Source organism: Chenopodium quinoa, unplaced genomic scaffold, assembly GCF_001683475.1.
Source record: "Chenopodium quinoa cultivar QQ74 unplaced genomic scaffold, ASM168347v1, whole genome shotgun sequence".
Classification (NCBI taxonomy): domain Eukaryota; kingdom Viridiplantae; phylum Streptophyta; class Magnoliopsida; order Caryophyllales; family Amaranthaceae; genus Chenopodium; species Chenopodium quinoa.
In genome coordinates, this window is record NW_018742241.1 from 1174954 (window position 1) to 1247042 (window position 72089).

At 36.5% G+C, this 72089-nt stretch overlaps 1 protein-coding gene, 1 long non-coding RNA gene and 1 pseudogene across 8 annotated transcripts; all 3 read left to right on the forward strand.

The window, feature by feature from the left end:
- Positions 1 to 20230: 20230 nt before the first annotated feature.
- LOC110736710 lies at positions 20231 to 21994 on the forward strand (annotated as a pseudogene).
- A 1715-nt stretch (positions 21995 to 23709) lies between these two features.
- Positions 23710 to 40140, forward strand: LOC110736568. The gene is made up of 4 exons (XR_002514253.1): positions 23710 to 23964; positions 24357 to 24451; positions 24790 to 24855; positions 39826 to 40140. It is a non-coding gene; the product is annotated as an uncharacterized LOC110736568 (long non-coding RNA).
- A 6257-nt stretch (positions 40141 to 46397) lies between these two features.
- Positions 46398 to 66332, forward strand: LOC110736529 (probable LRR receptor-like serine/threonine-protein kinase At1g07650). Of its 7 annotated transcripts, XM_021916779.1 has the most exons (25): positions 46755 to 46843; positions 48802 to 48805; positions 48878 to 49049; positions 50878 to 50949; positions 51069 to 51137; positions 51268 to 51339; positions 51859 to 51930; positions 52053 to 52124; positions 52256 to 52327; positions 52418 to 52489; positions 52602 to 52673; positions 52804 to 52875; positions 55628 to 55699; positions 57073 to 57138; positions 58958 to 59026; positions 59112 to 59147; positions 59249 to 59286; positions 59601 to 59974; positions 60064 to 60259; positions 60913 to 61053; positions 61604 to 61722; positions 61853 to 62063; positions 62295 to 62526; positions 63761 to 63911; positions 65711 to 66332. In XM_021916779.1, the coding sequence occupies exons 5-25, from the start codon at positions 51097 to 51099 to the stop codon at positions 66077 to 66079; spliced, it is 2619 nt and encodes an 872-aa protein (XP_021772471.1). In that variant the 5' UTR covers positions 46755 to 46843; positions 48802 to 48805; positions 48878 to 49049; positions 50878 to 50949; positions 51069 to 51096; the 3' UTR covers positions 66080 to 66332. The 7 variants fall into 7 exon arrangements, with proteins under 7 accessions (XP_021772453.1, XP_021772461.1, XP_021772478.1 ...); XM_021916761.1 differs by lacking the exon at positions 48802 to 48805 and having other exon boundaries at positions 46398 to 46843; XM_021916769.1 differs by lacking the exon at positions 48802 to 48805 and having other exon boundaries at positions 46399 to 46843; positions 59604 to 59974.
- The last annotated feature ends 5757 nt before the right edge of the window (positions 66333 to 72089 follow it).

The following is a 72089-nucleotide window of genomic DNA, read 5'->3' on the forward strand; positions in this document are numbered from 1 at the left end:
ATTCAATTATTTGGTCATTTGGCAAAAAATCAAGGAATTGTTTGCTTATTTCACAAATAAGCATTGAGTTCCTTGATTTCAGTTCTAGTTTTAGATTCTGAAAATATTTTGTGTTTGTGTGTGTGTGTGTGTCTGTGTCTGTGTGTGGGTGTGTGTGTCTGTGTGTGTGAGAATGAGCGTAAGAGTTATGTTGTAAGGAGTAATTAGTATGGTTAAAAAAATGAGCAAAATAAGTTGGTGATGATGGTGGTGATGGAAGGGTGCAGGGGATAGGGGCCAGGGGCTGCAGTAAATATAATGAGCAAAATAAACTTAAAATGAGCAAATGACTATTATTCTTTAGCAATTATTGTTTTTTTCTCATTTCAACTTGCCATGGTCTGTATTTTGATGTGCTATATGGTTGCCCTTCTCTCTTTGAACTTAATGTCATGGAGCATTGGAGCTGGTATTGTGCTTCCTAAATACTTATTTGCTCATTTGTCAAATGAGCATTGAGTTATTTGCTCATTTGACAAATGAGCATTCAATTATTTGGTCATTTGGCAAAAAATCAAGGAATTGTTTGCTTATTTCACAAATAAGCATTGAGTTCCTTGATTTTAGTTCTAGTTTTAGATTCTGAAAATATTTTGTGTCTGTGTCTGTGTGTGTGTCTGTGTGTGTGTGTGTGTTTGTGTGTGGGTGTGTGTGTCTGTGTGTGTGAGAGTGAGTGTAAGAGTTATGTTGTAAGGAGTAATTAGTATGGTTAAAAACATGATTCAGCAACATAATGTTCTGTTGTAAGTAGTAATTAGTATGGTTAAAAATATGAGATTTTTAGTGAGCTTCCTGAAACTGTGAACATTACATGTAATTAGCTTTATTGTTTACAAAACTACTTGTGTTCTGTAGCAACATTGCTTAAACATCTAATAACAATCTTTTTTCTGAAATTCAAATTATCAGCTTCGACTCCAAACAACATTTACTGTCATGATTCATTGAGTTAGTTTCCAATACCAGTAGTGGATGAGTTGATTGATGAATTGGCAGGTTCTTGGGTTTACAGAAAAATTAACTTAGGAGCTGAGTATCATCAGTTAAGGTGCATGATAGAGATGTGTTCAAGACTGCAATTAAGACTCATAATGGGCATTATGAGTTCCTAGTCATGCCATTTGGTCTTACAAATGCTCCAACTTCATTTCAAAATTAGATGATTAATATTTTCAGACCCTTACTCAGGAAGTGTGTGTGAGTATTCTTTGATAAGTGTGTGTTAGTAAAGAGATAAAATGCAATAATCATCATTTATTGTTTGCTTATTGTTCAAATGAGCAAATAATTAGCTACTCATTTGTCAAGTGAGCAAATACTTAGTTGCTCATTTTGTCAAATAAGCATATAGTTTGTTGCTCATTTGTCAAATGTTTAATTTTTGCAGATACAAAACATGTACATTCAAATATAAAAATTTATATGAAATGAGCAAAGTGAACATGAAAAAAATAAAACAAAATAACATGAATACGTTGAACTTACAGCTGCATTACATCTGAAAAAGAAACGTCCACTAGAATTGACATCTCTGTATTGCTCTTGATAATTCAGAACAGCGGACCATGCATTAATGACATCAGCATGAATTTTTTCTTGATTTTTTAACATTTCTAATTGAAAAAGCATCACTGCACTTTCAGGATCATCCTTCAATAAAAACGCTGCATCACTACATATAAGATTTAGGTAAGTTAAATAATTTCAATCAAAGATATGTAAAGTGAGAAAGAAAATTAAGGTCAATTGCCAATTTTAGAACTGAAAAACTGAATAAATACTTACAAACGATTTTTTTTCTCAGAAAAAACTAAATCCAAAACACCTTTCTGAACTGTTGTTAATGGTGTATAAATGTTGATAACCCGAGACTTAAAAGGAGATCTTATTTGCAATGATGGTTGCACTATACGCTTTTTCTTTTGAATAGAACTCTTGAGCATGCAAAGCATCAACAACAACAGGAGCAACTACAGGTTCATCAGTAGGTGCAACGCTAAGGGACTTCTCCTGAGAATCAGTTTCTTGAGAGATTCCTAAGCTGAATGAAGGAGTTCCACATCCTTTGGCCACTGCACTTCTTAAACTATATCTTCTACTTGACTCTCCAAGTTTTTTAACCTCATGTTCAGCAGCCCTAGGTTGTATGATAACAGATGGAGCTTTAGAATAAGAAATACCACTTGCTATGTGAATACATTCAGCAGCAATCTTAGTAACATCAATTGGTTCTGATTCATTCAGTTCATCAACCCTAGCATTGATTGTAGATTCAGCATGCTTGTCATTTCCTGAAATCTTAGAAAACCTATCCCAAGCTTCAATTACAGCTGGATCTTGCCAATACTGTTCATCTTGGCTAAATGAGAGAGGAATATCTTCAGTCAAAGCTTTAGAGCTCATCTTGTGCTCATCACAAATGCTCATTGAATTTTCCATCAACTTTTGAATCTTCTCATTGTTTGGAAAATACTTGACAGCAGCTTCATGTTTTTGATTGAAATCCATGTATGCCAACACTAGATTTGTAGATGTTGTTGCAAGCTCCATAAGACATTTCTGGAAAATATATATATATATATATATATATATATATATATATATATATATATATATAAAATACATAATGAGATGAATATAAAAGAAATGAGAAAAGTGAATATTAAATGACCAAAGTGGATGTGAAATGAGCAAAGTCGTATAAAAATGAGCAAATTAAAGTGCATATGAGCACTAAAGGTTTTATTCATTTGATAAATAAATACCTTCTTTGGATCTTGTTCAGTTTCTTCATTTTTTGGAGAAATTGGATCAAATTCTTCCTAAAATCAAGCAAAGAAAAAAAATTAGAAAATTTATATGCCTGGCAAACAGAGCAAACAGTTTGCTAGTAGCAGCGGCAACAAGGGAGACTCAAGGGCATCTAACGAAGAGGCCATGAATGCTGTTAAGCAAAAAGTGTCCAATGGTGGATCAGTTAGGTATGAGGAAAGAGTATAACAGCAAGTTCTGATACTGTCAGCATAGTCAAGAAATGTAGTTGTTGTATCATGGTTTTGGTAGGAAGGTCACCAGAAGGCTTGGTTGCTGCAAATTTGGGTCTTACTGTAAAGAGAAACTCCCCTGAATTAGGGCCAGTTGGTGGATTGTTGACCTCTCAAGAGATCTCAACAAATGCTTCTGTTTTGGTGATTCAACAATTCAGAGGCAAACAGAGCAAACAGTAACAACTAGACAGTAGCAACCAAAGTAGAATTTTCTAGCAGAACAGAGCAAACTGTTTGGCTGGGAAACTTATATAGCTGGCAAACATAGCAAACAGTTTGGCTAACAACCAGACAGTAACAACCAGAGAGTAGCAAATAGTAGAATTTTCTAGTAGCAAACTGAGCAAACAGTTTGTCTAACAACCAGACAGTAAATTAATTGTAGATTTCAAAAATGAGCAAGTAATTGCTTGCTTATTAGCAAATAAGAAAAAATTAAGGGGTGTAAAGAGAAACTTCCCTGAATTAGGGCCAGTTGGTGGATTATAGACCTTTCAACAGGTCTCAACAAATGCTTCTGTTTTGGTGATTTAACAATTCAGAGGCAGTTCAAAGCCGGTACCCCAAGGCAGAAAATTTATATGGCTGGCAAACAGAGCAAACAGTTTGGCTAACAACCAGAGAGTAGCAAACAATAGAATTTTCTATTACCAAACAGAGCAAACAGTTTGTCTAACAACCAGACAGTAACAACCAACCAGACAGTAGCAAGCAAAGTAAAAATTAGTTGCTCATTATTAACCATCATAACCAAATCATAACAAGTTGAAAGCAAATATTCTAACAAATATTAACCGATCATATAACACATTATAATTAAAAAAAAAAAATTAAAGACATAACCAATTTTATAAGTTACTCATTTTTGAAATAAGCAAAAATTAGCTGCTCATTTTTTAAATGAGTAAAAATTAATTGTTGATTTCAAAAATGAGCAAAAATTAGCTGCTCATTTTTGAAATGAGCAAAAATTAAGTGCTGATTTCAAAAATGAGAAAAAATTAGGGGGTGTAAAGAGAAACTCCCCTGAATAAGAACCAGTTGGTGGATTGTTGACCTCTCAAGAGGTCTCAAGAAATGCTTCTGTTTGGGTGATTCAACAATTCAGAGGCAATTCAAAGTCGGTATCCCTTGATGAGGGAGAGGCAACTGACAAAGCTGAAACTGATTGATTGAGTCATTCTTATGTCCAAAGAATCACATTTTTTTCTGATTAGTGTCTTTCATAACACCGAGAAGTAGAACTAGATAATCTGATAATGTTGAACAAGAAAATCTGTTATTTCAATACTGATGAATTGAAGTTTACTTTTATAGCAAATGATTTTCGGGGTCTATGACTGATCCATATTGAGCTGTTCTATTGATACAAAATCGTAGGACATATGCAAATTGAATCTAGATGTATGACATCTAACAAAAACTTAACAAATTGAATCAAACTAAAGACAACAAATAGACAGTAACAACTAGACAGTAGCAACCAAAGTAGAATTTTCTTGCAGAACAGAGCAAACTGTTTGGCTGGGAAATTTATATGGCTGGCAAACAATAGAATTTTCTAGTAGCAAACAGATCAAACAGTTTGTCTAATAACCAGACAGTAACAACCAACCAGACAGTAGCAAGCAAAGTAAAAACTAGCTGCTCATTTCAAAAATGAGCAAAAATTAATTGCTGATTTCAAAAATGAGCAAGTAATTGCTTGCTTATTAGCAAATGAGAAAAAAATTAAATTTCAGTACATAATATTACCTTATTCACACCTAATTGAATTTTCACTTCAGAAGGAATGATGTTTTCCTAGATAAAAAAAAAAATTAAAAATGTAGGATAAAAAGGAATAGAATAAAATAAAATAAAAAATATAGTCAAATACCATTTTAGGCAATCTCATGCTAGAAGAACCAGCATCAACCTTTTTTCCACGAATACTTCCAAGCCTGCCTTTAAATACTTCCAATTTTTCACGGGTAGACAACATAGCTGTTGTCCACCCTTTGAGAATTGGAATTTCACGAACAGCTCGTACTTCTTCAAGAACAAATTTATCTACATACAATAACTACAAACAAGAAGAAAAATAATTAGTAAATTAAAAATCGACAAATAAATAAGAAAAATATTTAGTAAATTAAAAATCGACAAATAAATAAATAAACAATAATTATAGCACTACCATAAGAAACAACAACGACCCGGGAAAAGAACGAGTTGGACGTTCTTCCCAAAATAGTTTTCCCTTCACTAGACAATCAAGGATATACTTACACCAATTCAGATCCTTGATTTTATCAACATCAGACAAAAATGTAAGAATAGCAGAATTGATATTCACATTTTGTTTACCTGACAAAAAATAGAAATGAGCAAACAGAAATTTAAATGAGGAAATAATTGAAATGAGCAAAATAAATTGAAAAGGAGAAAAAATGAGCAACAATGAGGAAACAGAAATTGAAAATGAAATATTTATATGGCTGGCAAACAGAGCAAACAGTTTGGCTAACAACCAGACAGTAACAACAAACAACCAGACAATAGCAAACAGTAGAACACAGCAAACAGTTTGCCTGGCAAATGACCAGAACTAGACAGTAGCCTTAGCCTTGTACGAAGAAGGATGTCCTTGTGGGAATAAAGCAACATCAAGTAGGAAGCCTAACAACCTAAAAAAGCCTTCAACAGCTAGAACAATGAGTTTTTGAGCTGGTAGGCAGGAACATACACATGAACTTACTTCTAGTACCACCTAGATGCAAATTACCAGAAAGTGACCAACCTAAACTACTGTAACAATTCAGCTTTGAAATCCGTTGTGTTTCTAAGAGTGCAATCACTGCAATGAACCTGAAACTTCTTATCAAGGTGCACATATATCTCTTCTTTTACATCATTAGTTGTCATCAATAAAACCATAAATTAAATGAGGCTGACATAGACATCAATTAAATGAGCAAACATAAGCAAAAATGAGCAAACATAAGCAAAAATGAGCAAACAGAAATTGAAAATGAGAAACAGAAACATAAACAAAATGAGCAAACAGAAATGTAAATGAGGAATGAGCAAAATAAAAATAAAAAGTTTACCATCCATCAACGTAGATACACAGAGAACTACGAAGTTCCTTTTAGAAACATAAACAAAATGAGCAAACAGAAATGAGCAAAATAAATGAGCAAACAGAAATGAGCAAAATAAATGAGCAAAATAAATGAGCAAACAGAAATGAGCAAAATAAATGAGCAAACAAAAACATAAACAAAATGAGCAAACAGAAATGTAAATGAGCAAAATAAAAATAAAAAGTTTACCATCCATCAACGTAGATACACAGAGAACTACGAAGTTCCTTTTGAACATTGCACCAGCCTGCTTTTGCCCCTTTAAAAATTCTTTCAGCTCACCTATCTTGATAGACAGTGAGTTGCTTTCGAATTGCTTCTTCCATTGTTTGACGACATTACTGTTTCTGGAAAAATTATTTTTGTCCATCTCTATGCCTCCCATCAGCAACCCAAGCACTTGGTGCACATGTTCTTCAGTAATTAGGAAAGGATCAGAATTAGGAATTTTTAATGAACATGTGTGTGCATCAAAGTGATGCACCAACCATAATCCTAACTGCAAAGGAAGTTGGGTGACCTTCAAATACTCCATTGACCCAAACCCTATATCCTTAATAGCTTTCAACTGTTTATCAGAAATTGATTCCATTACTTGCACAATGGATGACGGTGGCATGCGACTATGCAATGTCCCATGAACATGAGACTTTAAACCTTCTGCTTTTTTGATGGATTTCATCTCCCCTGTTAAACCAACATCAGTAGCAACACCTGATGTACTGACATCAACAGTGGCGACACCAACATCAACATCAGCATCAGCAGGACGAGATGAACCAACATCAACAGCAGCGACAGCAGCACCTCCTGATGAACTGACATCAGCAGCAGCACTGGATGCACCAACATCAGCAGCAGACTCTTTTTGGATAAACTCCCTGCTCATACAAAATTATAAAAAAAAGGTAAACATCACATAAATTTTTTTAGAAAAGGTAAAATAATTTAATTACTCATTTGTGAAAGCAAGTGATGAATTTTCAAAACTCATGCAGATAGCCTCAATATAATTAACAAAACCAAGTAAACTTATTATCCAAGACGATTAAAGACTTCAAACATATCCACTCACTAGAAACACTGTCTTGCTACTTCCTACAACTGGAAGGTTTTGACAAACTATACATAACCATTAATCATACAAATAAACATATACAGTATATTTATTCTACTAAATGCAGGACATGTTTGTTGGTGAAAATGATACAACAAATACTGTCTTCGAATGGGCAAAAGCTTGTGAGGCATCCTACGGTTATGAATAAGGGAGGAATAAAACGGAAATCAAAACAAACAAGTAAAACAGGGGTTTAAGTGTTTGGATTACCGTTCGAAGGAAGTTTTATACTAGCTCTAATAGTACTCAAAACCAAACCTAAAACCTAAACCACAACATAATCACAACAAAATCGAGCAAAAATCGCAACAAAATCAAGCAACATTGTAGGATAAAAACGACAACATAATTTCACAAATTCACAACCAAAACCTAAATCCATGCATAATAAAACTAAAATCAAATTAATAATTACTAAAAAAACAAAAATTATACTGAAATCAACAAAAAAAACAAAGTAAAACATAAACAAAACAAAAAAAATAAAAAGAAAATCAGCACAAATAAAACGAAAATCAAAACAAACAAGTAAAACAGGGGTTTGAGTGTTTGGATTACCGTTCGAAAGAAATATTATATTAAATTTAACAGTACTCTAAAGCAAAGCTAAACAGCAACATACTCGAAACAGAATCGAGCAAAATTCGCAACTTAATCGAGCAAAATTCGCAAAAAAAAAACCTCAAGATAATCTCGCATAATCACAAGCGAAACCTAAATCCATGGACAATAAAACTAAAATCAACTTGATAATTACTCAAATAAGCGAATATTATACTGGAATCAACAAAAAAAGCAAACTAAAACATAATCAAAGCGAAAATGAGCACAAAAAAATCATAAATAAAAACGAAAATCAACAATGAATATAACCTAAAATTAATTGAAAAACAAACAATAAACTTACATTGATGAAGATTGAAGAAAGTATGATGAAAATTCAGAGAAAAAAGAGAGTAGAAAACCGTGAGTTGAATGAGGAGAGAGAATTGAGCGTGAAAGAGGAGAGAGAATCGCGCCAGAAGAGGAAGGAGGAGAGAGAATCGCGCCAGAAGAGGAAGGAGGAGAGAGAAAATGGCAGAATTTGATTTAAAAAAATATGGTTTTGTTTAAATCAGGATTGTATTGTGACCGTTGGATGTAATTTATCCAACGGTTATAATGAGTCCTCACATATAATAGTGGTCTCACATAAGGGGTGTGGTCTCATATGATCCTATTTCTATATATATATAGTGGTCTCGCATAAAGGGTGTGGTCTCATCCGATGTCCGCTTTTTCGGATCAGATATCCAAAAATTCGGATCGGTTGCAGATCGGATTTTTTTATTCTCGGATAGTTTTGTACAGGCCTATGTTTAATGATACCATTTTGGGTAGTGAGTAACGCTTTGACTAAGTCAAAACTGTAGTTAAAAATAAAAGCGTTTGACAATATACGCAACAATATATTATTTTTCAATAGTATCATTTATGTAGGTAAGACATCTTAGAGTCTTGACATGGTGCAATTATTATTTTACTTATACAGCTAGCCTTTCAGAACATTCTCCCACTTGACAATTTTTATCAGTCTAACTAAGTGGGCAAAGTATTCCTACATAAATTGCCAAAGTAGGGCTTTCTCAAGCTTTCCCTCATTCATTCATTCAATCATATATGTATAGAGTATATAGTTCCCTAAAACATACCAAAAGATATACAAAATATTACCTTGAGATAACACAACCTAAAAACTAGGAAACTAAATAAGTATGATAAGAATGACAAAGATATGATAATATTCCTAATATTCCTAACTCCCCCCCCCCCCCTCAAGTTGGAGCAAGTGGATTGAAGATGCCCAACTTCCAAGTAGTAGATCAAACTGCGATTTGCCGAGGGCCTTTGTAAAAAATATCGGCCAATTGCTCATAGGTAGGAACATAGGATGGTTCAATCAAACCTTCTAAAATAGCATCTCGGACGAAGTGACAATCTACTTCAATATGCTTCGTCCGTTCATGGAAAACCAGATTCTTTGCAATGTGCACAGCGGATTGATAGCCTTAGGATGTTGCACTCCCAACCTCAAAAAAAGCCCTTTTAACCACTTCAACTCACATGTAATAGTGGCCATAGAGCGATATTTAGCTTCCGCAGAACTTGAGAAATAGTGTTCTGCTTTTTGGTCTTCCAAGAGATAGGTGAATTACCAAGAAATACTAGCCACCCTAATAAAGACCTACGGGTCAAGGGACACACGGCCAGTCCGAATCACACCATCCCTGCAAGGTTAATTCACTGTCTGATTGTAGTAAAATACCTTGACCCGGAGTACCCTTTAAATATCTAACAACTCGTAAAGTTGCCTCCCAATGGTCAGTTCTTGGTTCATGCATGAACTGTGACAAAATATGAACCGAATAGGCTAAATCCTACCTAGTAACGACAAGATATATCAAGCGACCAACAAGTCTGCGATACGGTTCCAAATCAGAAAGAAGAGGACCACTAGCTAGACCGAGCTTGTGGTTCTGCTCTATAGGAAATCCCGCGGGCTTTGATCCCAATAATCCTGCCTCTAAAATGATGTCAAGAGCATATTTTCTTTGACACAAGAACAAGACCGAAGAGCTACGAGCAACCTCAATGCCAAAATAATATTTCAGAGTACCAAGATCTTTCACGTGAAAACAATCACTAAGGTATACTTTGAAAGCCCTTAAAGCAGCGGAATTATTGCTAGAAATAATGAGATCATCTACATACACAAGTACATTAATTTTTACAGCACCCTTGTGTAAGTGAACAAAGAGTAATCAGAGTATGATTGTAGAAAGTCGTATTCCTTCAAAGATGACGTTAGTTTGGCAAACCAACAACGAGGAGCCTGTTTTAGACCATACAAAGATTTCCGAAGGCGATATACCTTATTCGGATGAGATGATTCAAAACCTGGGGGAAGTTTCATGTAAACTTCCTCTGCAAGATCACCATAAAGGAAGGCATTGTGGACATCCATTTGATGTAGCTCCCAATTTTTAGAAGCTGCAATAGCAAGAAAAGCTCAAACCGTGACCATCTTAGCAACGGGTGCAAAAGTTTCGAAGTAGTCAATGCCCTGTTTTTTATGATTTCCAAAAACAACTAATCTGGATTTTAATCGTTCGATACTGCCATCGGAATTGTATTTTATCTTATACACCCATTGACTTCCAAGAGGTCGTTTGCCGGGGGGGAAGATCCTCCATAATCCATGTTCCATTTTTTTTCTAGAGCTTGAATTTCAGATTGCATTGAACGTCTCCAGCCTGCGTCTTTCATGGCCTCCTTGAAAGACCTTGGCTCTTTTCCGGAACTACCAGCTGCAATAAAATTTCGGTAATGGGGAGAAAAACTGTCATAATTAATATAATGCGCTATAGGATAAGGATTACTTGAGGGATGCCTTGGAGACGAGTTGTTAGAAGATGGAGATGATGGAATGTTTGCTATGATAGTGTGTGTCACATAGTCCCGCAAAAGCACACTCGGAAATTTCTCACGCATGCCTTTACCTATTTGTTGCGTGGAAAACTGACCAGGGCCTGCATCAGTGTGGGGCTGACTCGGTGTTGCTGTCGTTGGTAATGTGGAAGAGTGTTGCTTCCCCCCTGTTCGTGGCCACTGCAAGCAGTGCCACTACTCTCACCTAGGCCATCACACGATGGATTTCTAGGTGGTTGAGCAATGGGTGAGGTGCTCTCGGCCAGTGGTCTTCAAGCGTGCGATGGCACCACCGGAGTGGCTAGAGCAGCCTCGGCTTGGTGCTGTTGAGCTGCGTGAGGTACATAGCCTTTGTTAGGTTTTACAGCAATTTAATTAATAAAGAATTACTTAAAATTGTGGGAACAAAACCTAAAATAGTGTATAATAATCAAATTATATAACAACCAAATACTTAATCAAAGTATTACAACCAAGCACCAAAAATTACAATGTATTTCAGAAAATTACAAATGAAAACACTACTGTAAAGAATACAAACTTGCCTCAACACCAAGCCTTGAAGATAAGCAACATGAACATAAGAAAATGATGACCACTTGAGTCTCAAACCTTGATACACTGTCAAAGGCGTGTGTACACTTTCCTAAAGAGGTTTATTTCCCCCACACGGTGCTTGGGTTAAACCGGAAATCCTCTTTGAGATACAATTGACAGCACACTTCGTTCTTAGCACTAGAATCGAAGAACAATGAACAATTCACAATGAAGGCTAAATTTCAAGAGATTTCTCACAATAGTTTGCAAGAAAATTGAGAGAAAATTGTGGAGAATTTCTTTTGGAGAGGAAGAGATAAATGTTCTGTGTATCTTTCGTTTTTACGAAATTCTCTTTTATAAGAGAAACAACCGTCAGCAAATAACCGCAGAACTGGGAAGTAGCGCGGGCACGACGTAAACAGGCGCGGGCGCGCCACATGTCGCCGCGTCGCTCCTCCCAAGAAGCCTGCAAAATTAATTGAAGACAGTAAGGGGAGCAGTTTTAGCGCAACCTGTAGCGCGGGCGCGCCACCAACTGTCATCCAAATGCTGATTTCCAGAGAGGTGCGTGGTTTAGGCGCGCTCTCATCGCGGCTGCGCCTACCTAGCACGGGCGCGCTTAACATGGGCACGGGCGCGCACCATACAACACTCTAAATCATCAACAATCTTCCCCCATTTAGAGTGTTCCTTTAAAACATTCTCCACTTCTATCAATTTAGCCACATCTATACATCAATGCCAATGTCCCTATGGATTGAATTGACACCTAGTACAACACACTTAACGATGATCATATCCCATGATTTCCATATGGATTGAATCACACGGATATATCCAACCATTCGAAGGTGAAGTACACACAAGACAAATCGAATTAATCATCACTTAACACTTTTAAACGCCATGTGTCCGTATCTTTCATAAGTTCATCAAAGTCTATATGTCCACTTAGACTTCTTGAAGCGGCTAAACTTCGAACTTATATAGGTAGGTTCTCATATACGTATTAGTGCCCTTGTGATAAGACACCTTCATTTAGAGCTTCTCAACTCTAAATCTTTGAGAACTTTAAACAGACGCTACCTTTAACATCACAAGTATCATAGCAATATGGATCACTAACATTGCTAACAAACAACAAAAATGCAATTCAACCACATTGAATCTAAGACTTGATGTTTCTTCAAGCATTAGATTGGGTTTTATAAATTCGTATTTTTGGACATATACCCATTCCATTCATAGCAAATATGATGGAATGTCTTGGCATTGCTTTAGTAAAACAATCCGCCAAATTTAACTTTGTTGGAACATAGTCAAGACTTATGACCCCATCATTGATAAGCTCTTTCACTAGGCTATGCCTAAGTGAAATATGCCGAGACTTACCATTATACACTTGACTATAGGCCTTTATCAATTCCGAATTAGAATCACAATGGATTGCCACCAGTGGCATTGGCTTTGACAACAAAGGCAATTCTATCATGAGCTTCCTCAACCACTCAGCTTCCTTACTAGCTGAAGCAAGAGCAATAAACTCCGCTGCCATAGTGGAATCCGCAATGCAAGTTTGTTTCTTGGAAGACCATGAAATGGCACCTCCCCCAAACATGAATACCCAACCACTAACAGAAGAGTCATCCTTTTTGTAAGTGATCCAACTTGCATTTGAATATCCTTCTAAAACCGAAGGAAATCCACTATAAGATAGACCATGGTCTAACGTACCCTTAAGGTACCTCAAGACCCTCCGAATTGCAAACCAATGTTGTACACCCGGGTTACTAGTAAATCTACTAAGTTTTTCTACAGCCAATGCAATATCCGGTCTTGTACTAGTCATGGCATACATCAAGGATCCAATTATCCTTGAATATTCCAATTGGGAAACCGTTTTCCCCGAATTCTTAACCAATTTAACATTAGGTTCCATGGGGGTGTTCACGGGACATTTATCAAACATATTAAATCGTTTGATTATCTTCTCAATATAATGAGATTGACTTAAAATAAGTCTACCATTGTCCCTAACAATCTTGATGCCCAAAATGACATCTGCCTCCTCCAAATCCTTCATCTGAAAAGATGAGGATAAGAATTCCTTGGTCAATTCTACTTGTTGTAGACTTGTACCAAAGATAAGCATATCATCAACATATAGACAAATGATGACACCATGACCTTTGTCATCAAATTTGATATATATACACTTATATGCTTGATTCACTTTGAATCCAAAGGATAAAATCGCGTCATCAAATTTCTGATGCCACTGCTTTGGTGCTTGTTTAACTCCATACAATGACTTAACCAATTTACACACCTTATTTTCCTGTCCTTCCAAAACAAACCCTTTGGGTTGTTTCATATACACTTCTTCCTCTAGATCTCCATAAAGGAATGTCGTCTTGACATCCATTTGATGAATCACTAGATTATATACCCAAGCCATTGCAATCAATAACCTTATAGAGGTAATTCTTGCAACCGGTGCATAGGTATTGAAATAATCAACACCATGCTTAGCTTTTTCCTAAAGCCTTGGATAACCAATCTGGCTTTAAATTTCACTATGTAGCCATTCGGTGTCCTTTTCCTAGTGAAAATCCACTTGCAACCAAGAGGTTTGCAACCGGGAGGTAAATCCTCTGAGACCTAGGTATTATTTCCCATGATGGAATCCATCTCATCATTTATAGCTTCCTTCCAAAAAACACTATCTTGAGAAGAAATGGCCTCGCTATTACTCTTTGGATCACTATCCACATTAAAAAAATATGGAATAGTAGAACTAAGGACATCCCTAGAACCCTCGACTAAATAAATTATAAAATCATCAAGAGGGTCCTAATTTTCCTTTCCCTAGCACTTCTCCTAACTTGAGGAGTTTCAACATTCTCATTATCGAATGTATCTTCATGAGATTCAAGTTGATCATTCAACTCTACTATCTCCCAATCATTGGCACCGATTTGTAGATCTTTTGGTCTACTCATTGATGAAAACCAATTTTCATCAAAAATTGCATCTCTTGACTCAATAACCGAATGAATCGATATATAGTCATTTTGTTCTATTAAATAGAACCTATAGGTTTTTCTATGCTCAGCATAACCTATAAAAATGCAATCCAAGCCCCTTTCATCGAGCTTTCTTTTCTTGTTACCAGGCATTCTTACGATTGCCCTACAACCCCAAACCTTGAGATACTTCAAGTTTGGCTTTCTTTTGTACCAAAGTTCATAAGGAGTAGATTGTTTTCCCTTAGTGGGAACCCAGTTAAGAATGTGACAAGCTGTCAACATTGCTTCACCCCAGAACCCTTCACTCAAACCAGAGTAAGATAACATGGAATTAACCATTTCTTCAAGAGTTCTGTTTTTCCTTTCAGCTACACCATTTGATTGTGGTGCATAACCCGTTGTAGTCTCATGAATTATACCCAAAGATTGGAAATAAGCTGGATCATAATATTCCCCTCCCTTATCAGTTCTTATTCTCTTTATTAATGATTCTACTTGCAGTTCTACTTCCCTTTTATAAATATCAAACTTTATTAAAGCTTCATCTTTGGAGTGTAAAAGATACACATAACAAAACCTAGAATAATCATCTATAAATGTGATCATGTATTTTTTATTCCCCAAAGAAGGAGTACTATGAAAATCACACAAGTCACTATGGATCAGTTCTAAAATGTTAGAACTTCTTTCAAATCTCTTAAAAAGAGTTCTTGTGATCTTGTTCAACATGCAAGTAGAACATTTATTAGGAGAAATATCACAAGAAGGTATCAACTCTTGTTTTGACATGAAAAGCATTTTATTATAATTCACATGTCCTAACCTAGATTGCCATAAATCAAACAAATTCAAACCAACATGATTGTCATTGAAATCAACATTCAAACATAAATTATCCAAAGCAACACTCTCTTTCTAAGAGAGTTTAAACAAACCATTATCCAAATAGCAACGACCAACAAATGTTACACCCCTAGTAATAATGCATCTATTAGCTTCAAATACAAGTTTATAGCCAAGACTATTCAGGGTAGGCCCAGATACAAGATTTCTGCTAATTTTAGGAACATACAAAACATTCCTAAGAATAATTGCAGTCCCCGAACTAAACACTAGCTCAACTTGTCCTCTTCCAAGAACCTTGATGGTAGAGTTATTCCGCATGTAGAGATCTTCTCCATCAACAACCTTTTGAAAGGTTTTGAACCAATGTTTACTCTTGCACACATGCCTTGAAGCCCCCGAATCAATCCACCATGAGTTATCATCCTGCACCATAAAAATGTTAGGATCCGTTGCATTTAAGTCTAAACCGGAATTAAATTCAACCTCATGAAATGGATTACCTTTGGTGGATGAGTCCTTTCTATCAGTAGCACGAACCTCCTTGGCTTTCTCCATCCTTCTCTTAAAAGAGAAACAATCCTTCTTGCGGTGACCAACTTTACCGCATTCCCAACAAGTAAACTTGTTACTTGTCATTTTCTTTTTGGACTGATTTTTGAAAGAATAGTTATTCTTTCTCTTTCCACTAGTAGATGCACTAGCTCTTCCTTCATCTACCATATTAACGGTAGATGTGCTAGGATTCCCATCCTTAGCACCTTCCATGGCACAAATCCCCTCTTCAATTTGAAGATGGGTGGCCAAACCGGACAATGTCATGTCCTCTTTCTTATGTTTTAAATCATGTTTCACATTCTTCCAACTAGGGGGTAATTTGTCTATAATACTTGAAACAACAAATAATTCATTCATGGATATCCCATGTTGTTCCAAGCCATCATATATACGTTGCAATTCATGAAATTGGTCCATTATGGACCGACCATCAACAAATTTAAAATTATTAAAATTGCTAACTAAAAATTTCTTACTTGAAGCGTCTTCCGCCATGTATTTGCTCTCCAAGGACTCCCAAAGCTCCTTGGCCGATTCTACATTTTCGTAGACATCCCATTCAAAATGTGACCACGACATATGAAATCGTCGTTGTCCCACTTCGATCTTTCCCGAACGGATTCCAAGGTTTCATTCTCATGTTCATCCGGCCTTGGAGTACTTATGACATAGGCAACATTCAGAGATGTAAGAAGAAAATACATCTTCTTCTTCCATCTCCGAAATTCCACACCGTCAAACTTTTTCAGTTTAACAAAATTTGTGGTTAATTCTTTCACACTAGACATACTTACTAAAGATGATTAAACAAAGAATTAACAAAGAATTACTTAAAATTGTGGGAACAAAACCTAAAATAGTGTATAATAATCAAATTATACAACAACCAAATACTTAATCAAAGTATTACAACCAAGCACCAAAAATTACAATGTATTTCAGAAAATTACAAATTAAAACACTAATATTAAGAATACAAACTTGCCTCAACACCAAGCCTTGAAGATAATCAACATGAACATGAGAAAATGATGACCACTTGAGTCTCAAACCTTGATACACTGTCAAAGGCGTGTATACACTTTCCTAACGAGGTTTATTTCCCCCACACGGTGCTTGGGTTAAACGGGAAATTCTCTTTGAGATACAATTGACAGCACACTTCGTTCTTAGCACTAGAATCGAAGAACAATGAACAATTCACAATGAAGTCTAAATTTCAAGAGATTTCTCACAATAGTTTGCAAGAAAATTGAGAGAAAATTGTGGAGAATTTCTTTTAGAAAGGAAGAGATAAATGTTCTGTGTATCTTTTGTTTTTACGAAATTCTCTTTTATAAGAGAAATAACCGTCAGCAAATAATCGCAGAACTGGGAAGTAGCGCGGGCGCGCCACATGTCGGCGCGGGCGCTCCTCCCAAGAAGCCTGCAAAATTAATTGAAGACAGTAAGGGGCGCGATTTTAGTGTGGGCGCACTGCCTGGTGGCGCGGGCGCGCCACCAACTGTAATCCAAATGCTGATTTCCAGAGAGGTGTGCGGTTTAGGCGCGCTCTCATTGTGGCCGCGCCTACCTGGCGCGGGCGCGCTTAACATGGGCACAGGCGCGCTTAACATGGGCGCGGGCGCGCACCATACAACACTCTAAATCATCAACAACTTTAGCCAACATCATTCTCTTGAAACCCCACATTCACATCATCAAAATCATACGACACTTCCATACTTATTGAAACAATATTCTCCGGAATGATGTTTGATGAAATTGGATCAAGAAAAGGAAAAACATCTTCAAAGAATTTTACATCACGGGACACAAAAAAATCTTTCGATTCAAGATAAAAAAGTCTTCAACCTTTCTTCCCAAACGGATAGCCAACAAAGACATATTTATCCCCCCTTAGCTTTTGGATTGTGAGCAAAACAAAGGCACCCAAAAGTACAAATGGTAGTGTAAGATGGGTTTGTGCCAAATAAAATTTCATAGGGAGATTCATTGTGCAAGAGAGGGGAAGGAGTTTGGTTTATTAAATGTGCGGCAGCAAGGACACTTTCACCCCAAAAATATATAGGCAAATTAGCTTGAATCTCAAAGCTCTACCTACATTTAAAATATGCTTGTGTTTCCTCTCAACCCGACCATTTTGTTGCGGTGTTCCAACACAGGATGATTGAAATAAAATGCCAGTTGCTTAAAGAAATCATGCAAACAATTAAATTCAGTGCCGTTGTCACTTTGAACTATTTTAATTGTTCGAGAAAATTGTCTTTCCACCATTGCCACAAAAGACATAAACATACTGAAAATCTCTGTTTTATCAACAAGCAAATAAATCCAAATAGCACGAGAGAAATCATCCACTATAGTTAAAAAATATCGAGCTCCACAAGACGATTCATGTCTATAAGAACCCCATAAGTCACAATGAATTTTTTCAAAATTTTAGAGGCTTTCTTCTCACTTAAAGGAAAACTAGATCTAGGATGCTTAGCACGAAAATAAAGTTCACATGCTTTATTCAAACTACCCTTACAATTATGAACGAGGGAGAGAAGTTTCACAACTTTTTCCGAAGGATGACCCATACGCTTGTGCCATAACTCTAACAATGCCGAAGATTCATAAGCAGCCACATGTTGAACCAAAGCTCGTCCTTCGAAATAAAACAGTCCATCTCTCCTAACACTCGTTCCAATCAGCTCCCTCGACTGGTCCTGTATAGCACACATATTAGAGTTAAATTGGACAGTATAATTTGTGTCATCAAATCAATTGTGATACCGAAATTAAATTGTAACGCAAATCAGGAACAAATAACACATGTTTAAGAACAATTGATGTTGACAATCGAACAATCTACAAATGCCTTCCTTTGTGGCGTTTACAATTTTGCCATTCGGAAGTCCTACCAGACAATGAGAGATGATTCGAGTATCAGATAACCATTTGTCATTGCTTTTGACATGTCTAGATGCACCTGTATCAACAATCTACAAATCATTGTCAAACTCACCATTCAAGCGATCATCGGGAATTTTTGTATTACCAACAAAACCGGCAATTGCTTTCCATTGTTCTGCTGTAAATGTTTGTGAGGAGCCACCTGAGGAGTCCATGTTGCCTGCATTAGAGGACCCGGCTGTTGTTTCATTGGCCTGAGCTTGGGGTCTCCCTTTGGTGCCTGACTGTTGTGACTTGCCACACTTAGAGGGATTCGGCCACCACTCTAGGTACCCCTTCAATTCGAAACAGCCAGAGACCAAGTGCCTGGTTTTCTTGCAATAAGTACACTGTAAACTCGATTTATCAGGTTTGTCATCTGTGGCTGCTAACTTTGACCTCCCTGTGCTTGCTCGAAAAGCAAAGCCTACGGCTTTAGGGGGCTGCTCATCAGGGAATTGTTTAGAAAGTCTAACTCGTTCATCTTGCGAGGCCAACTGATATGCCCAATCAAGAGACGGCAACGGGTCTTGGGATATATGTTGGTGCGAGTCTGTGCATAGTAGTTAGTATACAGCCCCATCAAGAACTCATGAAGGCGAGTGGTCTCACGACGTTTTTCATGCTCCAAGTCGACTATACAATTCACACAACAAGACCACGTAATAATCGGCTCATGATTATTCAATTCCTCCCATAGGGTAGTTGATTTACCAAAATAGGAGGCAACCGACATATCCTTCGACTGCTCACACTTCGCAATTGAAGCCTTTAACTGTGGAATCCAAGGTCTATTGACGGTGGCAAACCGCATCTTGAGAGTATCCCACAACCTCTTCGCATCTTTGTACTTGGACAGAGTACTTTTGACCTCGGGATCAATCATGTTCATTAATTAGCCACAAAATCAACATAGCATGAATGGTATTCCAATCCGTTTGAGTACATGGAGAGGATGGTGTTGTGATTGTCCCGTCAAGGAAGACAAATTTACGGCATGCCTCCAACGCGGTTTGAATGTCACCGGCCCATTCATCATAATTTTCTCCACGAAGGCGGGTCGGAGTAATGAAATCCCCAGGTCTGTCATGAGGACCTAGGTAAAAAGAAGAAGTAATGTCAATGCGTGGCGGTGGTGGCGGAGGAACATCATCACCGGCCATGGTGATTTAGGAGTTTCGGATTTTTGTTTTGTTTTTTTTTTTTTTTTTTTTAGTTGGGCTTTCTCAAGCTTGCCCTCATTCATTCATTCATTCATTCATTTAATCACATATGTATAGAGTATATAGTTCCCTAAAACATATCAAAAGATATTGCCTTGAGATAACATAACCTATAAACTAGGAAACTAAATATATGATAAGAATGACAAAGATATGATAATATTCCTAACATAAATATATATAAATTTGCAATTTCTTAAACATACATATTACATACTACCTTCGTTCACAATAAAAAATGGTGAACATCATATTGTTTTTAAGCACATTTCTAACATTATTATTAATGTCAATAATGATCATGAAATTCATAGTTTCTCCAAGTCCACCAATTCTTCCCTTAATAGGCCATTTACACCTTTTAAAAACACCATTTCATGAAACCTTGCAGAATATATCACAAAAATATGGCCCTATAGTTTCTCTTAAATGCGGTTCACGCTTAGTACTATTAGTTTCCTCACCATCTGTTGTAGAAGAGTGCTTTATAAAGAACGATATCGTGGTTTTCCAATCGTCCTCCTCTTCTCATACAAAAACACCTTGGCTATAATTATAATTCAATGGTAACTGCTTCATACGGTGAACATTAGCGTAACTTGCGTAAGATGAGTTTAATAAAACTTCTGTCGAAACAGCGCCTTAACATGTCTGTTGGCATCAGGATAGATGAAATAAAACATATGCTGAGTAAACTACTGCAGGACGGTATAAGTGCAGGTGACGACGATGGTTACACCAAGGTTGAGGTGAAGTCAGTGATTCGAGGTATGGTTCTGAATATGTTACTGAGAATGCTAGTTGGGAAAAGATACTACAACGGCAAAGGCCAAGTGATGGATTCCGAAGAGGCGAGACAGTATACTGATATAATCACAGAGGCTATTGAGTTATTTATTACTTTGGACCCTGCAGATGTTCTTCATGTGTTAAGATGGATCGACTATGGCGGGTTTTTAAAAAGGAATAAACAGCTCGCAAAGAAGGCTGATGCATTTTTGCAAGGTCTTATTGACGAACATACAAGTGAAGAGGTGAATGTACACAAAAATACTGAAGATCAACCTTTGATAAATCGCCTGCTTTCTTTGCAGAAATTTGAACCAGAGTTATACTCTAACGAGACTATAAAAGGTCTTATATTTGTGAGTTATAAACAATTTTGTAGCGTGTATAATCTTTTAATCCGGGCCTTTAAAATTTGTTAATAAATCTTGATCATTCATTAATTTATCTAAATATTTAATACATTGATATATATAATCATGCAGTAAAAAGATATACTTGTATTTTTTCTAAAAAAAAAAACAAAAAAGATATACTTGTATTAGTTTTGTTTTTAACACGTATGTACCAGTGATATGTAGCTATTATTAAATGCTGGGACAGACACTTCTACAACAGCAATGAAGTGTGCAGTCTCAGAATTACTCAAAAACCCAGATGTTATGAACAAAGTAAGATCCGAAATGGAAAATCAAACCGGTCAAGAAAATTTGATCGACGAGTTGGATCTTCCAAGAATACAAACTCTTCAAAACGTAATCTTAGAGACTCTACGAATGTACCCTCCAGCCCCATTTCTAGTACCACACATGTCATCACAAGATTGTTGAATCGGAGGGTTCGACATGCCACAAGGGACCATTTTACTACTGAATACATGGGCTATTCAACGGGATCCAAATCTTTGGGACGAACCTATAAAATTTAAGCCAAAGCGTTTTCAAGGTATACAAATAATGATGGTAAGATTGATCAACATTGTTATAAGTTGTTGCCTTTTGGTGTTGGCAGAAGAGCTTGCCCCGAGGCGATGATGGGTAACCGAATGATGGGCTTAGTGTTAGGTCCATTGATTCAGTGCTTCGATTGGAAACAAGTTTGTCATGAAGAACAACCTCTTGAGGCCATGTACAAACCACGGCCTATTATCACTAAAATCCTTTCATCCACAAGATCTCTTTGATTTGTACCATGTTTTATACCGTGTTGTTAATACTTATACGGAAAATTCTAAAATATTCTGAGTAATTTATATTTATGTAGTTGTATACTAGATTAAATCCCATGCTATGCACGATTGTTAAATAATTATAATGACAATAAATTTTACAAAAAAAAAAAAAAAAAAATATGAAACATTATGAACAGACTCAATATTAAAATGTATGAAATATATATAAAAGAAAATAATTAAACATGTAATAGTTATAATGGGCAATTTGATATTTTATTTAGGAAGTTTATCTTTGATTTTGTATGAAGTAAAAATCATAATTTAGATACAAACCTTATTTTTATGTAACAATAAGTTTTTTTTGGAGGAAAAACTTTTTATAATATGTTGCCAAGTGTCTTGCTAAGTTTCGCCTTTAATATAATGTAATTTATACTATATGTCTATATAGCAATGACAAACTTGTAAATAGCTTATCTAATTTGTTACATTTTGCTTTTTGATATGTCCTCTATTCCATCTCGCATTAATTGCAGCACTTTTTTTTATAAAATCCTCAAATTATTAGCAAGTTGCAACATTTTTTATAAAAAAAATAAAAAAAATGACCCAAATCAAAACCAATATATTAAGTGAGTTCGAGAAGAAAAATAAGTTTTTTTTTCACAAAAAAATAAGTTATTGCATTTAACTTGTACACAAAACAACCAAAGCATACACTAGAATTTAGGCAAAATTGGTTGGAATAGCACAAACTACTACTTGGATGTGCTCAATAGCGCAAACTTTAAGTGAAGCAATGAACAATACAAACATTTGGGGGTTGGGTTCCGTAAATGACATAGACGTTTTCTAATGCCGAAGATTCCATCGGATCTAACTTCTTGTATTTTTTTTTATGAAATTAACATATTGCATAAGTTTGTTGTAAATTAAGTGTTTCAAAGGCTACAAAATATAAGAATATTGTATTTGTTTGATCAAAAAGAAAATAGCCTGGTGTGGCGTGATATTTCGTCACTAAATTTGAAAATGAATTCCGGCGCAATCGGGGTGCACGTTGTATCGTCGGTACGTTCCCTAAGGTTACACACTACGCACTCTCACTCAAAGACACTTTTGGGTGAGAGCTGGAGCCATATAAACTTATGCCCAAAAGAAGAAGAAATGTGTTTAGCAATTTGTGGATAAGTATATTGTAGTATGTCTATTCTCATTGAGCGAATGTTCTAAGCAATATATAAACCATGCAAGGAGCTTTAAAGAATGAATCTAGACACCAAAGGGGTGATTAAATCAGAATAATGAGCTTGATTAAATCACCAAAATCATTCACTTTAATGGGGGGTTACAAGGGAATCCAAGAGAAAGAAGAAGAATACCAAGAGAATGACTTTAGACATCAAAAAGTCTACTCCGCAACCCACCTGTAGGCAAATGATGTAGGCCACAACCTAGCTACTGGTTAAGTAAGCTGATCAACTTCTAAAAACATGGATTTTACTCTCTTTAATCCAATAAAGTTAAATAATGTAACATATTATATAATACCAAGGAAATAATTGTTAAACAAAATTAGTCATGTGAGGGGACACCTAGGACCATATTACTGCGCTAATAACAAGAAAATATTTGTTAAATTAATCTCTCTCGGTAATGACTATTCATATCACCAACCCTTTAAAGGCAAGAGTATGTGTTACTATTACTGTGAATAGTGTTAAGGCGCTATTACCCTTAACCTTTCATAGTATTTGCGAATCTGCCCTTGACTATTTACTTTGCTCTTTTTTTAAAAATAAAATAAAATAAAATAAAATAAAAGGGAACGAAAGAAAGGAGGTGATGGCATGAGATGGTTTGCATGTGTTTGTTTCCATTTCCATTTCCATTTCCATTTCCAAATCTTTGTCGTTCATTTCGATAAACTCTCCATTGAAGCGGCTTCCGAGCTTACTCCTCCATTGAATTCAAGCAGCTTGCCATTTTATATTTTACTCTGACTTCTCTCTCTGGTTTTTCTCGCAATCATCTCTAATTATTTTGGCTATGCACATTCTTTTCTTCAGGTATGTTTCTCTTTCTCTTTTCTAATTTAGATCTCTTATTACTATGAAACTTGATGAATTATACAACAAAAAAAGACCCAAATTTTAGTATTTGTATTCAATTTGATGTCTGATTGTTTGATTATTGTCAATTACTTCGATTTTGTCAAGCTCAATTAAATTTTCCGATTTAGTTGTTCTAAATTATGCCACTACTTGTAATTGCAATTCAGGTAATTTTTCTTGGTTTTGATTTGCCCCCATTACCTCAAGAGTATCTCCCCTTTTCTTCTTCAAATGTTCCCTTTTCTCAAGAATTTTCAAACCCCTAATGTTCCAGATTTCTGCAATTTTCTTTTCGGAAATTAAAGTTTTGATTTCTTTAATTTTTCCCATTTTAATCAATGTCGCAGCTCAAAATGATTGGTCACATGGCGGATGATACCCCATCAATCCCAGGAAAATTCAAGCCTGAAAAATCATCGATTTACTTCAATAGAATCCGATGGTACGACCCTTTGGTCTTTCCTCTCTCGATCTCTTCTTCATTATCAATTTTTGTTAGCTTATATGGTTTTCAGCTGGAATTTGGTGTATTATTTTTGCATCAACAAATTTTTTTTATGAATTGTGGAAGTTTCCCCCCCACCCTATCCTTCTTAATGTTGCTGCTAGCTTGCTAAATCAGTAGAAAGATGCACTATAGAAAGGGTATGACAAACTACCAAAAGGTAGTAACATTTTGTTTTAGTTGAATTGATGTGTTATAATTGTTTTTAATTTAATTTTTAGAATTTATCTTTATGTAATGTTGATTATCTTTATATAATTATAATGAACTTTTAGGTCCCTAGAAGAAGAAATGCCTTGCTATTTTGGTATTGTTACACAGTGTATGGTGGTTCCTACCAGGTATTTGGCTGCCTTTTTAAAATTGTTGTTATTGATTTTATGATTTACTATGCTGATTTTGTTGAATTGTTTCTTTATTGATTGTTATTGATTTTTTTGGTTGTAGCTTTTTCCCATTTTTAAGAATTAGATTTTTGTTAATTTAGGTTGTATTATGGAATGATTATGTAGGACGAATAATTAAATTGAATGAAATTAAGTTTCTTTTTCTTGTAATTAGTGTGTATGATGAAATTTTGTTGTAAAATCATTTGTGGGTATTTGCTAAACTTGAACTCAGTATGAGTAATTAAGAGTTAGCTTGTTCTATGCTGTAAAGTAGAAATTGGTGGGATTTTTCTATAGAATGTGTATATGGGAGATTCGGCAAAATAAGTTGGATAGATTTTAAGTGGAATAATGTTAGGGTCTGATTACTTTTTAATGAGATTTGCAGTTTTTAATTGGGGTTTTGCAGAATTGTAGATGTGAGTTTTGCAAAGAAATGTGTTTAATAAGTGCCTAAGTATGTGAGACCATTCTGATATAATATATATCTTAAAGGTGTTTAATTGCGATGGTGGTAAATCTCTGAAGTTCAGTTAAGCACGAGTATATAAAGGACCACATGTTACACAATTTGGTTCATGGTAATTGGTATATTAATTTGATTGTTATGTGTAAAGGCATAGTTATTATATCATACTTGAGCATCTTATTCGATCACTCTCTTTCTGAATGTTGTTAAAGCTCACTTTCAACTTTTCAAGATTAATTGGAACTTATATTGTACTTCACATGTTTTAGGTAGTTAGGCTGGTTTCCACAAGAAGGCTTTGAAAAATTAAGGTATTGAATATGAGATTGACAAAAATCATAAGAAAGCAAGAATTCAATTTGAAAGCCTGAGCTTCACAAATGCATAAGTTGTTTGTTTTGTACTCTATTACGCTCCGTTTGTGTTTTTCTTAATGTTTCAGGTGATTTTGTAGTCATTTGGACGCTTTCGAAATGTTTGGAGTTGATTCAGATGATATTTGGATGGAAGCCGATGAATTGAGTTTATTGATCGACGATCCCATGTTCGTGGATGTTGATTTTGATTATTGTGTGCATGGAAAATGAACATAGCATTCACAAGGGTCACTATGTGCCTTTTCGAATTGAATTTGAGTTGAAAACGAAGAAAAACGATGGTTTACAAAGTGTCAAAATTGACCTTTGTTTACTCTTTTGATCATAACTTGAGTTCTATAGATCTGATTGAAGTGACTCAAGTTGGATTGGAAATTAGACTTGAAGAGCTTTCCAACAGTAGGTCACACGCCTATATACAACTTATGGATCAGAAATTAGATCCCCGTGAAGTTGACGTTGTGCCTGTAGTGCGAGTGAGCGAGAGGTCGCAAGCTAGCTCGCATAGGCCGAGAGCAACAGCAGCCCTGAGCGATTAGCTATAGCTCCAACTTACCACGAAAGCAGCAAGTAAGGGGCATCACAACACGTCCTTCGCTTGGCCCTCAATTCCATCGAGCATCTTCGTGCCACGTCATCTTCTAATTAGGGGATTCCCCCCCGCCACGTGGACCAATTAGGTTCTGCCACGTGGACCAATTAGGTATTGACACGTGGACCAATCTGAGTTTGCCACGTGTCACCACAGGTCCTAAGTGGTCCTATCAGGCCAGATGCATAGCAGATCAAAAAGCCTGTCAGGAAAAGCAGCCTGCAGCGGCCCAACTTCCCAGGCAAGCCCAATCAGATCTAGGTTTCCCAGAAACCTAGTATTGGGTACGGTTTTCAAGACTATAAATAAGGTGCTTTCTCCTAAAGAGACACCTATTCACAAATTTCCAAACACATTCACTCTCAAAGCAGAGAACACGTCAGTCACCTGACATCCCAAACTGAGCAATTATTCATTGCAGGCCCTCTCTTGAAACCCAAGGGAGACTCTTTACTTTCCGCTCTTAACTCCTCAAACACGTTCTAACTTGACCGTTGGAGGCGGAGCTCCCATCAACAGGAGTCTCCATAATTCCATTATCTTGGATTTGTAACTCTCCCGCAGGACATCAAAAAACCCCGAAACATTTTGGCGCCGTCTGTGTGGAGAGTACATTTAAGATGGCTTCACAAGAACCTGTACCGAGTCTAAGTGAGAAGCGGCCTTTGGCCAATGTCCTGGTCACCTCAGACCAGGACACAGATGATGATTTTGAGGTTATCACTCACACGGCACCTGACGGGACCTTAAGGACTCGGCGTGTCCGCCCCACCGAAAGGAGGGAGCGGACCGTCGGCCAGGCCGGGCCCAGTGAAACAGCCGGCCCGCTGACCGTTCACCAATAGGCCGAGGGATCCACCCCTATTACCAGAAATGAGCTCATGAGTCTCATGACAAGTTTCAAAGGGGAGATCAAGGATCTCATTGCTGAACGGACGGCTGCTCCAGCCAGGGAGCAGTCGGCCAAAAAGATCTCCCATTTTGGGAGAAGCAAACCGGTCAAGGACCGAGAGCCAACTCCTTACCCAAAATCAAGGGTAGGGCCGAAGCCCTCCATAATCTTGGCCGGACTCAACTTTCCTGCACCAGGAAACAAAAAAGCCATCCGACATATTCAGCCGGATGGTTCCAAGAAAACATATTCTGATGCTCGGATGATAATCAAGCAGAAGAAGAATACACAACTATCAGAGTCGGCCTCCACGACAAACTTTAATGATAATCCAATCTACCCCAGGGGGGTCAAACAGGCGGCACGTCCGCCCAATCTACTCCTCAAATATACCAGACAGCCCTGTATGTCCCCCACCAGTCATTTGGGCCGTATGGACAATTTTACGTGCAGCCTACTCCTTTTGGGGGACAGGCGGCACCTACAGTCCAGCCTCTGGACAGGCAGCTTCGGTTGAAGAGACTTGGGGAACAGCCTACGGCTTTCTCCAAAGAAATAACAGAGGCCACACAGCCGGCCAAGGTAAAAAATGTATTGGTAGGCACCTATGACGGTATCACCAATCCTAAGGATCACCTAATGGCTTACACCAACCTTATGTATTTACAAGGGTTGGACGACGCCACTTGGTGTAAATGCTTCCCGGCCACATTGAAGGGCGTTGCCCAGCAGTGGTTCGGCAACTTGCCAGCCGGATCCATCAACAATTTTAGGACGCTTGCATATCTGTTTGCGTCCAACTTCTCAATGAACATTCCGGCTAAGAAAACAAGCCATGATCTGGGCACCATACAGCAGGGAGAAAAGGAAGGGTTGCGCTAATATATCAGGCGCTTCAATCTGATGAGAATTAAGATTCAAGGGTTGTCTGATGAGGTAGCCTATACAGACTTTTTTAAGGGTCTGAAGGACGGGTCGGCCTTCAAATTCGACCTCGTCAGGAAGAGGGTTGCTACCCTCCAAGAGGCATTGATGGAGGTGGACGCCTATATACAGGCGACCGAGCTCTGCAATGTCGGAAAACAGTCGGACTTGAAGAGGTCCGACAAAAAAGAGAGTCGGCCTCAGCAGCCGGCTAAAAAAGAAGAATTGAAAAGAAAACAAGTCTGGGTGGCCGAGCCTTCTGAACAGCCATCCCAGAAGAAGAAGAAAGAAGGGAAGACGTATTCCCCCAAGTACGAATATAATAAGGTGTTGCTACTCCATCCTCATGGAGATAAAGGACCGGGTCTCCATTGAAAAGCCGGCTCCTATGAAGGGGTCAGCAAAAAATCGGAACCGGAATAAATATTGTCACTATCATGAGGATATTGGTCATGACACAAACGAACGTTATAGTCTCAAGCGTTTGTTGGACCGACTGGCCGATAAAGGGGTGCTAAAGTCTTATGTGCTGAGGTCAAAGGTTACCCTACCAACAAACTCTAGGGAGCCTCCTAAAAAGAGGCCGAGCTCTACTAATAGTTCGGATACGGATGAAACTCCGATCTATACTATAGCAAGCGGTTTCGCGGGAGGTGGCCCAACCATTCGAGGTAACAAAGACTACATCCGAGGCCTTATCATTAATTCAGTTGACGGAGGGCAGGCGTCCAAGGACCCCTTCCCCGAAGTCATAATTACTGAAGAGGACCAAGGACAGGTCAAAAGACCGCATGATGACCCCTTGGTCATCGAATGCAAAGTGGTCAACCAAAGAGTCGGCCGCATTCTCATTGATACTGGGAGTTCTTCGGACCTCATCAGTCTCAAGTGCCTGACAAAGCTCAGGTACAAATCTGAAAGTATGCATCAGGTCTCTCATCCCTTAGTGGGATTTGGAGGTGGTGTAGTACACCCGGTAGGTCGAATAGACTTACCCGTCCGCTTGGGCGAGAAGGGAAAGGGACGACACACGGTGGTCCGGTTCTTAGTTGTTGAAGAACTGACGGCCTATAACATGATCTTGGGACGTCCTACCCTTAATCAGTCCAAGGCTGTGATCATTCCATCTCTTATGCTTCTCAAGTTTGAGAGGGGTGACAGAATAGTCGGCTCCCTACGGGGAGACCAAAAAATGGCCAGGAAGTGCTATTTCTCTAATGTCAAGACCAATGCGGCCGTCGGCCCCAGTGAAGAGACAGCGCCTGCTGCGGCAGCAGCCGGCAAAAAGAGGAAATTCAGCCAACAGGTGGCCGAGAAAAAAGATAAATAGCAGTCACTACCCGGTCAGAGGCCGGATGAGCTTCGTCCCCAGCCGGCTGGAGAACACATGGACATTGTCCTAGATGACTCTCGTCCTAACCGAACTGTTAAGGTTGGGACGACTGCTTTTGCTGAACTTGGTGCAAATTTGCACCAACTCTTGAAGGACTTCAAAGACATCTTTACCTTTGAAGTAGACGAGATGCCAGGCATCAGCCCGGATCTTGCGTACATAAACTCGCTGTGGATCCCAAAAAGAAGCCGGTAAGGCAAAAGAAAAGGAACCATGGTGAGGAAAGAAGCCAGGCGGCTGCCTCTGAGGTTAAAAAGCTTTTAGAAGCTAAGTTCATCCGGCAATGCTACTTTCCGGACTGGGTTGCCAATGTTGTCCTGGTAAAGAAGCCGAATGGAACTTGGCGCATGTGTGTGGACTACACAGACTTGAACAAAGCATGTCCAAAAGATAGCTATCCTCTCCCAAAGATTGATAGCCTGATCGACTCTACAGCTGGCCATGCCTTGATGAGTTTTATGGACGCGTACTCAGGTTTCCACCAAATACCCCTATGGAAGAAGGATCAAGAGAAGACGGCTTTCGTCACTGATCAGGGGCTATTTTGTTATACGGTGATCCCGTTTGGTCTGAAGAATGCGCCTGCTACCTTCCAAAGAATGATCAATTCTGTCTTTTTTAATCAAATTGGAAGAAATGTGGAGGCATATATCGATGATATGATACTTAAGTCCAAACTTCAGTCGGACCACCTGGCAGACCTCCGAGAAACATTCTCCACACTCAGGTGGCACCATGTCATGCTTAATCCTAAAAAATGTATTTTCGGTGTCGAGTCTGGAAAGTTCCTCGGATTTCTGATTGACCAAAGGGGGATAGAGGCAAACCCTGAAAAAATACAGGCGGTTATAGACATGTAGTCGCCTCGTAGGTTGCCTGGCGGCCTTGGGAAGATTTCTCTGCCGATCAGGCGACAAATGCCTCTATTTCTTCCAGGCAATAAAAAAGAAAGCTATGCTTGAATGGGGGCCAGATGCAGAGGCGGCCTTCCAAAGACTAAAAGAACATTTGCATTCTTTGCCAAGGCTTGTCAGCCCTTTGGCCAAAGAAGTGTTGTACATGTACCTGGCTGTCTCTGATCATGCGGTCAGTGCTGTTCTTCTTGCTGAAAGAGACGGCTGCCAGATCCCTGTCTACTTCATCAGTCATGTATTGAAAAATGACGAGTTACGGTACCCCATGGTTGAGAAATTTGACCTGGCCCTCTAAATGGCAGTTAAGAAGCTAAAACCTTACTTCTTGGCACATTCGGTCGTAGTATATACTGACCAGCCTATCAAGCGGCCCTTAACAACCATGGAGTCGTCCGGCCGGATGATAAAATGGGCGATTGAAATTCAAAGCTTGGAAATTACATTTGAGCCAAGGAAAGCGGTGAAGGGTCAAGCCCTGGCCGACTTCATTGTTGAAATGACCAGGCCGCTTGCTCCTGACAATGCAGACCAAGGTTGGAAAGTCTATGTGGATGGAAGTTCCACAATGACCGGTTGCGGTGCAGGCGTCATATGTCAGTCCCCTAAAGGGGACAAGTTTGAGTATGCATTGCGCTTCAAATTCCAAGCCTCAAACAATGAGGTCGAGTATGAAGCTTTATTGGCCGGCATCCGCATGTGCAAGGCGGCCGGGGCAAAGAAAGTGGACGCCTGTTCCGATTCACAGCTGATTGTAAGCTAGTACCACGGTGATTATGAAGCCACCCATCTGGCTATGATTAAGTATTTTGGAGGCTGCGAAAGAAGAGGCCGGGACACTTGAGGAATTTAATCTAAGTCAAGTGCCCAGGTCTGAAAATAACCAGGCGGATGCCCTCTCCAAACTGGCATCATCCGCCTCCTGCGATGCACCGAGATCTGTCTTCTAAGAAACAATAGAAAAGAGAAGCATCGAGGAGGATCTTGTTGGAGTCCTTGATCGCAGCTCCACCTGGATGGATCCCATCCGGTCATACTTAACAGACGACACTCTGCCGGATGCCTACCTAGAAAAGATTGCAATGAAAAAGCGTGCATTTAATTTTGAGATTCACCAAGGAGAACTCTTCAAAAAGGGCTATCTACAACCTCTCTTGAAATGTGTTACCCTAGAAAAAGGCCGAGAGGTCCTAGAGGACTTGCATTCTGGGTTCTGCGCCTCTCATATATGCGGCAGGGCGCTTACAAGAAAAGTCAGGCGGCAAGGCTACTTCTGGCCTACCCTAGAAACAGACGCCATGGAGATGGTTACAAAATGTGACAAGTGTCAAAGGTTTGGCAAACTCATCCATCGTCCGGCTACTGATCTGACGGCTATCAATAGTCCAATACCATTCGCCAAATAGGGCATGGATATACTGGGTCCCTATACGCCTGCTACAGGTGGCCGAAGATATATACTGGTAGCAGTCGACTACTTCACCAAGTGGGTAGAGGCCGAGGCAGTAAAATGCATCAAGACCAAAGATGTCATCTCCTTCATTTGGAGAAATGTCATCACTCGGTATGGAGTTCCCATGTCAATGGTCTTTGACAATGGGCCTCAATTTGAGACGCCTACTCTCACAAATTGGTTGGGAGACCAAGGAATCTCTTACTGCTTTTCATCAGTCGGCCGTCCCCAAGCAAACGGCCAGGTTGAGGCCTTCAACAAGTTGATCTCTGATGGCATAAAAAAGAAAATTGAAAAAGCAGGCGGCCTATGGGCTGACGAGCTACCGCATGTTCTGTGGGCCATCAGGACGACTGAAAAAGGGGCAACTGGTGAAACTCCGTTTCTCATGGTCTATGGGGCAGAAGCTGTGTTACCAATAGAGCACTATGAACCGACTCTCCGAGTCATGCTTTATGACGAGGAGGACAACTGGGAAGCCATGCGCCTAGCATTGGATGAACTTCCGGAGCGCAGGGGCAATGCAGCCTTGCGCCATGAGATCTACCGTCTGAGAATGACGAGAGCCTATAGCAGGCGGGTGCACAAGCGACCCCTTAAAGCAGGGGACTTTGTACTTAGAAAATTGGAAGCAGTTGGTAGGGCCAATGAGTAGGGGAAGTTGACCCCTAACTGGGATGGCCCCTACCGAATCTATGAAGAAATCAGAGGCGGAACCTATCGTCTGGAAACACCAGACGGTAGGCAGCTAGCCAGAACTTGGAACGTAGACAACTTGAAAAAGTACTACTTCTAAGATTTGTAAATTTTGTAATTATACATACATCAATAAAGTTTGCAATTATATTATTAATTTTTCCAAGTATCCTTGGTAGAACAAACCGCCTGAAACCAGTCGGCCCATGAAGTCATGTTTAGGGACAGCCGTCTGTTTTGAGTCGGGCTTTTTCAAAGACCCTAATATGGGACAAGCGCGTGCTAACAACCGGCCTCCTTACTCTCCCCCACAGGAAGAGACGCCTGTTTCCACGTAATACTATCCGTCAAACTCGAAAGAGTAAAACACGCGTCTAGATAATCTAGCAACACTTTGAGGCCATAGACTGGATGATCAATCTAAAGGCCATAGGCCGGATGATCCCTTAAATACTTAATAAATACGTCTGTCCCAAAACAAAGCAGGCGTCCGGCGACATCCATCCGGATGAAATTCGTCGCAGAGCGCATCTCCCATTTGGGTGGCACATTGCTCTATAAACTAAAACAAACGGCCCTACCGAGTGTTCTCCAAAACATCTCGCACTCGTTTACTATGAGACTACGACGAACCTCTCGCTAAATAAAACATACGGTAGGGAGTTCAAAGTCTTATGTCAGAAACCGACTCGTAATTGCTTGGGACAATACAATCGGATCAAGTTGAGTAAATAGCCAAGAAACACTTGGCGAATAAAGAAAAACATGCGGCCTATGTCGCCTGCTTCTTCTACTCACTCGACGAAAATTTATCAACTCTACAAGAACCCTACCAGGTAATTAGCCGACTGTTTTTTGACAAACAGGCGGCGTTGGACGGCTATTTCATAAAGAGTAGGCTCGGTCCTCTCCGATAAAAATGATTGGGCTTTTGTTTCTATTCGTGAAACACTAAATAGCCTAACATTTGCAAACTAGAGAACAGGCGGCACAGACCGACTAGTTCTCTTGTTCAAACGAAACATTGGCAAAGATTGACTAGTCTCTTATTACTAACTCATAGCTCAAACCCGTATGGAGTCTAAAAGGCCCGAGGAAACCGCCTATTCACCAGAACAGGCGACAGTCGGCCAATGTTCCTATTTGTTTGTCCTTGCTTAAGTTGGTTTAAAAACTTCCCTAATTGGTGCTTGTTTTACACGAAGCCCTAAGTAGAAAGTTGCACCAAGTTAGCTACATGGACTTTAAGCCAATTGAGCTCAATAACTACCTAGGTCGACAAGCCGACTGCTTGGTTATTAAGCGGCCCTTGACTCCATTTATAAAATGATTTGTATGAAGCCTGGCTCAACAGTCGCCCTATTCTGGAAAAAATGGCCTTAAGAGTTTGTACTAGAAATATGAAAATTATCCGCCTGGTTTTGGGCGAAACCAAACGTCTGTTATTAGTCGACTAATCGCCTGGTTTGGGGCAAACATATCATGGAATAGCTTTGACTTAGAATAACGTATCAAAAATTCCGAGTCAACCTATCCCCCTTTGAAAACCAGGCGTTAGTCGCTCAGGGGCATAACAACCGGCATACAAAACAATCGGCATACAAAACAATTGGCATACAAACAGTCGGATGCAAAACATTCATGAAAAGGCGGAAAATACTTGGCAAAAACAAGAATTAAAGCATGCGATGAAATTTAAAACAAACCGACTAAAATAGTCGGATATATATAAAAACAGACGGCCATATGGCCGACTAAAAAGTTGGAAGATTTGGAATTTTCAATACACCCCGACCCCTTGGTCAGGTAATGAAACATACGGCACACAGGCCGAAGAAAAGTTGAATTAAAAAAGCTCAAGTCTAAGCAGGAGGTTGTGCGTCAACAGCCGCCTGGTCCTGACCTTCGGACCTAGACCGGGACGGCTCCCTCTCAGCATTCACCCCTTCCTGCTCCTGCGCCTCCTCGCCAGCCGCTTCCTCATGGTCCGACTCCCCTGAAGTGGAGTCGGACTCCTCGCCCTCTGCCTCCTCTTCACCGCCTGCTTCCCCCATTATTTGCTTATTAAATTCATCACAGCAGACGACGAATTAGCGATTCCAGTTCTCATAGTCGGCATCAGGAAAAGGAGTCGCCCAAGTCATCTTCATAATGGCGGTGCTGTCCTCCATCATGTCTTGGACGAGAGCCGACTTCTCTTCCTCGGCCTTCTCAGTAAGTTGCTGAGTGAGATCTGCCTTTTGAGTGGTCAGACGGCCCTTGAGCTTGTCAACTCGCTCTCGGAGATCCTTGGCGTCTTTTTCCGCCTGCTTGAGAGTCGCCATCTCTTCATTAAGATCAAAGACGGTCTTCTCAAGATCCTGGATCTTCTTCCTGGCCGCCTCTAGGTCTTTCTTAACCTGCAATGTGGCTGACACCTGATAATACAGAATGTCAGTGATTAGGACTTCATTTTGTGCTATTTGAAACATAGCCTTATCAGAATCAGAGGCGGCCATGGCCTTCGCAGTTTTTACCTCTTTGTTTTTGTCGTTCAAAGGCTTGTGCAGGCCGTATACTTGCAGCATGGACTGCACTCGGCCAAAAGAACAGTCGTCAGAAAACAAGCGGCTGGGAGTCAAACAAAAAAGGGAAATTATTTCAAGTATTACCTCTGCGAGTAGAGCGAGGATAGCCTCAAGGTTCAGGGTGCCGACTCCCTTAACGACGTCTCTTTCCTCGGCAGGGATGGCTCACAGCATGGCTCTGGCCATTTGAACCAAGTCTGGTTCTTTAGGGGCGCCTGCTAAAAACCGCAAAGTCAGACGACTGTTCTCAAAAGGAGGCGGCACACATGAGAGACTGGAACAAATTGAAATTTACCTCTGGTGCCTTCTCTAGGAGGACGACTACTCCCTGGAGTAGACGACATCCGTCCCCCAATTAAGGGGGCTCGTCCCTGTCTTTCACCAGCCTGCCGCTAAGCACCACCAGGGGAGGCCACGTCCCTAGCCGCCAAAGTCAGGCGGCTGGTTGGGATGAGGAAGAAGGAAGAGGACCGGCTCCCTACAAATTGCATTGAAAACAATTAGCTCCAAAACAGGCGGTAACAAATAAAAGAGCTAAAAGTTTGATCAATGCTCACCTTTGACGCCTGTTTAGCAGGCGACTCCTCGGTAGTCCGCTTGCCCAGCACAGCGGCGCGAAGAAGGGCGGCGGCTTTCTTGGATGTCGAGATCTTGTCCATAGCTTGGTCTGCAAGAAGTGATCACAGTTAGATAAATGTACAAAAAATATTAAGTGTAGCAGGGTGCATTAAGGAACGGCCAGCTACCTCTCGGCATCTCAGCACTCAGGCCACAGGCGGCCAGGTAAACCCCATCGTACAACCATTTGTACTTGGGGATATAAAATTTAGGGACAAACTCCCTAACCCCTGTATCCGGGTCCGCCTGGATAAACACTTTAAAGAGTCCTCGGTCCAGGATCTCTTCTTTGGCTTGTTGAGGAACAGGCGGCAGGTCCGAACCACCGCCTGTTAAGTAAGGTGGGTTCCGGTTCCACCTGTTGTATTTTTTATTTTGGATTTTGTTGGGACTTGAGACTATGAAGAAGGTGTTGCGCCAGTCTTTCCATTTGTTCTCCTTCCCCATAGTCATCATATAGCCTTTGTGGCTATTTATTTGGTACCAGCCGGTACCGCTTGCTTTGGGGTCCTGCTCAGATAATTCATATGGGCGAACGCCTCAAAGTTGGCGTCAACCCCATTCATTTCGCAGGCGGCCACGTACCCCAAAATGTTGAACCAAGAATTAGGGGCCAGCTGCCAAAGACCCAGCTGGTAGCCGTCTAGAATCCTCTTTACAGCCGGGTGTAGAGGAAACCTTACACCTGCTTTGATGGCCGCTTCATAGCAGCTAAAGCACTCGTCCCCGTAACTTGCCGCCTCTGGCCAGACGACTGTATCTTCTGGGTCCGGCACCGAAAGAATGTAGTCGCCGTCCATAAAGTAGTCGGCCCTGATGCTTGCAAGCTTATCAAGTATGGTCTTGCGCCTGCTAGTTGGAACGTGGCAGTAATAAGGGGTATGCGACTCTCTGCGAGAGGCAGTCAGATCTGCCCAGTCGTCCCCCTTCTCGGTCGCATGACTTGCTCTCGCCTCATGTAGGCGAGAGTGCTTTTCCTCAGAGTCGGCAGAATGCCGACTGGAGGTGCTTGTTTCTGAGTCACTTGAACTCTCGGCCAGACAAGCCGCCTGCCCAGATACATCCATTGATAGGGGCTCATTCCCAACCTCATCCCCTGATTCCCTTAAAATAGAATCGTTGGGGGTACTTGGGGTTCCATGCGGCAGGTCCGAGAGCTCCTCCCAAGAGCAAAAGGAGCCGTCTGAATTTGAGTATCTTGCGGTCCTTTTTGTTCTGGCCATAGTGTCCTGCACAGACACAGAGACAGTCGGACTCCTAGTTCGCAAAGGGTGGTCCATCAAGGGGCAGTCGGCACTCCTAGTTCTAGATTCAGCCGTCCCCGGTGACCGGCTGATCACTAACCTAGGCCGTGCCGGGTGCTTTGGGGCTACCATTTTCGAAAAAATAGAAAGACAGAAAGTACAAGAAAAAGTGCAAGAAAACAGGCGGTTACCTGGTAAAAATCTGGAGCGTTTGAAAAAAGGGTTCAAAAACAGTCGGCCTGAAGATCAGTCGGTCCGTAAAAACAGTCGTTCCCAAAAAATAGTCGGATGTCTCAAAGTCAGAGCAGGCGTCCTGTTTTTGTTTGTTTGAAAATTACGGTAATCATTGCAAATGATTTGGACATCCCCTATTTATAGGGGGGTGAATTCCAAGGGTCAGGGTAAAAAAAAAAACAAAAAAAAAAGGTTAAAACCGTTAGCCACTCAGAGCGTGACATGTGTCACAGGAGCCACGTGGCACGCCACGTCACCCCTGTGAGGGGCAAATGATTAGGGGATTTCCCCCCGCCACGTGGACCAATTAGGTTCTGCCACGTGGACCAATTATGTATTGACACGTGGACCAATCTGAGTTTGCCACGTGTCACCACCAGGTCCTAAGTGGTCCTATCAGCCCACGATGCATAGCAGATCAAAAAGCCTGTCAGGAAAAGCAGCCTGCAGCAGCCCAACTTCCCAAGCAAGCCCAATCAGATCTAGGGGTCCCAGAAACCTAGTATTGGGTACGGTTTTCAAGACTATAAATAAGGTGCTTCCTCCTAAAGAGACACCTATTCACAAATTTCCAAACACATTCACTCTCAAAGCAGAGAACACGTCAGTCACCTGACATCCCAAACTGAGCAATTATTCATTGCAGATCCTCTCTTGAAACCCAAGGGAGACTCTTTACTTTCCGCACTTAACTCCTCAAACACGTTCTAACTTGACCGTTGGAGGCGGAGAAGTCTCCGTTATTTTGCGAGTACAGGCGTCCAGAGGCCAGTCTTGGATTTGTAACTCTCCCGCAGGACATTAAAAAACCCCGAAACACAATCGTTTGACAACTTGTGTAATTTATATTTTCTTATTTCTTTTCTTTATTTATTTTTAGATTAGAATTTAGGGAATTATAAATACTCAAGGAGACTTATTTTCTCCTTATGCTTTTTATTATTTTTATACGTTCGTTTTAGTTTGCTTTCGAGCCCTAGTTTTTCGTGGACAACTCCATGGATTCCTCCATGGTTTTGTCCTTGAATTTGTTACTTTAATTTATAGAGGTAATTTTATTTCTATACTTTAATTATGTTTTATTCCTTAGTAGTTTTAATTATTTATTTCATGCTAGAGTAGTTTATTTCTGGGGTTTGGGAATCCATGTTTATATGATGAATCTTGATTGATGTTATTGATATTTTGATTATTGATTTCTCTAATTGATAGTATTTTATTGTTAATCTTGCAACCTGATCAATTGTTTGATTAATTATTGTTAATAAGAGTTTGAATCGAAAGATCTTACTTTTAGAGGCTTACCTACAATTAGCAATTCTGATTATGTTAGCAACCGAACTATATATGTTGAATTGAGAGCGTTAAAACCTAACCGTAGGCTTAGTAATTGCTCTAGATAATTGATTGGTTGAATTGTTATTGATATTTGATAGATTTAGAACTATAACATGGTGAACCATAACCCTAGGTTACAATTTGTTTAAAGCGGACACCCCCCAAAGGTGGTATTATTTAGAGATAATCAAAAGGTCGACTTGTTTTTAGCGGACGGGTGAAAGGTGGTATTATTTAATGCAATTTTTCCTTTTATTAATTGTTTTATTCCTATTTTAATTTAGACTACTTTTATATCCCAATCTCGTGACATGGTTTAGTTTTTCCATACCTTGAAAGCTAGATTGAATAGCCATCTCTCTGAGGATTCGACCCTACTACATTGTTAGTTGGTTTGACGTGATCAAGTCGAGTAATGTGCCACGTCATTACTCATCATCCAGTAGCATCATAGCTTATGTATTTATTTAATTATTTTATTTAGGATGAGGCAAAAATATAAATACTTGAGAGGATTTTATTTTTCATCTTATGTTTTATTTTATGCTTGAACGTTCTTTTAGTTTTCTTCTCATTGTAGAACCCTAGATTATTATTCTTCATTAATTCAATATTTGAGGTATTTCACTGAATCTTTCGTCGTTTATTTTATTAATTATGAATTCAAGTTTATTTATTCCTTTTGTTTTGTTTATTTCAACATGAGTGAGTAGTCGTTTTCTTGGGCTAAGTGAGGGAAGCGGTTAGCTCATGAGAAATTTCTAGGATTATTCCCAAGATCAAGGATTTTGTTGAAATTTTGTTAACCATGTTCTAATTTTTTTTTTTTTTTACTATAAATAAATGTATCATATGATAGCTGCAGAAATGACAAATTGGACATCTTGAAGCGGTTAGCTCATGAGAAATTTCAGGAATTAATTTTGAGGTTTAAAATCCCAATATTGGTTTATTCATTTGTATTTTTCGCTGGATGAGATTTTTTATTTTTTTTTTTTTTATTTTTTTTTTTTTTTCAATGGTCATATAGTTCCTTCTTTGTAGTTGAATTGTCGGTTACTGCTTTACCCATGAATGTTTTGATTTTCACACAAGTTTGCTTTAGATGATTTTGGTCAGCACACCTGATTGATTTAAAGTTTTTGAATTGCTGTTTTGACCTTTGTTTTGCTTGTAGTTCCAAATTCTGACAGATATTATGTGTTTGTTTTAAGTTTGTGACCTGCCAGCTCTTCTTGGGTGTGCTCATTGATGACGGTGATGGTGGAGTTGAAAGAAGTTCTTCAAGAAAATGAAATGTTATAGATATTTTGTGTTTGTTTTAGTGTTTAATTGCAATGGAATGGTTGGATAGTTAAAGATGTAAGCGTTAGCACCAACATGATTCCGAGTTGTTCTTACATTCATCTAGCTAATCTGTGTTTTTTATGCCTGTTTTTTCTTTTATGGATAGGATATTTGTAGGGTTCTTGAAAAATGGTGTAACCTCAAATTTGTGTGAGTTGATATAGGCTTTTTATCTTGTTTTATTTTTGGCTCCAAATCATTAATAATTTGATAGTTAAGAGTTGAATGACATATAATAATTGAAATATTTGTCATATGTACTAAAGTTATGAGAGTTTTTGCAAGTAGATTTGTTGCTTAAATTTTCTATGTGCAATTTATGTTTCAAGCAAGAACTTTATATGATTTTTGGAGTCTAATTTGATAATTCTAATAATTGAGTCAAGTGTGATTGCTAATTCAAATATTAGTTTTACAATCTTGGGTTTAATTTCACATTATCGCATGTTTTAATTTTAGTACATCATCTAGGGGTCTTCTTTGGCTGAATATTGAAATATTGGTTATATTTTCTATAGTTATAACTATATTCATGTGATAATCGGGTCACTTAAGAAAATCGTGTCAATTTGCTTTGGAGAGAGAGAGAGACCAATTAAGAAAAATAACATAAAAAAATCGAGACAATTAGCTTAGAAGAGAGAAAGAGAGAGACCACTTAAGAAAATCAAGGCAATTAGAATTAAAAAAAAAACAACAATTAGCTTAGGAAAATACTTATTAAAACGAGAGAGAGGGAGAGATCACTTAAGAAAATCAAAACAATTAGCTTAGAAAAATTCTTACTAAAATGTTGGACCACTTAAACTAATTACGTTTTCTTAGGCTAATTTCTGAAGAAATATCACTTGAGAGAGAGAGAGGTCATATACAAAAGATCACTTGAAAGAGAGAGAGAGATAGACCACTTAGGAAAGATCATTTGAGAGAGACTACTTTATAAAGACCACCTAACAAAAAAAGGAAGACCACTTAAAAAATATCAGTTAATAAATTAAGAGAAATTAGCTTTGGAAAAAGAGTTGCTGAAATATTAGAAAGTGAGAAAAACCACTTCAAAAAGATCACTTCAAAATAAAAATCACTCAAGAAGAAGGAAATTGCTCAAGAAAAAAGATCACTTAAGAAAAGTCACTTAAGAAGAAAAGCCACTTAAGAAGAAAAGCCACTTAAGAAAATCAAGATACCACTTAAGAAAACAGGGCAATTAGCTTATGAGATAAATTAAGGCAATTATCTTAGGAAAGGAAGAGAAAGAAAGAGGAATGAGAGAGACCGCTTAAGGGCAATTAGCTTAGAAAAACACAATTATGTTTGGAAAAAAGCTTACTAAGATGCGAGAGAGAAAGAGAGGCAACACAAGAAAGATCACTTAAGAAAATCATGGCAATTATCTTAATAAGAGAGAAAAAGAGTAAAATGTCACTTAAGAAAAATCACTTATGAAAATAGGATTAATTGGCTTTGGAGAGATGAGAGACCAATTAAGAAAGATCACATAAAAAAATAATCAAGGCAATTAGCTTAGAATAGAGAGAGAAATTTCACTTAAGAAAATCAGAGCAATAAGCTTAAGAAAACACATTTAGCTTAGGAAAAGGCTTACGCTAAAATGCGAGAGAGAGGGAAAGAGAGAGAGAGGCCACTAAAGAAAGATAACTTAAGAAAATCAAGGCAATCAGCTTAGAAAAACACAATTAGCTTAGGTTGAAAGAGAGAGTGAGAGCACTAATTAGCTCAGGAAAAGGCTTACCAAAATGATGGCCACATAAGCTAATTACATTTTCTTAAGCTAAGTTATTAAAAAAAATCACTAGAGAGAGAGAGAGAGATAGACCAATTAAGAAATATCATTTGAGAGAAACTAATTAAGAAAAATCATTTAACAAAATTAGAGATACCACTTAAGAAAGATCACTTATTAAAATGAGAGAAGTTAGCTTAGGAAAAAGAGTTACAAAATCCTAGAAAAAGAGAGAGAGAGACCACTTAAGAAGAAAGCCTACTCAAGAAGAAAGAAAGATCACTCAAGAAGAAAGATCACCTAGAAAGATCAATTAAGAAGAAAGAACAATTAAGAAAAACACTTAATAAGAAAGGTAACTTAAGAAAAGAAAGATCCCCTAAGAAAATCAAGAGACCATTTAAGAAAGATCATTTGAGAAGATCAAGACAATGAGGGCAATTAGCTTAAAATAGGGAGAGAGTGAGAAAGAGACCACTTAAGAATGAAATATCACTTAATTAAGAAAAAAGATCATTTAAGAAAATCGGGAAAATTATCTTAGGAAGAAGAGAGAGGGGGAGAGAGAGAGACCACTTACCAAATATCACTTAAGAAAATTAGGACAATCAAATTAGGATAGTGAAAGAGATCACTTAAGAAGGCTCACTTAAGAAAAATCAAGGCAATTAGTTTAGGAGAGAGATTAAGAGACCACTCACGAAAGATCACTACAGAAAGTCAGGGCAATTAGCTAAAGAAAAAGGCTTACTAAAATGTGCGCACGAGAGAGAGAGAAAGAGAGATAGAGAGACCACTTTAAAAAATCACTTAAGAAAATCATGGAAATAGCTTAGGAGAAAGAGAGAGACCACTTAAGAAAGATCATTTAAGAAAATCAAGTCAATTAGTTGATGTGTGTGTGTGTGTGAGAGAGAGAGAGAGGGAGAGGGTGAGAGAGAGAGAGAGAGAGAGAGAGAGAGATATGCCACTTATGAAAGATCACTTAAGAAAATTAGGGCAATTAGTTTTGGAGAGAGAAAGACCAAATAGAAAGATCACTTAAGGAAAATAGGGCAATTAGCTTAGGAAAATAGAGAGTACACAACAACAATGAGGGAAGAAGGGATAGGAAAAACTTAAAGACAAGTGATAAAAGGATGGGGGAAAGCTAACATGAATTGACTTTATAATATCAACAAAACCATAAAAACAATTTGGATATAAATTTAATTAATACTTTTAATAGCAGCAAAACAACAAAAAAAATAATTTAATTAATACTAATATATTTTTTTTAAGTAAAATAGAGGAGGAAATATTGAATCTTTTTAAGAGAGCATTATTATAGGAAATGATCTAAGGTATATTATGGTAATTGGTAACCATGGGTAATGGTATACACAGATAGACCCGGACAACCTGAACCGGACCTGTTTGGACCGGACCGGAATTGAACCTGTAGATTCAAGTCCGGTCCCGGTCCTTGCAAGTCACCGATGACCACTGAACACCACGAAAAGTGCTACTATCCACTATTTTGGTATGCATCGTAGCCACATCACGGCCACCAGATCGCACAATTGTAGCGACCACGGCCACCAGATCGCGTGTGCGGCTCCAGCGATCGCAACCACCAGAACGCGTGGCTCTAGCGATCGCGGGGACCCAACAGTCACCACATCTGGGCTTTTGGTTCTTGTGGATGTTGTGGTACGGTGGTTCTTGCTGCCTGCTAATTAGCATCCTGATGTTTTTTTTTGTATTTTTTTTAATACTAGGCTGAATCTGAAATTATTTTTTTTTTTTTGAGAAAATATGAAATTAATATTAAACATCAATATAAACCAATTGAATTTGGTTAATATGTATTTTATTTTTTTTCAAATTGAATTTTTTAGTAAAAAAAAAAAAAAAAAAAAAAAGCAGGTCTAATCAAGTCCAAAACCGGACCGGACCTATTTTTCCAGGTCTGGTCCGGAAGTGGACCTGTTGATTCAAGTCCGATCCCCCGGTCCTCGAAAAATAGAGATTCAGGTCCCGGTCCATTCCGATTCCGGTCTAGTTTTGGACCGGTGAACAACCCTAACCATGGGGAATTTTTCTAGATTTCGCGAAAGGCAATGAATATGAAGAAAATTGTTAGCTGCTAGATTTTATTTTATTTTATTTTATTTATAGGATTGTTAGATGCTAGAATTTATTAAATAGGATATATATGTTATATGAATGAATTTAAGTTTTTAAGTAAATAAATTCTATAAAATTGTCACATATGAAAATTTAAAATTCGTTTAGATTAATTTGTAGTTTTATTCTAAGTGTTTTTGCTATTATTTATTATTCCGCTTTGGGGTTAGACATTTCGGAAAAAAAAATTGTTTAGTTGCGTAGATTAGCAAAAATATGGTTTTACTCAATTCGTGCAAAGTAATATGATTATATGATAACTAATTGTACTTTACAAGCCATACGACCATACTTATGATAATAGTTACTAATTTTTATGTGCTAAAGAGAGATGAGTCGGGAGAGAAAGAAGGGTAGGTAGAGAAAGAGAGAAGGGGGTGGGGCTAACTAAAATGCTAATTTATTAAAAAAGATCACTTGAGAGAGAGAGAGAGAGGTCATTCGAGAGAGACCACTTAAGAAATATCACTTAAGAAAAAATCAGAGATAGTTTATGAAAAAAGTCACTAAAATTCTAGAAATATAGAGAGGTCGCTTTAAAATGATCACTTAAAAAGAAAAATCACTCAAGAAAAAGAAACATCACTCAAGAAGAAAGATATCTAAATAAAACAAAGATCACCGAAGAAAATCAGGGCAATAGCTTAGGAGGGAAAATCAGGACAATTAGCTTAGGATAGGGTGAAAGAAAGAATGAATGAGAGAGACCACTTAAAAAATATCACCTCAGAAATTAAGGGCAATTAGCTTTGGAAAACGCAACTAGTTTAGGAAAAAGCAAGGCTTATAAAAACACGAGAGAGAAAAAGAGACCACACAAGAAAGATCATTTAAGAAAATCATGGCAATTAATTTATTTTAAGAAAGAAAAAGAGAGGGTGGTCACTTAAGAAAAATAACTTATGAATATAGAGTCAATTGGCTTTAGAGAGATGAGAGACAATTAAGAAAGATCACATAAAAAATCAAGACAATTATCTTAGAAGAGATAGAGAGGGACCAAAAGAAAGATCATCACTTAAGAAAATCAGGGCAATTAGCTTGGAAAAACACAATTATCTTAGGAAAATGCTTACTAAAAAATGATATATATATATATATATATATATATGTAGAGAGAGAGAGAGAGAGAGAGAGAGAGAGAGAGAGAGAGAGAGAGAGAGAGAGAGAGAGAGAGAGAACACTTAAGAATAAGAGCAATTAGCTTAGGAAGAAGCTTTTTATAAAAATGATGGACATACATTTTCTTAAGCTAATTCATCTACATTGTATATTTTATCTAAAAAAATTTCTAGACATCAAACAAATTACTTTAAATGAAAGAGGGAATAGATAAGGCTTTTACATTATTTTCAACCTTTCAAAAATGGGAGTTTATTGCGCTTATGACCAGATATGCTTTTACTTTCCAACTTGATTAATTAGTGATAGATTTCGTATATGTAAATTTAAAAAATGATCTAATATTCACATTCATACAAAACTAGTGTGTCACATACATATATTGCGAATACCTCACTAGAGGCATTTTGATGTGGGGACTCCGTTATCCTTCTTCCCCACTTCCAAAGTGCCTAGCCCACTAACCTGGGTCGAGAGGACATGTGAGAGATTCTGGCCCGGTAGAGCCTTTCTCCTTACCAACAAAAAAAAAATATATGTTATGAATACAAATTAGTCTTGAACCTATTTAACTATAATCAAGATACTTAAATTAAATCAACTTTTTTATTAATTATAATAAAGAAATAACGATAAATTGGGGTAGCGCGTTGTTGCGCGCGATGCCACAACTAATGGAATAAATAGTAACAAAAAATTAGTGGTTTGAAGACGTTTTACTGCTTAGAGAATATCATTTCATTGAAGTAAAACTAGAGGTTTTGGGGTCCTACATAAAGTACATATCCTACTACAGCTTGTTTTACTTTGATGATTTGAAGCTTGGTTTGTTAATGAAAATATATACCAATTTATTATTTAATCTAGAGAAAAGAATTGCCTCAACGAATCTTGGACAAATCTCAATTACAAAGAATACATTAATCACGTGAGTGGGAGGGGGTTAATTTAATTAATAACATAAATGAATAAAAGAAGCCGGAATTCGATGGAATATCCAGCATCAGAAAACCTTTATGTCGTAAATAACACCCAACTCCCAAAGTTTGTACTATTTATTAGTCCACTTAAGTTCGTGCTGTTAAGAGTACTTAAGCAACAATTCGTACTGCTCTAGCCAATTTTTGCCGGTTAAATGTTAAAATTATAACAATAAATAAAGCGGATGGAGCAAGAAAAATCAAGTTTAGTTTGGTAGAAAGAAAAGACCTTACGAACCAATACCTCACTAGTGATAAGGTGAGTTAAAGATATAAATTAGGGAATGCGCTAAGTTATAAGGTGAGTTATGTATCCACCACCTCCACCGAGGATGTTTCGTTAGGTATTTCTATTTACGTGATTGGAAATTTGGTATACCTCCTAGTCAGATAATAACTGTATAAATTTGTACTGATGTAGTGAAGTGACACGTTTTGTCCCAATAAATCCGAAAGTTACCGAGGCCAAGTGCGTCGTATTTGCTGTCCGAAGTTGAATTTCATCCTCCATTCGGAAGATGGTCGGAAATTGATGTGACTTTATCAGAAAATCATGAGCTTCGCATTTAATAGAGTAGTATATTTTCTACGAGTACTATCTTTCTCAATAATTAATTTCATTTGTAAATTAAACTGGGAAACCAACCACCCTACTTTAAATGCTCAATCTTCTTCTTCTTCACAACCATTAATGCAATTCCTTTGCTATCCATTTTTCCCCATCATTTTTAGTTTTTCTGGGTTAGTTTCTGAACCTAATTTGGAAGATTATGTTGCACTCTTTTGGTACTGTTTTTGTTGTTTTCTGGGTTTTGCTTCCTCAGTTTGGGTTAAGCAGTGATCATTGTCAACGAACGGCTGCCAAAGAAGGTAGTTTACGTTTACCCTTGTTACAATTCATGAGTTTGGTGGGTTTTTTTGTTTTTTATTGGAGTGGTTGAGCATGGTTTTTTGCTTTCTTTATGCCTACCAAGTGTTTGATGATTTGTGTCAATGAAAATTGTTTACAACTGTTGTTTATTGATTGTTGGTATAACTATGTACTTGGAGTATGAAATTGGTCAATTAAAGGCTTGCTTTTGAGTGGAGTTAGTAGCTAAAATACTTGGTTATCACTTGTCACAATCACTAGCTACTACTGATCTTACATAGTAAGCGTGAGAGTTGCTAATTTTGAGGATGGATAAGTAAACTATAAATAAATTAACAAGTGGCAGGAAAATGTTAGAATGAATGCTAGATTGGAAAATTTAGCAAAGGGTTATGTTAGAGTATGGGCACTTGAAGAAAAACAACAAATCTTTAAGAACGACTATAATTGTGTCTATGTGATCGATTAGTGTTTGATATCTTGGTTTTGGCTGTATGACATGCTACATTGAGAAATGAGAATGTTCATGTTTTCGACTTTTGAAATGAGTGAAATTACGTATGGTATGATTGGAATCTTTGTGGTTTAGACTTTTCAAGTGGTTTGCAAGATATTTTTATAGTCAAAGCAATGCTTCTATAATACTTTCTCTGTTCCTAATATTGCAATAAAGGGGGAAGTCACGGAATTTAAGGCCTCATTTGGTTGACATGAGAAAATGGTTGAAGAATGAAGAGAGGATTCCTTAGAGATTTTTGACTGTGGTTAAAACTAACAACAATTTAATGGTTTTAGGCTTAATAAATTCACAGATGTAAGTTCTTAATAATAGAGGGCTACAATTGATAATCAAAATAAAAGTTGGCTACAATTGGAAATAAGCAAAAACAAAAGGCTATCATTGAGAATTTCGCTTATTTTTATTTTATTTTATTTTATTTATTTTTATTTTTTTTAGAATTATTATGTACCTTAAGGGTACCAAGTGAATTATTGTGCAATTGTGAAATTTGTTAAAATTTTATACCCTAGAAACCCTGATAGATTTCTTAATGGGCACATAGTGAAAAATATCTGAATGATATGCGGTTTTTGTCTCTTAAAGAATGTCTTTTATGCTATGCATGAATTGGATATAATAAATCAAATGGGTAATAGAAGGAAAGATAAAGAGAATGAAGATGGTTGGAGGTGATAAATGGGATAAGGTAGTATTGAGTAATTGATTTCGGGCAAATCTTAGTGCCTATTTAAGTAGGATGCTAAGTCAACAAGTTAGTAGACTACTGGTCAGTTATTATAGACTGAATTGTGAAAAATATGACCTTTAGCTTTCAATTTTGTGTTATGTTGATCTCCATTTCCATTTAAAGGCCATGTGCAATCTGCTTCAAAGTTGGATGATTTAAAGTATGACTAGTTTTCTTAACTACTATTTTCCCTCTCTCTTATATATATTTTTCAATTGAAAGGGTTGTATGGTTGTAGTGACGTGGTGTAAGGAGCAGAGAGGGAATCGCTGCCTTCAGTTTTGGGATAGTATTCTCCCACCACCCATAGGATTATATATTACCCCAATAGTGAGGGTAATATTTCACCCATCCTTTTCTCCTCCTTACTTTATTTTTATCTCATCCCTTCTACCAAGCTATTGTTACAAATTCCTTCAAGTTCTTATAATTGCATAAATGCTATCCTAGAGTAACTAGCTCATGATGACCTAATATTTTAAGCCCTTTGTTGACATGTAGCCATCGCTAAGTCATAATAGTTGAATCAAATTTCATGTCGTGGCAAGTGGTTATTGGGTTGCCTTGGAGGTTTTACTTCTTAATTACCCACACATTATATCATTTATATGTAGATGGATGTGCTGTATTGGCAATGAAGAATATATTTGCAATGTGATCATTAATCCTTTCATTTTGAGCCTAATTCTTGGTTTGACGATTTGTAGAATTGTAAGTTTAATGGAATTGTAGTGAAGTACTCCCCTTTGCATGTGAGTAACACAATGAAGTGATCGTCTGCAGTCGTTGCGCTTCGTGAGATAGCCAAGGAATTGGGGAAAAAGGACTGGAATTTCAATGAAGATCCTTGCAGTAATCACACAAGTTGGTTTTCTGAAGCAGACCCAGCGAGACAAACTTACGTTAATCAAGTTACCTGTGATTGTTTTGGTGGCAGATGGCACTTGAAAAATCTGTGAGTCTCTCTGTCAGAGTCAATTATTATAATTAGTCATCCATGTCTCTGTTTATATAGCTGAAAGATAGTGGTGAAAAACTCCAATATGATACGTAAGTTTGTTAGATTTGGCTTACTCTGACAAGGGTAGGTACTCGTGGGACAGTTTCTGCCTTTTTTATTTTTTTTCTTAATCCTATTCCCTAAATAAGGATATTCTGATCTTTAAATTACTCTTTGATTGTTTTGGGCATGTATTTAGAAAATTTTATTGGATCAATCAATAGGTTGTTGATGATGAAAGTTTATAATACTTGCTACACTTCCAATTTCATGCTTGCCAATGCACAATTTCAACCATTGATATCTTTATATTAAAAAAGTTGATATTTTGAAAATATACAGTGAGGCAAATCTAACAAGATCCACATGACTATGTTTATCCTTGAGTATAAATCACCATAGTCAAAGTATAGTATGTGAATAATGTGAAAGACAAATTGTTGCAAGTACTTTGAAACAAAGGCAGTATTAAATTAATGATGACGAACACGAAGCCTAAGGCCTCTGATAATGAATTTAAGGGAAAGGTCGATAAATGATGGGATCAGTGTCAAGTGTGAACTTGTGAGTCAGTAGGGTTTTTTATGAGGAGCTCAATACGTTAAAATTGTTAAAGACAGGAATGTTGGAGATTTTGGTATTATTGTATACTAATGGGCGTTGTAGCTGTGCTAATTGAATGAATATATACAATAAGCCATGGAATTTTTTTTTTTTTTTTTTTTTTTTTTTTTTTTTTTTTTTTACACTTGGAAATTTTTCTAGGACATAAGAACTGCATTTGTATAACCCACATTACCAATAGAAATCTTTCTCTGATTGGCGAAATTTTCTCATTAGAGAACTATACAGATTTGGGAATACATATACAAAATAATGGGAGTGTGGGCTGTTAAAATTGGACTATTTGAAATGACCTTTTACTTATATATATATCACATCAGGGATCTTGCTATTGATGATTTTCTAATGTTTTTGCTATTGATAAAATATTTAAAAACCACTTATTTGGTTGAATCATCTTGAATAGTTGAAAGGAATGGCATTGGAAAGAAAAACCGTCCAATTCACATATTTGTATTGATGTAATGTTTTGGGGTTGGAAAGAATGCCAAGTAAACTATAGGAAAGTTTCAGTTTTCGCTTTTCCTCAAATTTGGTGGAATTTGGATGGAGGGAAAGCAAGAAACATGGATTCCTCAGTATTAATTAACACTAAAGTAGGTAAGTCACAACTCCTTTGATTAATTAAACAATAGAACTCCTAATTTGATCCCTTTCTTTACGATCCCCATTCTTTTCATTTTCCTCCATTCTGAGAAATTTTAAAAACCAAACAAAGCTGTCGAGGAAGCATATGTTATGCTTAGAGGAGTTGAACCTTAGTCTTGAAAATAGAACAAGCTTTGAAGGTAGCATGTGTTATGCTTAACTTAGAGGTATGGGGCTCAGGATTATAGTCCCATACATGCTGTAAAGGAAGATTGTTGTATACTGAATCCTTGGGACCTGAAACCCCACCTTCATAGTTTGAACTATGGAGTTTGAAAGGTCTCTATTTTGTAGTGTTGGTCTGTCCTCTTCTCTCTACATGCTTTATTGCTTTGACGCAAATCCTTTTTTCTGTAAAATGTGTACATATAGCAATTATAATTCTTACGCATCGTTCACACTTCATTTACTGATCCTCTGTTTCCATTTGAATGAAGCTTGAGATAGAAATATCAGTTTTATTGCACTCAAGTCTTTGGCAGTTGACTTATTAATTTTGTTGCTTGAACAGGTCCATTAAGGGTCAAAGTCTTTCTGGTAGCCTTCCGAAATCATTAGTGAAGTTACCCTACCTCAAGACAATGTATCAGAATGCTTGTACTTCAGTTTTCTTTTCAGAATTTTTTTGTATCATAATTTTGGTTTTCATAGCTGGTCATATAGAAATTTCGAGGACTAACATTATCTTATCTTAATTTTCAGTGATTTGTCGAGGAACCTTCTCAGTGGTATGATACCTAAAGAATGGGCTACAATGAAATTGGAATATTTGTATGCAACATTAATCTTCTAATCTGTTTTAGGATTGAATTTGCTTCTTTTCTTTCTTCCTATTTTTTTTTTTTTTTTTTTTTTTTTTTTTTTTTTTTTTTGTATTTCCATAACTATGGAGTGGCTACAGGTCTCTTATGGCGAACCAACTGTCTGGTCAAATTCCAAAGTTTCTGGGGAACATTACAACTCTCACTTATTTGTATGCCTTTTATTTCCTTTAATATATTGCAGACACAGTTGTATTTTTATCATATAGAAGGTCTTGTATGGACCCGGTCTATATTGTATACCCAATATTTGACACTCCCAAATAATATAGTCACATTTTGGATGATATAATCACTTTTTTAGATGATATAATTTTCTTGTATGAGTCAAATTCTGAATGATATAGTCGTATTTTAAATAATCTATCTTTTGAATGATATAATTACTGTTTGATACTTTTTTCAATGATACATTCACTTTTTGAATGATACATTTACACTGCAAATAATATAATCAGTTTTTGGATGATATAATCACTTATGGATGATATACTTACACCTTTAGAACGTTATAATCACATTTTGTATGATATAATCACATTTTGAATGATATACTAGATGGTTGGGTGCACAATAAGTACCAAGTCTATTCTAGAATTTTTATTTATCATATATTTAATTGTAAGTCAATTTATTACTTATGCTTTGTCACTGGTAATACTAAATCTCAGAAGCATTGAAAGCAATTCATTTTCTGGAACTATTCCTGCAGAGCTTGGGAAGTTGGTCAACCTAAAAAATTTGTAGGTCATTTGCTTCTTATGACAATGATCTGTTTGCTTATACAGGCAACCAAAGTATTGCATGGTTTCCTTCTTCTGAAACTTTAATGACATTGAAGAGTTTCCTGGTTGCCTGTTGCTAGACTGCTTAATGACAACAATCTTGCTGGACAATTACCAATTGAGCTAAATAAGCTAGTGAATTTGATCGAACTGTAAGAATGTCCTGACTGATATGGAATTTTATTTTTTAAATTTCATTTCAAAATTGATTTTATTATAAATTGGGAAACATTGCCCATTTTGTGGTCATAATGCTCCCTTTTTTTTTTCACTTGGTTATCAGTAGGATAAGCAGTAATAACTTCAGCGGACAGATACCCAATTTTTTTCATCATTGGAAACAACTTGAAAAGCTGTAAGTCTTTACTGCTTCAATGTTTGTTGAACTGCAGAGTGCAGACTGTATGATGACATCTTTAATTTACCCAAATTTGATTAATTGCAGACAGATTCAAGGTAGTGGCTTTGAAGGACCAATACCAACCAGTATATCACTGCTGACAAACTTAATTGAATTGTAAGCAAACTGTAAACAAATTATGTTAAGCGAGTCTCTGTAATCTGCTGTAAGCTCAAACTAATTTAGATATGTTGGGAAAATATGCTAATATTAAGCATGATATGTACAGAAGGATTAGTGATTTGAATGGAGAAGGCTCCGAGTTTCCATCTCTAGAGAATCTGACAAGCTTGATGCGATTGTGAGTTACTTTTTCCTTTTGTGAAAGAGCTCTCTCAAAAAAAGCATATAATTGGTGACCGCTGCTGACATCGCCATTTTTTACTATTACTTATTTTAATTGTTTGTCACTAACTTTTTTTTTCTTCTAGGATGTTAAGGAGCTGCAAGCTTTCTGGGCCTATTCCTCCTTATATATCAGCCATGTCGAGATTGAAAATTTTGTAACTCTCTTCTTCATGATTTTCATTTCAAGTTTGTTGGGATTCTTTTTTGTTAATTTTTTGTTAGATGTTTAAAAAGATTATGTAAAGTCTTTAAATCAAGTTGCATATACCTTGGCAGCTTGGCTTTGATCTGACTAGGAGTCAAACTTCCAATCCAACACTGATTCAAGTAATCCTACTCTGCTTAGCCTTGGATCCTCCAACTTCGATCTAATTCCACCTCAAATCATTTTCCCCAGGAAACAATTATATATCGATATTTACATAGAAACTAATGTTATTGGGCTTTTAATATCTTAATTTAACTAGTTTTTATACCGTGCAACGCTCTGGTTGAATTTTTTATTCAATGATATGAGTATTTATTATAATTTTCTTAAACTTTGCTAAATTGCTTATATATATTTAAGACATTTTTTATATCTTAATAAGATAAATTCATAGGTTAAGGAAAATGAGGAATCAATAAAACATTGAAATAGGATTAGCACAACCCTCGTGAAAAAAGATAAATGTTACACACATGTTGGAATATTATGGAACCAAAATTGATGTAGATTAATTAAAAATAGTAATGATTTGAAAAGTTCAGAAATAAGTGAAAAGTTGATGTAACTTTAATATAAATAACACTGTCATTAAGGTTTGGAAGGCTAAGAAAAATGAGAAATTAATGCAACCTTTCATGTGAAAGAAGAAAGGATTAAATGCAAAATGTTTAAAATTATAGACAAATAAGAATATGATAACTATTAAAAAAAAAAAAAAAAAAAGAATATGATAACTATGAAAAAAAAGGAATATGATAACTGGCGCAAAAGACAAAACGTTCCGGTTATTCCTTGCACTTTTTTTTTTTTTTGCGTCACTTAGATTTGTACACTATTCATATATTAACTTTAACTTAATTATTTTACTAATATATATATATATATATTATATATATATATATAATATATATATATATATTGTTGGATTGGTCACGATGTCTAATTTTATAATGTGTTAATAGTCAAAGTTGTGTATTGGTAAATGTGCTGGTCAAAGTGATGCATTTAAAAAAACTAGAGAGAGTATAAAATATGAGAATATATGCTCTAGTTTTAATTACCTCTTTCGTTTTTTAATTTATTTTTAATCTTCCCATTTGCATGGTCTCCAATGTACAAATTTAACCACAAATATTTCTACAAACTTATATTTTTTATAAATATTTAAAAGTTGATAATATGAAACTAAATGTTTGCACGATTCTAACAATGACCCATCTATATACCTATACTAAAGAAGAGTTTTTTTTTTTTGTAGGGAATTTTCCCTCCTAAACTCTACTTTACTTTATTTTTTCTTAAGATTTTTACAGAACTATTAATTTGTGTAGGAACTTTATTATTTAATTATTTTTTAATATGCAGATTTTTCTACACTGCTATATTTGAATTTCAATTATTATTAGAATTATCTAGTATGATAATTTTTTTGATACACATAAATTACAAAATGTGGTTAAAAATCTTAAGGTTTGACTCTCCCCAAAAAAAAAAAAAAAAAAAAAAAAAAACAGAAAAAGGGAGTAACACTATACTATGCCTCATTTGCTTATAGAGATTGAATAATTTCATTAATGTTATGTAAATCACTTGCTACATTTAGTTTTGTGGAGAGTTTTTATCTTATTAAGGCTTATCAGAGGCTTGACCATTCTGAAAAAGCTATTTTGGGTGTTTGGTAAGCAGCTTATTGAAAGATCTTTTTGGGCACAAATAGCTCTTTTTATAAAAATCCCATAATAAGAATTTTTTGAAATTAGCTTATTGAACATTTAACTTTCTAGTTATTACATACACTGAAATAGCTAACAATTATTAATTATTTACCAAACACTTTTACACAACCAGTTAATAAAACTAACTAGTCAAACCAATTAATAAGTAAGCAATATCAATTAGCTACCATCTAATTACCTACACATAGAATAGGGCGGTTGGAGTCGGAGTCTACATAACATCCAACTCGCTCCCATCCCTTAATCAGATTCAATTTTTAATTGGATATGGAGTTGGATTTTTGGATTTAGTTTAGATTTTTTTAGCTTTGGACAGGTCGGATTTGGAGTGAATTGCCATTCCTACTAGTCCGTACTATCTTGCTGCAATTTGGTGTGAGGATCTCTGAAAGGAGAATGTCTATGTCCTAAATCACAGTGGCTGGTAGAAGGGACTGACCTTTAGTGGCTTTGATTTGGAAATACGATAGCTGTGGGACTGTGAGGAGGAAGCAGTTAATAATGCATGCTTTACAGTGTCGAAGATTGTTATTTGATAGAAATTTTGAATCAATCAATCAGTAATAATTCAAGGAACTGGTGATTTTGAGCCAGATAAGCATTAAATTTACGGCATGTGCCGTGCCATGTTCTCTTATCTGCTCCATGAACCAGAACTAATGGTTGATGAAGTATAAAGAGTGACTAAGGTATGCATAGCATTTAAGCTTTTCTGCCGAGGACAGGGGTTATACCATTATAGTCACCTATGTTTTAATTGTTTCTCTTAGTTTTTGCTATGATGAAACATAGCTGGAAAGAAGTGGTATTGAAAACAAAATGCCCTAGAGTCCTATACTGCCCTTTTTCTTTAATATAGTTTTTTTTAGCAATCTTTCATCCAGAATTCTAAATATATATTAGCTTCTTCTTTGACATTCTTTTTCAAAAGTAACTGCTGATATCTGTCATATAATTTTACAGGGATCTCAGCTTCAACAAATTGAATGGATCTATTCCAAACGAGCTTCAATATTTAAATAAATTGCAAAACATGTAAGCAGTTTAATTTATGCAATTCAGTTACTACTATGTCATGTCATAGTTAAGCCACCAGAATGATGCACCAATCTGCTTTTTCATTTTGAACTTTGGCATCTGTCCCTATAATAGTCTGATATTTTCAAAGACAAGGACTGCTGCAAGTATCTTATCATGACTGTCTTTTGCTACATTCACCATCTTCCTGCCCACAAATAATTAAAAAATGGATAATAGATTAAAGGAGAAATGGTGCAATCTGACCATCACTAAAGACCAGACAGCTGGGCATTGCTATTTCTTCGATTATCTATTCTTATTATAAGTGATTCTAGCATTATGTTTTTAGTTATCAAAAGTGTAAAAAGTCGAAGCTTAATTTTGCAGAAAATAAAAATTGTATTGCTACAAGCTATTTTCTTTTGTCTTTTTTTTTTTCCTATTTTTTGGGAGGCTGGGGGCAGAATCATAGAAGATTTTAAAAAATTGATCTATATAGACCCCTTTCTCTACAATTCTTCATTTTAGGCATATGTTAATGCATATGCTTGCTATAAAGTGATATGTACGGAGAAGGGCAGTTGCATTACAAATAAATTGTCTAGTAGTTTGAAGGAGAACATAATTCTTAGTGGGAAAGCTCCATAAATAGAAAATAGCTGGAGAGATGTTATCTTAACATATGCCTAAAATGAAGAATTGGAGAGAGGGGCAGTTGCATTACAAATAAATTGTCTAGTAGTTTGAAGGGAAATACAATTCTTAGTGGGAAAGCTCCATAAATAGAAATTAGCTGGAGAGAGATTATCATGTTATTAAAGAAAGGATATACTTTGGAGAGTTCCAGCCTCTCGAATGTCTATTAGGGAGAGAATAGGCCTCTCAAAGAGTCAAAGCTTGTGCTATCTATTTAATTTTATTTAAATGCAAGTATTGTTTTTTTTTTTCCTATTAAATTCCGTGTTAATTGTCCAGTTCTTCGTTTTATCAATCAAAATCACAATTTTCTGCTCTATATAGTCATCCGCATTGTGCTGGCTCATTACAATGCTAGTTGGTGGTGAGGGGGGGAGGGGGTGAGAGGAAGAAATCTTTGAGGACCTTAACTCTGACAACTACTGGGACCATATTGATTCTTGATATAAGTAATATGTACTGCAAACATCTTGGGTTAAAGGTACTACAAACGTCTCTGAAAGTTTTTTTGACACCTCTATCAAAGTTGGTGTCATGATAGCACAAATCATAAATCATGTATGTTGCACTAATTTGATACCTGTTCACTTTTTAACAATGTTAGACTGTGTTTGTGTAGTAACTCATTGTGTTTGCACCCCATTGATTTGGGCCTCATAATTTTACAGAAAAATACTTGTTGCCAATTTCAGGTATTTAACAAGCAATATGCTAAGTGGACCTGTTCCAAATTGGATTACAAATAAAGCGGACAGCAGGTTTGATATTTTTGACTGAAGTTCCGATTGGACTTAAATTGCAGGACCTGAAAATGTCTCTACACCCTTAGAAACCTATTTAGAAGTATATATGTTTACATTAATGCTGAATGTCAATATTTAATGTGCATATGTGCTGGCATACATCTAGGCAAGCACAATACCTTAATCATCCATAATTAAATCCAGGCTATACCTACTTGATATTTTAGCAATGTGAAGTACTACTGGACATTGGTTATTTCTTTATGTTTGCTTGGGATAGCCTTATTGTCATGGCCTGAGTGTTCTTTGGTCACCGGATCTTGTGGGGGCACTGGTGTGCATGTAGTGATAAAAAGATGACGTTTGATTTTTTATGAGACACTCTTGCCTATTGGTGACAACTCGACAAGAGCGATAAGTCAATAATGAGAGTTGATTGTGTGCTCAGCAGGTCAAAGTGGGGCCGGCAATGAGAAAATTGAGTGTGAGGGACTTTATTGTGTTTGGGGTGCATTAAAATGAATTATATACTCAATATCTATGTTGCCTATAACACAACCAAATTATTAAAGCAAGACAGCATGGGGTAGGAGGCTTTGATTCTCATTCATTAATCATCAGTCACTAAAAGCTTAATTTTGGAATTACAATGCTCTCTTAATGCGTATTAGATTGCTAGTAACTTCATAGTTGTATTTAAAGCCTAGATAACCTTAGGAATTATTCTAAAAATCATTATATAACTAGCATAAGAATTTACTAATTTAGTAAACTGTTTGCGTAAAATAGACTTGAGATAAAAAGTATGAGAAAGAAGTAGGGCTTCATTCCAATTTCTTTAAGAGATAAGGTGATAGTAACACATATGAGTTCAGAAAAAGAAGAAATGTAAATGAAGTCATATAATCAAACTTGGAAAGGGGAGCAACCATTTTTTGTCCGGTTTTCTCAATTATATAATTTGTCCACTTCACATTATTGCTCCCGTTTGCGAACTCCATGCTTACAATGTTTGGGTTCTTTAATCATGGAGGCATCCCCATTATAGAGTGATAGATGAGCTCAACTTGATCTTCAAGGTTCTACAACCTCAACTTTTGGAGAAAGAGGGCCCTAGGAGGAGGATGGGGATTCAACAGGCACCGTTTTTTTGTAACTCATTTTTGGGTTGTCTATCTTCTCTGCCAAGGCTTCCCCCTCTTCTTGGTTCACAAATTTATTGAGAGGGTCAGAGTTTATCTTTCTGAGAGTGTTTGTGTGGACCTTGGCTCTGAGCAGAATCAACTCCAACTATATGCTCTAAAGGAAAACACCGAATATAGCTTTTACCAGATATGTGATTGTTTTGTTCTGCCAATAGTGAGATATACTTGTATCTCTTTCTTTAATGTGAGATGGCAAGTAATATTTATAGGAGGCTATTTGCTTTGTATGGAGGGTACTGGTTTTCCCTTGTAGAGTTTTGTATTTGATGCAAGTTCACTTTGTGGACGTTGGAAGGGCAAAGGAGAAGATGATGTGGTGACTAAGCTTAGAACAGACTGCTCGAATCTTCATCAGAGAATAAATTGTGCTACTATGTGAGCTAATACAGTGATGGATTTTGTGTAATCTGTATTTACTATCTGAGGACAACTTGTCCTGTGTTCATGTACTTTCTGCAGTCTGCTCATATATAACTACTTTTTCTTCATCAGAGATATATCTGCAAACATTCCTCTAGGAGTTTTAATTTTGAGTTTTTCCGTTTAATAAGATGCTTTTATGTGTATTGTTAAAGTTTGTTTCCTTATTTTATTTTATTTTTATTTTTTCCATGTATTTTTGCTTACAGCCACATAGATCTTTCATACAACAATTTTGATGAACATTCTGCACCGTCTTCTTGCAATAAAGAGACTCTGTAAGATTCTGTGAGACTCTTCTTCCTTCAAATTTGGCAGTTACTCTGCTCTTGTGAAATTAATGTTTGTCATTATCATCTTCAGAAACTTGTACAGAAGCTTCTCAAGGGGAGAGAGCCTGTAAGCTCGTCAACTGCTTTTGTTTTCTATAGGCAGATTTTAATCTCTTGTGTGATATAAAATCCTAACTTGTCTTTAATATGGGTCAAAACTTCATGCAGAAAATCTAGTGTCTGCTTGAAGAGCTTCAATTGTAAAGGTGCAATACATCTTCAACTTTCCTAACATTGTGATGCAAATTTCCTCCCTTTTCCCATCCCCACACAGTCACACACTCCCACACATTATACCCATTTATTTTTAATTATTATATATAATTTCCTCTAGTTTCTTTTATTGTCAGGCTCTGTTGCATTCTATAATTAAAAAGCACTTATAAGTAAACAGAAGCAACATCCTGACAAATTCTATTAATTGGATGCTTTGTCTTGATATCATGCGAATCATTAAGAGGAAAAAAATTATTTTTTTTCCTTCATGTTTGTTTTCTTTTGACATGTATTTTCATATAAGAAGCTCGGTATTCAATGCATATCAACTGTGGTGGAAAAGAGACCACCATCGCAGACTCTACATATGAGGAAGATGATGAACGTGGGGGCGCTGCAAAATTTGTTCCCAGAAGGGCAGATTGGGGATTTAGCAGTAGTGGGGAATTCTGGTTTTCACAAGTTCCTGGTAATTATATTGCGAAAGGCAACCCAATGCTAAGATTGCCGGACTCAAATCTATACACGAGAGCACGGTTGTCAGCTACATCTCTAACATACTATGGTAGTTGCTTGGGAAAAGGGAACTACAGTGTGACACTTCATTTCTGTGAGATAGTTTTTTCTAACAATTCTTATTCCAGTCTCGGAAGACGGATGTTTGATATATATATCCAGGTATATTTTAAAAGCATCACAAAGCTCATAGAATTATTAATGATCATGAATAGATTCAGTAAGCATTATCTATATTTTCATTTTTGTAGGATAAGCTTGTTCACAAGAATTTTGATATAGTAAAGGAAGCAAATGGAACTAGTAAGGTTGTAAAGAAGGTATATCAACATATACCCGTGAGTGATTCTGTAGAAATCCGTTTCTATTATGCTGGAAAAGGGAGCACAGGGATACCTTTAAGAGGAACATATGGCCCACTTATATCTGCAATTTCTGTCAAGTCTGGTAAATGTTCTTTAGCTGAAAGTTCTTATTTCATTCATTTTATGGCTTCTTATCCATAGCAGTAGTATTATCTAACTTCTTTTTGGCTTTGTTAAATTGCAATTAAATTGATTTTCCTAATAAGCTAGTTGTCAATACATCTGAGTATGACCCAACTTAAAAGACATCAGCGGAAAAAAAGGAACCATCATCTGTATTGAATGGACCATGACCTGAAATTCATGATCTGTTCATGACCTATAGCTGCTGTTGTGTGATTGATAATGTTTGCACATATGATATTGGCTCTTTGGTCACAAGATCTTTTTTTTAGAGTGCCTATGAGGAATTTATGTTTTAACTAAAAGACTAATTCGTTGCACTGATATTGATCTAAGAAAAATTGCGTGCTACTTCAATTGCATATCTTGCTGGTCTATTAAAACATTTCCATTGTTATCTAAGGAACGAACTTTCTACAATCTTAGGAAAATGGAATTTATTTTGACATCGTGGCACAAAAAAAAAAAAAAAAAAAAAAAAAAAAAAAAAGAAAAAGAAAAAGAAAAAAGAGTCAATGACAATTTGTTTGTGATGCTATAATAATTTAACTGTGTGTTTATATGTTCTATCACCTCATAAGATAATTAAAGAAACTCCCTTTTGCATGTTAGAGTTCAAACCTCCTCCTGATAGACAGAAGATTATAAAGATTTTAGGTGGGGTTGCAATTTTAATGGTGTGCACCACTCTTTTCGGTCTTTACATTTGTTGGTGGAAACATGGCTCGAGAGACATGGCAACAAGAGAAAAAGGTAATTTACTCCTTGAACCTTAAATTAATAGATTTTCTTCTCATAATTCAAGCTCATACCCTCAAAAGCAGTTTCAGATTTACTATGTGTTGATTTAACTGTCACGGTATCTAATCTTATGAAAGAATAAGTTGATCACTGAACATAAACTTGCATAAGTATCCAAAACATAACTCGCAATTGCTAACCATGAAGTTGCATGAAAGATCAAGGTAAGGTTGACGACTAGGACTTTTGTGATGTAGACAAAATCGATATTTGAAAATGAAGATTGCCTAATATGGATGAAGGTGTAGAATACTAGTGAAGTGGACAAATTTAATATTTGAAGATATAATATGCTAGAATGTATGAAGGAAAAATATATTCTATTGGTTTTTCTGTTAAAAGGGTCTATGCAAATCCTGAAATTCTATGTTAGTTGTGGATCTTATTTGTAAGGTGCCTTTATTTTTTTTCAATGCTTAATCTTTTTAGACTGTGCACAGTTCTTGCTGGACTTGATCTGCAGACTGGGTAAAATGCTTTAATCTTTTTATACTGTGCACAGTTCTTGCTGGACTTGATCTGCAGACTGGGTTATTTACTTTTAAGCAAATCAAAGCTGCCACCAACAACTTCAGTGCTGACAGTAAAATTGGAGAAGGCGGATTTGGTTCAGTATACTTGGTAGGTTTCATAATTATCAATTTACTAGCAAGATCTTGATCCTTCTAGCTTTAATGACACAATGCCTTCACTGCATACAACGTAGAGTCATAGCTATATTTATGTGCTTAATGTTCACTTTATGACATAGGGGATACTGCTAGATGGTGCCCATATTGCCGTGAAGCAACTATCATCAAGATCAAAACAGGGGAATCAAGAATTTGTGAATGAAATTGGCATGATCTCTGGTTTGCGTCATCCAAATCTTGTAAGACTGTATGGATGTTGTGTTGAGGGAAATCAGTTATTCTTGATATATGAATATATGGAGAACAATAACCTTGCACGTGCATTGTTTGGTAAGTAACAATTGTGATTGATAAATCCTTACTGTATACATGTGCTCTGAATAAAGAATTATACCTATTCTTTAATCAAATGGGTCACATCCTGGGTATTTAGTTGATTGGAAGAATGGTTCATTTTGTTCCCTGGATTTTTTTTTAACATTTCATAATTCTTAGTTATATTTACAGGAAAAATAAATAAATTTAGTGGGACATGGCTGTAATTGTATTTTTAATTTACAGGAAGAAGTCACCTGAAATTGAATTGGCCTACTAGACAGAAAATTTGCATTGATGTGGCAAGAGGTTTAACCTATTTGCATGAGGAATCAATAATAAAAATTGTTCATAGAGACATCAAAGCAACCAATATACTGCTTGATGGAGACCTCAATGCTAAGATCTCAGACTTTGGACTGGCTAAGCTTGATGAAGGGGAGCACACCCACATTAGTACTAGAGTTGCCGGAACAATGTGAGTAAATTATCTAGTGACTTTGCTGCTGTAGGCCTTTTATCTTTGTTGGATTTTGCATACTTCATTGTTTGTTACCCTAGTTACAATTTCCTTTTCTATGCCATCTACTTGGATCCAACTTGCCAACACTTAAAGAGTGTCATCTTGCGTGATGGATTTTGACGTTTACAAAAATGAATCTTTGATGCATAAATTTTTTTCTCGCTTGATGGAAAACAACCCTTACTACTCCTATTGCTACTACTACTCCTGACACTACTATGGAAGAAGATTGGAACCTAACGTTGATGTGTTGCTAGCCAAAAGTGGATTTGTTTTATGGTAGACAAAAATTTAGATAATTGTTGGTTTTGCAATTATAGAAACAGGGAGTCAGGATTAGCGGTGCTAACAAGCCAGGCTAAGACCACCTCGATAGTGGTGAGCTTGGGTTTGGCTCGAGCTAGAAGATCTTAGAAATTGAGCTCGGCTTGAGCCCGACACTTAGGCTTTTAGCTTGAGCTCAAAACCACTAGACAATACATGACCTCGACTCGACTTGAGCTCGATCATCAAATGTTTGATTTAGTCAGCCTCCGAATATGAAAAGGACCCCCAAGGCCTAATTATCAATGAATAATTTTAGGTAACAAATTATTTTAGAAGAAAATAATATTAATATAAAAAAATATTTAAGCTTGTTCACGAGCTTTCGAGCTGAGCCAAGGATAGCTCAAGCTTGGCTTGTTAAGTTTGGAGCCGAATCCAAACTCGATTTAAGTTTGACTGAGTTTTGACCAAGCCAAGCATCGAGCAGTTTGCAAGTAGGCTTAGCTCGTTAACACCCTTATTCAGGAAACATTGAACCACAACACAAGTGATTTAGGAAACATACTGATATAAAAGTAAAACTTAAAAAAAGGACAAGGACTTCATTTTGTGAATAGTTCGCACGGAGACATTCCTTATGAAGCTAAACCACTTTTTATTATATACTAGTACTTTATAGAAATGGTTACTTAAATGACAGGCTCAATCATCTTAAGAAATGAAGTTTAATGCTTTATTTTATGGTTAATATAAGCCATCCATTGGTAAAGCTGCTTTTACTATAATAATTGTTATATCTTTTGTCATGATGAAATATTTTTTAGTGTACTGACATGGAATTGAACGTTTGTGAAGTTCTGGTTAAGTTTTGGTACTTTTTAGTGTGGAAATAATGGTTGACATGCTTATCTTGTTCTCACAGAGGATACATGGCACCAGAATATGCATTGTGGGGCTATTTGACCTATAAAGCAGATGTTTACAGCTTTGGGGTTTTGGCATTGGAGATAGTTGCTGGTAGAAACAATACAAATTTTAGACCAGATGATAATTATTTCTGCCTCCTTGATTGGGTAAGCTATAATTTAAGTCCTTATATTCTTGCTCTGTCATCCAGAAACTTCACTTAGCAACTTGATTTAGGAGGTATACTGAAAAAAGGGCATTCACAATTGATTGGTCATGGCATTTCTTGAGCTAGATGGGTTTCTGCTGTAGGCAGAACTTTTTTGATACTCATTCTAAGATGAAGTGCTAGTCAAGAGGTAGCTACTTGCCTTCCAAATCATGGGTCCAATCACAAATGGAAACAACCTTGTTGTAAATGTAATTTTTGCCAGATAGAGGCACTTCGCAATTGTGCTGGTATTATGTACACTTGGTTCTTCACTCTCCCCCACCCCCCCCCCCCCCAAAAAAAAAAATTAAAAAAAAAAACCTTCTGTTTCTAGGTGAGAGCCCTGTATATTTTAAATTTCTTTACCAGAAACGTAAGTTCATCGTGTCAAGTGACTTGAGGTAGAAAATGGGGCTAGAGTGTCATATATATGAGCCAACCCTATCTAGCATCAACCAACCAGACCACTTCATCGTTTTTCATTAAATGCATTGATGATGACAAACTAGAGTAATAGTGGATCGATTTGGTGGGCAAACTAGAGTAAAATATGCTTTATGTTTAAAATTACCTTAGATATGGAGTGATTTGGTGGGCAAATAGGTACATAATCACAATTTGAATATATGCTTTATTTCATGACGATTTTTTTTTTCTTTTGCCTTGGAATCTACTTTTTTCCGGCTTTCTATTCTTCGCAAACAATGAAAAATGATTTTCTAAATTTAATGGTCATTTCATTTATCGAATATTTTTGAATGCCGTTCTACCGTTACGTAAAGGCAAGTTGTGTGTGAATTTCAAAGCACTGTTATACAACGGCTTTTCTAGCTATGCCCAAACCCGTTACAAAGCAGCCGTTATAGTACGGAACGCCCGAGTTTTATTCCATGGCCAGATCTACTCTAAATTGTCTCAATGGTAATTTTGTATTTCTTTTTGTTTGTTTTTGGTTTTGTATTATTAAGATAGTTAAATGGCACTTACAAACAATTCTTAAGAAATCTAAAATTCCAATACAAGTATATATTACCTTACATCACAGATTAGGTCAACGATCACCTTAATAATAAAAAATAAAAAAAATAACAAATAAAAAAACCTTAATCTAAAGCAATACAATATGTGAGCTAGCATTAATTCTGCTTGAAATTCATTGATGCATAGTTGTTTGAGTGAAAAATACTCATATGGTCTTCTAGCGAAAATTATGAAACTCTAGATCTTCAATTCTCGCCGAACAAACAAACAAAGAAATTAAACATAATAGAATAACCACCATATTAAAGACGGAATCTATTTATTGAAAGCAATGAAAAAGTTTTTGGGGCTTACCACCGGTAAAAACATCTGTGGAAGCCTTTACAAAGATTCACAATTGAGAGCATGAAGAAAAGAGATGAAAATGGAGAGAAAAGGGAGAAGAATGAAGGAAAACTTCCCAAAAAAAAAAAAAAAAAAAAAGAAAAAAAAAAATACCTAGCTATAGAGGCTAGAAAAACCCTCTTTGGGGAGAAATTTTAGAGGAAACCAGAAAAACCATCTCTAAGGAGAAACCCTAGAGAGAACCAAAATAATGGTAATTTTGTTTTTTTTTTTTTATCTGTATGTAGTTGGTTTTGATCAAATCAAAGTTTTCATTTTGGATGTGCTTATATGAAATAGGGAGGAAAATGGCTTTCTTGTGATCAGATTTTGTTCTTATATTTTGTTTGGATAGATTGAATCTGTTCTTAAACTTGCTTCTGTGTTCAGGGCTTTGCTTTGCAACAACAGAACGGAAATTTGATGGAACTAGTGGATCCGATGCTTGGCACTGACTACAATAAGGAAGAAGTACTCAAAATGATTAAGATTGCTTTATTATGCACTAATCCATCTCCTGCAGTAAGGCCAGTGATGTCTGAGGTACTAAGCATGCTTGAAGGAAAAATGCTTGTAAAAGAACTGACCCTGGCACCTAGTGGCTGCAACAGTGACTGGTTTTATGAGGCATCTAAAGGGTATCACGATATGACATCAGACAGTGAAACTCACAGCTTAATTCGCTCTCCAGATGCAAGGAATGGCTGTTCGTCTACTTGTCATGCTAAGCCCCCGGTAATTGAAGGAGATCAAACATAAGGTTTTATCATTCTTTCAGTTTCGTAGAAGGGTACATAAGATCAAGCATTGGTTGATCTTAAAAACTTGGGATGTGTTAGAATCTAACATCTTCATATTTTAGATGCTTTCTAATTTCCTAGGCCTTAGATTCTATTGTTATATACTTGTATGTTTTTTTCAATCTAATGTAGTTTACACTAGGAAATGTAATTTCAAAATTAAGCTCTGTAAGGAGATGTGATCAATTAAAGATTTATGTTCTTAAACTCAAGTTTTGCTACTAATGCTTGTGTCGTTACCTTTATATAAAATTGAGTCGTCACATGCATACTGTCCTAAAATTTTGAGATGCCCCAAACTCAATAACCGATCATACTTTTGTCCTCCTTGACTCACTCCGCCATCACAAGCTCCAAACAACTCACACTCCTAATTAATAGCCAAGAGTGTCCTTCCGTAATCAGATATGTGTTCGTGTTGCTTATTGCTTAGTTCCCAATAGTGCCTTGTGCATTCAACTTTTCCTCGTCCAATCAACAAGTTTGTGTCACATAGATACAATGTTAAAACACTTAAAATGTGACCCAGTAGTTGATTTGGAGAATGGAGTGATTCGACTCCTCTTTCTCTCTTCTCATCATATGCATGCAAGTCTGCGACTAAGCTTGCCATCGCCTACACATCGTTTTTCCCCTCCAACAACTTCGTTGAAAAAACCTCATTAGAGCTAGGAGATGAAGTTGTTGGCTGGGAGACATACGTAGGAAGTTGGGGTGGTGTAGAATAAGACAATGATGTGATGTAGGATAGGAACTATGGTTAGTATATTAATGAAAACTAGCTCATTTAGACTAGAGGTGATCATCAATAGCCTAGTCCACTATTTTTATTCGACTTTGCTGAAAAGTGTAGGTTTGGGCAAGCATAAAAAACTTTTATTTAGTTCAAAGCCCGAGCTCGGCTCAAAATTGTTAGAACAAAATGGAGGATAGAACAAGAGAGACGGGATATTTCTTCTAAGCACGTAACTTAATGCCGCTTTCCTAATAGTTTATTATCGCCCCTTTATGAAACAACCGGGTTATCACATAAAACTATTGAGATACAAAGAAGAGACCAATTGATTTAGGCTGTTTCCCTAAATCAATTTATAACTTAAGAAGTTTGTGAACAAGTGTTTGTAAAAGTCAAGAGAAAATACTCGAGAAATTTCCCTCAAAAGAAGCAAGTTTAATAATGTTTTTCTTGATCATCTTTTTATCATATATTCACATCAGATAACCATCGCTATTTATAAAGAATGAGGGATGTGCAGAGAGTCCTTCAAGAGTTATGTCTTTTCACCCAAAAGAAACATAAACATAAATTAAAGGGGGTACTAAATGCATGGATAATTTTTCCTAAATGCAGAATAAGTTAATTTTTCAGAAAAGCTTACATTCCAATTTTGCCCTTGTTTTAATTTAATCCTTTACACTCCTAACTATATAATCATCCCTACTCCCTTCCAAAATATATATATATATATATATATATATATATATATATATATATATATAATCATCCCTACTGTTTAATTTACAAGCATATTTTAACATATTCAACCTTTCATCCTATTTAATATTCAATACTATACAAAATCATGGACAATAATGAAGTGCACTACGACGTTTTTTTTTAGGTATGAATATTATGTGCTGTGAATTTATTTATTTTTCCGCAAAATCTAATTTATAGATGGACAATCAAACAAATTAAAATTTTCATCTTGATTGGAACTTCAACAATATGATTTTCGAGGGTCAACAATACCCGTCGGATATGATTTCCGGGGTCCAACAATAACCCCCGGATATGATTTTCGGGGGTCAACAATACCCCCCAATATGATTTCTGGGGGTCAACAATAACCCTCGGATATGATTTCCGGGGGTCTCGATATGATTTTCGGTGGACAACGATACCCCCAGATATGATTTCCGAGGGTCGACCATACCCCCCAATATGATTTCCGAGGGTCTACAATTCCTCCCGAATTCATCTTCCGGAGGTTAATGTAGGCTATCGGCTATATTTTTTGGGTTTAAATTTTTAAGGCTAAATTATGTTTTAGATCATGATTTAAAATTTTTGCACTTGTTTTATAATGTTTTTATTCTTAAACATTATTATAGTAGATAAGAATAATATTCTTCTAAGTGATATTTAATTGAGATGATTTTTGTCAAAACTATGGATAGGATTATCATTTTACACCTGATGAGAACGTTAAGAATTATCTTGATGTTGGCTATCTTTTTATGACGGACACGTTATTTAAAAATCGCCAAGAACTGTTAGAATGGGTGAAAGAAGTCGGCAAAAATAATGATATGTATTTTACTATCCAACCTTCTCGAAGAAGGAATGGATTGGGATATGGTCGACTTTATATTGGATGTGAAAGAAGTGGACCTTACAGGTATAATGTTCCTTCACTCGACAAAAAATTCAAACCTAGATACAACACTAGTACAAAAAGGAATTGTTGTCCCTTTGAACTTCTTGGAGTTGAGCAAGTTGGGGGTAAATGAAAATTATTAGTTGATGTGAACAAAAGTAAACATAACCATACATTAGGGAAATATAAGCAATGGCATAGATCGGCTGCAAAATTGAATACTGAAGAATTTGAGAAGGTTGCTCATTTTAAACGAAGTAACATGAAGGCGAAACAAATGTTAAAACAAATACAATTAGAAAACCCCAAAAATGTAAGTGGAAGGAGACACATTGACAATGCATTACAAAAAATCAAAAGAAAACAAATGGGTGATTTATCTCCTATGCAATATTTTTTTAAATTATTGAAGGACTAGAGGTATTATCAATGGCATAGAAAAGAGGACGGGACTAATGTTGTTGGGGATGTCTTATTTGCCATCCCAAAGTAGTTTATCTGCTTCGATTGTTCGTTCATGTAATTCAATAGATCTAACATATCAGAGGAACATGTATGATGTGCCCTTGTTAGAGGTGATTGGAGTATCTTCAACGGGACAAAATTTTCATGTTGCATTTGGTTTCATGAGAAATGAAAAAACTACAAGTTTCTTATGGGCGATGCAAAGAGTGAAGGAATTATAGAATAACCCAGGAGCAACGGTCACATATAGAGAGTGGGCCCTTATGAATAATGATGTTGAACATGTTTTTCCATCTTCTGCACATTTACTTTGCAAGAGGCATATCACTAAAGACGTGGAGAAATATGTAACAGATGTAACGGGTAATAAAATATATGCAAAACCTTTTTCAATTAGGTGGGAAAAAATAGTTGATTCGTTAACAGAGGAAGAATACAATGTGGTCGTTGCTGAAATGGTATATGCATGGATTCCACATTTATCGACAGTAGTTGATTATGTTCACAGAATATGGCTAGATCCTTATAAACAGAGATTCGTATCCGCTTGGACCAAAAAAATTCTTCATTTTGGGCTCGTCCGACAAATAGGTAAATTTTATGATACAATTATAGTTTATGATTTCTGCATATTAAAATATATTTTTGTAGGGTGGAGAGCGCACACTCTCATTTGAAGAATTGGTTAGGAACGACTACTGGAGCTTTTCATGTGATATTTCCAAAAATTCATGATTTAGTAAAGATGCAACTTAATGAAATCAAAGCTGAAATGGACAAATCTCGTACAAAAAGTCTGCACATCACCAGATATACGTTATTTAGTTGTCTTAAGTGTAAGGTATCTCATCATGCTATTTCCTTATTAAAAAAGGAATACAATGAATGATGTAAGAAAATAGGTACAAATGTTAAGGCTTGTGGATGTGAAATGAGGAACATTTATGTTTTTACCGTGTGCCCATGAAATGTGTGAATTAATGAATACGTATACTTTAATTGATTTATTAGATGTCCATATATTCTGGAAGACAATGGACATGGCGGGACGAAATTTTCAAGAGAAAGAGGGTATAAGACAAACATCTTCATAGTGAATAGACAAATTAGTAGCAATGATGAAACAATACAATCCTGATCAACAGTACTTTTTTGCAAATGCAATGTACGCATAATATATTGTTTCCCGAATCTACCGATTTGAAGCAGCCAATACATCGCCCCCACAAAGATCGTCCAAAAAATAATCCAACAAAGAGGGATAAATCTGGTTAGGAGCATTCCGAGAAGAATGCTACTAAAGGTGAACTTAACAACTATATTTATTTTTATAAAACGTGATTTTTTTTTTAATTCTAATGTATATACTTATGTGTAAGATCGAAGAAAAAACAGAATTCGAATAAAGATCCTAAACAAGATGCTTCAAAAAAATCAAAAGGTACATTTTTAATTGTATATATTTGATTAATTATGTAGTGCATTTTGTAGTTATCTTAAAAATAACCGAAGAAGAAAAAGGGCGCAAAAGTAAGTCGTACTGAACACGTACCAACCTCCCAAAATAAATCAAAAGGTATTGCTGTTATTTTACTGTATGTTTTTAACAATAGTACGTGTTGTTAACAAAGCAAAAATTCTAACTTAATATGTTATATGAAGGGCAAAAGAAAACAACAAAGTCAAATAGATAATCATTTCCATGGCCTTGCCAATTATCCGAATTCATATTACCTTATGTTGAAGGACACATAAATGTGCGTGGTGATGGAAATTGTGGTTTTCGAGTAATTGCCACTTTTGAGTATGGTGACGAGAACAAATGGCTTGATGTGCGGCAACAGGGGCGGATCTATTAAGGGGCTTGGGTGGCACTGGCCCTGCCCAAAAATTTTTTTTTAATTTTTTTATTCAGGTGAAGGTATAAATTTATAGATTAAATACAATTTTAATGCAATAAGTAACAATAAATTAGCTTTGTCATAGTGGTAACTGGTAATGCATTGAGTTTGTGCTTAAAGTCTTAGCTTCAAGTCCTCATATAAGCATTTTATTTAATTTTTGATTTAGTGCTCCTCCACACTAAATATTGACTTACAAGATGAGTTAACCAAGCATGTGGAGTTATGTAGAGATGGAGAAGAATTTGAAAGTATAGAAGAGTATAATAGAATGCTTAATGTGGTAAATTGTGATAAGTCTCCAACTCCGTTTTCAGTATTGGTATGATACACTAGGTTTGAGCATGGTAGTCGCTACTAGATAGCAAAGAATTGTGACAAGTTGGTCTAAATTTCAATCTGTTACATTCTTACCATTGGAGACTCGATTAGATGATCAACCGCCATCTATATACATCAATTTAGCTTACGTATGGAGTAATCATTATATTTCCCTCCACATGCCATCAAATATTGCTTTACCACCTATTTTTCCTCTGACATCCATAATGGTAGCTCTGACGTGCAACAATGGGCTTCAACTATATTCAAGGATCAACTTGATTTATATCGTCAATTAAATGGTGATAGATAGACAATTTAAAGGTGTTTTAAAAATTCATAGAGGAAATTTTCTTATTGTTATTACTTTTACAAATAAAGGTTCTTAAAAGTTTCTTATATATATATATATATGTATATATATATATATATATATATATATATATATATATATATATATATATAAAAAAAATATATATATATATATATATATATATGTCTCCCCAAAACCAAACACGATGAAGAATAACCTTTCACCGCCATTATTGGTCGGGTCGAGTATTTAATCTCGGGAGTGCTTAAAATCCATATTCAAACAAACACAAGCTACAAATCAGTCAACAAATCAGTCCAAGTATTTAGTCAAAGCATAGTCCAACCCTCATTTCAGCCAAAACCCTTTTAACCCATTTCATTCTATTTATTAATCAAGACCGATTAATAAATATTAATAACCCTAAACCCAATTAAGCCTGGAACACTAAAACAGCACCTAAATTATTCCGTACTTAATGTGAAACAAAAAGATAAAAATGAATTTAGAAGGAATTCCAGAAAAGGAATCTGTAGTGTCAAGGCAAAAATGTTGCACCACGGCTGGTTTTGCCGAGACACGACAATT

Coding starts and splice junctions, on each gene's coding strand:
- LOC110736529 (XM_021916761.1), top strand. CDS start 46,744: ATGTTGCACTCTTTTGGTACTGTTTTTGTTGTTTTCTGGGTTTTGCTT. Junction 51,931..52,052: donor TTGGTCAACCTAAAAAATTT/GTAGGTCATTTG, acceptor GCCTGTTGCTAG/ACTGCTTAATGACAACAATC. Junction 61,054..61,603: donor CATGGCAACAAGAGAAAAAG/GTAATTTACTCC, acceptor TACTGTGCACAG/TTCTTGCTGGACTTGATCTG.